The sequence below is a fragment of the Pollicipes pollicipes genome, unplaced genomic scaffold (genome assembly GCF_011947565.3).
Source record: "Pollicipes pollicipes isolate AB1234 unplaced genomic scaffold, Ppol_2.1 Scaffold_5724;HRSCAF=6776_pilon_pilon_pilon, whole genome shotgun sequence".
Lineage (NCBI taxonomy): Eukaryota > Metazoa > Arthropoda > Thecostraca > Pollicipedomorpha > Pollicipedidae > Pollicipes > Pollicipes pollicipes.
The window spans coordinates 8,596,417-8,655,811 of record NW_023596746.1 but is presented as its reverse complement, the minus strand read 5'-3'; the positions used below and the strand labels follow the sequence as shown (position 1 = coordinate 8,655,811).

At 47.9% G+C, this 59,395-nt stretch overlaps 10 non-coding genes across 10 annotated transcripts; 2 read left to right on the top strand and 8 right to left on the bottom strand.

Annotated features, from left to right (window-relative positions):
• Positions 1–698: 698 nt before the first annotated feature.
• Positions 699–772, bottom strand: TRNAN-GUU (transfer RNA asparagine (anticodon GUU)). Its single transcript has one exon. It is a non-coding gene; the product is annotated as a tRNA-Asn (tRNA).
• Positions 773–2,351: 1,579 nt separating this feature from the next.
• Positions 2,352–2,425, bottom strand: TRNAN-GUU (transfer RNA asparagine (anticodon GUU)). The gene has a single exon. It is a non-coding gene; the product is annotated as a tRNA-Asn (tRNA).
• Positions 2,426–4,019: 1,594 nt separating this feature from the next.
• Positions 4,020–4,093, bottom strand: TRNAN-GUU (transfer RNA asparagine (anticodon GUU)). Its single transcript has one exon. It is a non-coding gene; the product is annotated as a tRNA-Asn (tRNA).
• Positions 4,094–6,164: 2,071 nt separating this feature from the next.
• Positions 6,165–6,238, bottom strand: TRNAN-GUU (transfer RNA asparagine (anticodon GUU)). Its single transcript has one exon. It is a non-coding gene; the product is annotated as a tRNA-Asn (tRNA).
• A 1,606-nt stretch (positions 6,239–7,844) lies between these two features.
• On the bottom strand, positions 7,845–7,918 carry TRNAN-GUU (transfer RNA asparagine (anticodon GUU)). The gene has a single exon. It is a non-coding gene; the product is annotated as a tRNA-Asn (tRNA).
• Positions 7,919–9,222: 1,304 nt separating this feature from the next.
• TRNAN-GUU (transfer RNA asparagine (anticodon GUU)) lies at positions 9,223–9,296 on the bottom strand. Its single transcript has one exon. It is a non-coding gene; the product is annotated as a tRNA-Asn (tRNA).
• A 1,304-nt stretch (positions 9,297–10,600) lies between these two features.
• On the bottom strand, positions 10,601–10,674 carry TRNAN-GUU (transfer RNA asparagine (anticodon GUU)). The gene has a single exon. It is a non-coding gene; the product is annotated as a tRNA-Asn (tRNA).
• A 1,321-nt stretch (positions 10,675–11,995) lies between these two features.
• On the bottom strand, positions 11,996–12,069 carry TRNAN-GUU (transfer RNA asparagine (anticodon GUU)). The gene has a single exon. It is a non-coding gene; the product is annotated as a tRNA-Asn (tRNA).
• Positions 12,070–14,919: 2,850 nt separating this feature from the next.
• TRNAN-GUU (transfer RNA asparagine (anticodon GUU)) lies at positions 14,920–14,993 on the top strand. Its single transcript has one exon. It is a non-coding gene; the product is annotated as a tRNA-Asn (tRNA).
• Positions 14,994–16,349: 1,356 nt separating this feature from the next.
• On the top strand, positions 16,350–16,423 carry TRNAN-GUU (transfer RNA asparagine (anticodon GUU)). Its single transcript has one exon. It is a non-coding gene; the product is annotated as a tRNA-Asn (tRNA).
• The last annotated feature ends 42,972 nt before the right edge of the window (positions 16,424–59,395 follow it).

Here is a 59,395-nt window from a genome sequence, read left to right as displayed (position 1 = left end):
CAGAAGCGCCATCGGGTGGCGTGGGGGAGACGAGCCACTCAGTTGCACCCGTTGAGGAGCCGGCGGGGAGTGGGTGGCGGCAGCGGCTCAGCTGCTGACGACAGGTTCACTATGTCACCGCCAGGGGCACACCTGGTGCCACGAGGCGGTCAGCTTGGTCGCGGCCTGCAGATCCATATGGCCGTGGCGGGAGCATGGCTGACGCGTCACGTGGGAGGCGTGCGTTTTGAGGCTTGTCAGCTGCATGTCCTCTCGACGACCGATTCCTTTTGCTCAGTCTCTTCATCCCTCAAAATTTGTGGAGAGTGCTGCTGATGTTGTACAATGAGTTCAAACGAAAATGAAATCTAAAGTGATTAATTCCATCCAACGAGTATCACTTTTCCAATCACTTAACACGTGGCTCCTGACTTCGTAATGTCGATCACCGCCATATTGCGCTGCGCTCAACCCCTCTTTAGTCTAGCTGTGCCAACAACATTCCGTGAAAGTCAGGCATTGACTCTCTTTCAATGGACAGAAATATAGGAATGGCTTGCCAGTCGAAAAGAGTTATGGATGCTCATCGTGTCAATCAAGATACTAAGGTGGCGCGTCAGGGGTTCGACGTGATGTTGGTTTTCGGCGATATATTCGATATTCCCGTTGGCCAGCAATGCATCATGTATGTCAGTTCCTCAAAACTGACCAGCATGGGTCGCCCCCGGGTGGGCTCGAACCACCAACCTTTCGGTTAACAGCCGAACGCGCTAACCAATTGCGCCACGGAGGCCCGTGATATCCCATATCCGACTCAAATCCGTGTGGTTGTATCACACCTGTTTATCTCTTTATGTCGATTCAACGTGATAATGCATCTCCTGATCCTGTCACAGTAGCGGGCAGCGAGTCCTTGCTCAACTTGTGACTGGACGCGCAATCCCTTAAACACTCTGACCGCGGTACCGTCTCCCAGTCCAGAATCTCTCAAACCCTGATGTTTCATGCAGGACCTGGTCGGTTGTTTGCATGCCTCAGGCCCGGAGGCGTCACTTTATGTACTTTCAGAGGTTTGAAAGCCCCCCCCCCCCCCGCCCTCGTAATGCTGACTTGAGTCCTCCTAATGCTTAGAGGAGCATCAGGTGGAAAGAAGAAAAGAGTTGAAAAAATGACGGCGTAGCATTTTTAAGCCATTATTTAGAAGGACGGTCATACACGTTACAGGTAACAGAGGTTTGCCACCATTCACTACAAAGATGCCTGTGCGAATGGTCCGGAGCTGATCCATCAACACGGCCCAAGTCATGGCATTAAGTGCGGCAGTATCCACGTACGCGTCTGCAGCGGCGGCAGCAGAGGCAGAAGCGCCGTCGGGTGGCGCGATGGGGACGAGCCACTCCGTTGTATTTACGCTCACAAATTGTATGTACATGCGAATTCACATCGTATGTACCTTCACCTGCAACGTCAAAAGGTCCTGCCGCATGAGGCTATCTCCTGGTCAGTCCTTAGTCAGTCAGTGCAAATGTGGATGCACTAAAAACTCGGGGAAGTGTGCTTGCATGTTTTTGGAGAAGTGGCCGATCATGGAATGTTCCGGGTGAAATCATTAAACACGGTCCAGGTCATATCATTAAGTGCGGCAGAATCCGTGGACGCAGTTGCAGAGCCAGCAGCACAGGCAGAAGTGCCGCGGGGCGGGGCGAGGGAGGCGTGCCGCTCCGTTGTATCCGTTGGGGAGTCGGCGGAGAGGAGGCGGCGGCGGCGGTTCAGCTGCAGACGACAGGTTCACTATGACGCTGCCAGGGACACGCCCGGAGTCGCGCGGGCGGCTTGGTCCCGGCCTGCAGATCCGCATGGCCGTGGCGGAAGCATAGCTGGCACGTCACGGTGGCGTGCACTGCGATGCCTGTCAGCTGCGTATCCTCTCGACGGCCGAGCCCTTTGCTTTGTCTCTTTATCCTTCGAAGTTTGTGGGGAGTGCTGCTGATACTGCACAATCAATTCAAACGAAAATGAAACCTAAAGCGATTAGTTCCATCCAACGAATATCACGTTTCCAATCGCTTAACACATGGCTCCTGACTTCGTAATGTCAATCATTCCCATATTGCGCTGCGCTCAACCCCTCTTTAGTCTAGCTGTGCCACAACATTCCGTGAAAGTCAAGCACTGACTCTCTTTCAATGGACAGAAATATAGGAATGGCTTGCCAGTCGAAAAGAGTTATGGATGCTCATCGTGTCAATCAAGATACTAAGGTGGCGCGTCAGGGGTTCGACGTGATGTTGGTTTTCGGCGATATATTTGATATTCCCGTTGGCCAGCAATGCATCATGTATGTCAGTTCCTCAAAACTGGCCAGCATGGGTCGCCCCCGGGTGGGCTCGAACCACCAACCTTTCGGTTAACAGCCGAACGCGCTAACCAATTGCGCCACGGAGGCCCGCGATATCCCATATCCGGCTCAAATCCGTGTGGTTGTATCACACCTGTTCATCTCTTTATGTCGATTCAACGTGATAATGCATCTCCTGATCCTGTCACAGTAGCGGGCAGCGAGTCCTTGCTCAACTTGTGACTGGACGCGCAATCCCTTAAACACTCTGACCGCAGTACCGTCTCCCAGTCCAGAATCTCTCAAACCCTGATGCTTAATGCAAGACCTTGTCGGTTGTTTGCATGTCTCAGGCCCGGAGGCGTCACTTTATGTACTTTCAGAGTTCCGAGCGCCCCCTCTTGTTACGCTGACTTGAGCCCTCCTAATGCTCAGGGGAGCATTAAACGAAAGGTAGAAAAAAAGTTGAAAAAATGACAGCGTAGCATTTTTAAGATATTATTTAGAAGGACGAGCATGCATGTTACAGGTAACAGAGGTTTGCCACCATTCAGTACAAATTTGTCTGTGCGAATGGTCCGGAGCTGATCCATCAACACTGCCCAAGTCATGGCATTAAGTGCGGCAGTATCCACGTACGCGTCTGCAGCGGCGGCAACAGAGGCAGAAGCGCCGCCGGGCGGCGCGATGGAGACGAGCCGCTCCGTTGTATTTGCGCTCGCAAATTGTATGTACATGCGAATTCACATCGTATGTACCTTCACCTGCAACGTCATAAGGTCCTGTGGCATGAGGCTATCTCCTGGTCAGTCCTTAGTCAGTGCAAATGTGGATGCACTAAAAACTCGGGGAAGTGTGCTTGCATGTTTTTGGAGAAGTGGCCGATCATGCAATGTTCCGGATGAAATCAATAAACACGGTCCAGGTCATATCATTAAGTGCGGCAGAATCCGTGGACGCAGTTGCAGCGGCAACAGCACAGGCAGAAGTGCCGCCGAGCGGTGCGAGCGAGGCGTGCCGCTCCGTTGTATCCGTTAAAGAGCCGGCGGGGAGGGAGCGGCGGCGGCGGCTAGCTGCAGACGACAGGTTCACTATGTCACTGCCAGGGACACGCCCGGAGTCACGTGTCAGCTTGGTCGCAGCCTGCAAATGCGCATGGCTATGGCGGAAGCATGGCTGGCACGTCACGTGGGAGGCACGCACTGCGATGCCTGTCAGCTGCGTGTCCTCTCGACGACCGATCCCTTTAATTAGTCTTCTTACCGTTCAAAGTTTGTGCGGAGTGCTGCTGATACAGTTATATTCCGTTAAAAAAGAATGCAACCTAAAATACTGAAATCTATCCGACAACCATCAGTTTTTGGATTGCTTAACACATGACTCTTGACTTCGCCATGCCCATCGTCTTCGTATTGCGCTACACGTAAGCTGTTAAGCACGGTTGTGCCAATAATCTGCACTGAAAGTCGGGCATTTAACTTAAGTTAAGATGGACACCAATAGCTATACGAATATATTGCAAGTCAAAAAGAGTTATGGGTGGTCATCATGTCAATAAAGCTACTGTCAGGGCGGGCGCGTCAGGGAATCGACGCGATGTTGGTTTTCAGCGATGCCGATCGTGATACCGATTGGTGACGATACTTGCTTTGGTCAGCAATGCACTACGTATGTCAGTTTCTCAAAACTGACCAGCATGGGTCGCCCCCGGGTGGGCTCGAACCACCAACCTTTCGGTTAACAGCCGAACGCGCTAACCAATTGCGCCACGGAGGCCTGTCATGCGCCAGATCCGACACGAATCCGTGTGGTTGCATCACACCTGTTCATCTCTTCACGTCGATCCAAAGGTAAGTCATGACGCATCTCCTGATCCTGCCACAGCAGCGGGCAACGAGTCCTTGCTTAAGTGATGGACGGGCGCACAATCCCCTTAACACTCTGCCCGGACCGCAGTACCGTTTTCCTGTCCAGAATCTCTCAAATCGCAGTGTTGCATGCAGGACCTCGTAGGTGTTTTTCATGCCCCACGCCCGGAGGCGTCACTTCATGTAGTTTTAGTGGTCCGACTTCCCCCCCCCCTTCGCCCCGCCAGCGCTCTTAAACAGATGACTTGAGCCCTCCCGATGCTCCGGGGAGCATTAAGAGGAATATAAAAGAACTAGAAAAAAAGAAATGACAGCGTAAAATTTTTAAGTTCTTATTGAGAAGGAAGACCGTGCATGTGACTGGCAACAGGGGCTTCCAACCATTCACTACAAAGATGTCTGTGCAAATTTCCCAGAGCAGACTCATCAACACGGCCCAGGTCATATCAGTATGTGCGACAGTATCCATGGACGCGGTTGCAGCGGCGGCAACAGAGGCAGAAGCGCCATCGGGTGGCGTGAGTGAGACGGGCCGCTCCGTTGTATTCATTAAGGAGCCGGCGGGGAGGGGGCGGCGGCGGCGGCTCGCTGCAGACGACAGGTTCTTATGTCACCGCCAGGGACACGGCCGGAGTCATGCGGAGGTCAGCTTGGTGGCGGCCAGCAAATTCCTTGTAATGCTGACTTGAAACCTCCTAATGCTCAGAGGAGCATTAAGTGGAAAATAGAAAAAAGGTTGAAAAATGGCAGCGCAGCATTTTTAAGCCATTACTTAGAACGACGGTCATGCATGTTACAGGTAAGAGAGGTTTGCCACCATTCAGTACAAAGATGCCTGTGCGAAGGCCTCGGAGCGGTCCATCAGCATGGCCCAAGTCATAGCATTAGGTGCGGCAGTATCCACTGATGCGGCTGCAGCGGCGGCAACAGAGGCAGAAGCGCCGTCGGGTGGCGCGATGGAGACGAGCCATTCCGTTGTAGCTACGCTCACAAATTGTATGTACATGTGAATTCACATTGTATGTACCTTCACCTGCAACGTCATGGCGTCATGTGCCATGAGGCTATGTCCTGATCAGTCCTAAGTCAGTGCAAATGTGGATGCACTAAAAACTCGAGGAAGCGTGCTTGCATGTTTTTCGCGAAGTGGTCGATCATGGAATGTTCCGCATGAAATCAATAAACACGGTCCAGGTCATATCATTGAGTGCGGCAGAATCCGTGGACGCAGTTGTAGCGGCAGCAGCACAGGCAGAAATGCCGCCGGGCGGCGCGACGAAGGCGTGCCGCTCCGTTGTATCCGTTGGGGAGTCGGCGGGGGGGAGGGGGGCGGCAGCGGCTCAGCTGCAAACGGCAGGTTCACTATGTCACCGCCAGGGACACGCCCGGAGTCACGCGACAGTCAGCTTGGTCGCAGCCTGCAAATGCGCATGGCCGTGGCGGAAGCATGGCTGGCACGTCACGTGGGAGGCACGCACTGCGATGCCTGTCAGTTGCGTATCCTCTCGACGGCCGAGCCCTTTGCTTTGTCTCTTGATCGTTCAAAGAGTGTGCGGAGTGCTGCTGATACTATCACATTCCGTTAAAAAAAAAACAATGCCACCTAAAATACTGAAATTCATTGCACAAACATCACTTTTGGGATTGCTTAACACATGGCTCTTGACTTCACCATGTCCATCGTCTTCGTATTGTGTGGCACCTTAGCTGTTAAGCACGTTTGTGCCAATAATCCGAGCTGAAAGTCGGTCATTTAACTTGTCAAGATGGACACCAATAGCTATAGGAATATTCTGCAAGTCGAAAAGAGTTATGGATGGTCATCATGTCAATCAAGATACTGTGACGGAGGGGGCGTCAGGGGTTCGACGCAATGTTGGTTTTCAGCGATGACGATCGTGATGCCGATTGGTGACGATACTTGCTTTGGTCAGCAACGCACTATGTATATCAGTTCCTCAAAACTGACCACCATGGGTCGCCCCCGGGTGGGCTCGAACCACCAACCTTTCGGTTAACAGCCGAACGCGCTAACCAATTACGCCACGTAGGCACGCGATGCGCCAGATCCGACTCAAATCCGTGTGGTTGTGTCACACCTGTTCATCTCTTCACGTGGATCCAACGGCAAGTGATGACGCATCTCCTGATCCTGCCACAGCAGCGGGCAACGAGTCCTTGCTCAAGTGATGGACGGACGAGCAATTCCTTTCACACTCTGACTACAGCACCGTCTTCCTGTCCAGAATCTCTCAAATCGTAGTTTGCATGCGGAACCTCGTCGGTGTTTTTTTATGCCTCACGCCCGGAGGCGTCACTTCATGTATGTTTAGTGGTCCAACCCCCTTCCCCCCCCCCCCCCAGCCTTCTTATACAGATGACTTGGGCCCTCCCAATGCTCAGGGAGCATTAAGGGGAAAATAAAAAGACTAGAAAAAAGAGATGACAGCGTAATTTTTTAAAGTTCTTGTTGAGAAGGACGACCGTGCATGTTACTGGTAACAGGGGCTTCCCATCATTGACTACAAAGATGTCTGTGCAAATTTCCCGGGGCAGATTCATCAACACGGCCCAAGTCATATCATTATGTGCGGCAGTATCCACGGACGCGGTTGCAGCGGCGGCAACAGAGGCAGAAGCGCCGCCGGGTGGCGTGAGGGAGACGAGCCGCCCGTTGTATCCGTTGGGGAGTCGGTGGGGAGGGGGCGGCGGCAGCGGCTCAGCTGCAGACGACAGATTCATTATGTCACCGCCAGGGACACGCCCAGTGTCACGCGGCAGTCAGCTTGGTCGCAGCCTGCAGATCCGCATGACCGTGGCGGAAGCACGGATGGCACGTTATGTGGGAGGCGTGCACTGCGATGCCTGTTAGCTGCGTGCCCTCTCGACGACCGGTCCCTTTGCTTAGTCTCTTTGTCCTTCAAAGTTTGTGGGGAGTGCTGCTGACACTGTACAATCAGTTCAAACAAAAATGAAACCTAAAGTGATTTACTTCATCCAACTATTATCACTTTTCCAATCGCTTAACACATGGCTCCTGAATTCGTAATGTCAATCACCGCCATATTGCGTTGCGCTCAAACCCCCTTTAGTGTAGTTGTGCCAACCACATTCCACGAAAGTCAGGCATTGACTCTGTTTCGATGGACAAACACAGTTATAGGAATGGCTTGCCAGTCGAAGAGAGTTATGGATGCTCATCGTCTCAATCCAGATACTAAGGTGGCGCGTCAGGGGTTCGATGCGATGTTGGTTTTCGGCCATATATTTGATATTCCCGTTGGCCAGCAAGGCACCCTGTGTGTCAGTTCCTCAAAATTGACCAGCATGGGCAGCCCCCGGGTGGGGGCTACCCATCCATCGTCTTCGTATTGCGTTACACCTAGGCTGTTAAGCACGGTTGTGCCAATAATCTGCGCTGAAAGTCGGGCATTTAAGTTGTTAAGATGGACACCAATAGCTATAGGGATATCCTGCAAGTCGAAAAGAGTTATGGGTGGTCATCATGTCAATCAAGATACTGTGAGGGCGGGCGCGTCAGGGATTCGACGCGATGTTGGTTTTCAGCGATGGCGATCGCAATACCGATTGGTGACGATACTTGCTTTGGTCAGCAATGCACCATGCATGTCAGCTCCTCAGAACTGACCAGCATGGGACGCCCCCGGGTGGGCTCGAACCACCAACCTTTCGGTTAACAGCCGAACGCGCTAACCAATTGCGCCACGGAGGCCCGTGATGCGCCGGATCCGACTCAAATCCGTGTGGTTGCATCACACCTGTTCATCTCTTCACGTGGATCCAACGGCAAGTGATGACGCATCTCCTGATTCTGTCACAGCAGCGGGCAAAGATGGGACTCAAGTGGGGCTCAAAGAGGGGCTCAAGTGATGGACGGACGCGTAATCCCTTTAACACTCTGACCGCAGTACCGTCTTCCTGTTCAGAATCTCTCAAACCGTGATGTTTCATGCAGGACCTCGTCGGTTGTTCGAACGCCTCAGGCCCGGAGGCGTCACTTTACGTACTTTCAGATGTCTGATTCCTCTCTGTTGGAATGCTGACTTGAGCCCTCCTAATGACCAGAGGGGCATTAAGCGAAAATGAGAAAAAGGGTTGAAAAAATGACAGCGTAGCATTTTTAAGCCATTATTTAGAAGGATGGCCCTGCAAGATACAGGTAACGGAGGTTTGCCACCATTCATTACAACGATGCCTGTGTGAATGTTCCAGACCCCATACATCAACACGGCCCAAGTCATAGCATTAAGTGCGGCAGAACCCGTGGACGCAGATGCAGCGGCAGCAGCACAGGCAGAAGTGCCGCCGGGCGGCGCGAGGGAGGCGTGCCACCGTGAAGAATCCGTTGAAGAGTCGGCGGGGAGGGGGCGGCGGCAGCGACACCGCTGCGGACGCCAGTTTCATTATGTCACCGCCAGGGACACCCCCGGAGTCACGCAGCAGTCAGCTTGGTAGCGACCTGCAGATCCGTATGGCCGTGGCGGAAGCACGGCTGGCACGTCACGTGGGAGGCTTGCACTGCGATGCCTGTCAGCTGCGTGTTCTCTCGACGACCGGTCCCTTTTGCTTAGTCTCTTTATCGTTTAAAGTTTTTGCAGAGTGCTGCTGATACTACAACATTCCGTTTAAAAAACGCAACCTAAAATATTGAAATCTATCCGACAAATATCAGGTATTGGATTGCTAAACACATGGCTCTTGACTTCGCCATGTCCATCGTCTTCGTATTGCGTTACACCTAAGCCATTAAGCACAGTTGTATCAATAATCTGCACTGAAAGTCGGGCATTTAACGTAAGTTAAGATGGACACCAATAGCTGTAGGAATATCCTGCAAGTCGAAAAGAGTTATGGGTGGTCATCATGTCAATCAAGGTACTGTGAGGGCAGGCGCGTCAGGGATCGACGCGATGTTGGTTTTCAGCGATGGCGATCGCAATACCGATTGGTGACGATACTTGCTTTGGTCAGCAATGCACCATGCATGTCAGCTCCTCAGAACTGACCAGCATGGGACGCCCCCGGGTGGGCTCGAACCACCAACCTTTCGGTTAACAGCCGAACGCGCTAACCAATTGCGCCACGGAGGCCCGTGATGCGCCGGATCCGACTCAAATCCGTGTGGTTGCATCACACCTGTTCATCTCTTCACGTGGATCCAACGGCAAGTGATGACGCATCTCCTGATTCTGTCACAGCAGCGGGCAAAGATGGGACTCAAGTGGGGCTCAAAGAGGGGCTCAAGTGATGGACGGACGCGTAATCCCTTTAACACTCTGACCGCAGTACCGTCTTCCTGTTCAGAATCTCTCAAACCGTGATGTTTCATGCAGGACCTCGTCGGTTGTTCGAACGCCTCAGGCCCGGAGGCGTCACTTTACGTACTTTCAGATGTCTGATTCCTCTCTGTTGGAATGCTGACTTGAGCCCTCCTAATGACCAGAGGGGCATTAAGCGAAAATGAGAAAAAGGGTTGAAAAAATGACAGCGTAGCATTTTTAAGCCATTATTTAGAAGGATGGCCCTGCAAGATACAGGTAACGGAGGTTTGCCACCATTCATTACAACGATGCCTGTGTGAATGTTCCAGACCCCATACATCAACACGGCCCAAGTCATAGCATTAAGTGCGGCAGAACCCGTGGACGCAGATGCAGCGGCAGCAGCACAGGCAGAAGTGCCGCCGGGCGGCGCGAGGGAGGCGTGCCACCGTGAAGAATCCGTTGAAGAGTCGGCGGGGAGGGGGCGGCGGCAGCGACACCGCTGCGGACGCCAGTTTCATTATGTCACCGCCAGGGGCACCCCCGGAGTCACGCAGCAGTCAGCTTGGTAGCGACCTGCAGATCCGTATGGCCGTGGCGGAAGCACGGCTGGCACGTCACGTGGGAGGCTTGCACTGCGATGCCTGTCAGCTGCGTGTTCTCTCGACGACCGGTCCCTTTTGCTTAGTCTCTTTATCGTTTAAAGTTTTTGCAGAGTGCTGCTGATACTACAACATTCCGTTTAAAAAACGCAACCTAAAATATTGAAATCTATCCGACAAATATCAGGTATTGGATTGCTAAACACATGGCTCTTGACTTCGCCATGTCCATCGTCTTCGTATTGCGTTACACCTAAGCCATTAAGCACAGTTGTATCAATAATCTGCACTGAAAGTCGGGCATTTAACGTAAGTTAAGATGGACACCAATAGCTGTAGGAATATCCTGCAAGTCGAAAAGAGTTATGGGTGGTCATCATGTCAATCAAGGTACTGTGAGGGCAGGCGCGTCAGGGATCGACGCGATGTTGGTTTTCAGCGATGGCGATCGCAATACCGATTGGTGACGATACTTGCTTTGGTCAGCAATGCACCATGCATGTCAGCTCCTCAGAACTGACCAGCATGGGACGCCCCCGGGTGGGCTCGAACCACCAACCTTTCGGTTAACAGCCGAACGCGCTAACCAATTGCGCCACGGAGGCCCGTGATGCGCCGGATCCGACTCAAATCCGTGTGGTTGCATCACACCTGTTCATCTCTTCACGTCGATCCGACGGCAAGTCATGACGCATCTCCTGATTCTGCCACAGCAGCGGGCAACGAGTCCTTGCTCAAGTGATGGACGGACGCACAATCCCCTCAAAACTCTGACCGCAGTACCGTTTTCTTGTCCAGAATCTCTCAAATCGCAGTGTTGCATGCAGGACCTCGTCAGTGTTTTTTTTCATTCCTCACGCCCGAAGGCGTCACTTCATATTTTTTTAGTAGTCCTCCCCCTTCCTTCCCCCCCCTTTCCTCCTCCCCCCACCCCCGCCCTCTTATACAGATGACTTGAGCCCTCCCAATGCTCAAAGGAGCATTAAGGGGAAAATAAAAGGACTAGAAAAAAGAAACGACAGCGTAAGATTTTAAGTTCTCATTGAAAAGGAAGACCGTGCATGTAGCTGGTAACAGGGGCTTCCCATCATTCACTACAAAGATGTATGTGCAAATTTCCCGGAGCAGACTCATCAACACGGTCCAAGTCATATCAGTATGTGCGGCAGTTTGCATGGACGCGGTTGCAGCAGCGGCAACAGAGGCAGAAGCGCCATCGGGTGACGTGAGGGAGACGGGTCGCTCCGTTGTATCCGTTGAGGAGCCGGCGGGGAGGGGGCGGCGGCGGCTCAGCTGCAGACGGCAGGTTCACTATGTCACCGCCAGGGACACGCCCGGTGTCACGCGGCGGTCAGCTTGGTCGCGGCCTGCAAATGCGCATGGCCGTGGTGGAAGCATGGCTGACACGTCACGTGGGAGGCGTACACTGCGATGCCTGTCAGTTGCGTGTCCTCTCGACAACCGGTCCCTTTGTTTAGTCCCTATATCGTTCAAAGTGTGCAGGGAGTGCTGCTGATACTACTGCAATCAGTTCAAATGAAAATGCAGCCTGAAATGTTGAATTCCATCCGACAAATACCATTTGTTCCATTTGTCTAACACATGGCTCTTGACCTCGCCATGTCCATCGTCTTCATATTGCGCTGCGCCTGAGCTGTTAAGTACGGTTTTGCGGACCATCTGCAGTGAAAGTCGGGCATTTACCTTGTTTAGATGGGCAAGTATAGTTGTAGGAACAAGCTGCCAGTCGAAAAGGGTTGTGGGTTCCCGTCGTGTCAAGCAAGATAATGTGGCGGCAGGCGCGTCAGATGTTACACACGATGTTGGTATTCGAAGCTGGTGATCACGATTCCGATTGGCGACGCTATTCCCGTTGGCCAGCAATGCACCATGCATGTCAGCTCCTCAGAACTGACCAGCATGGGACGCCCCCGTGTGGGCTCGAACCACCAACCTTTCGGTTAACAGCCGAACGCGCTAACCAATTGCGCCACGGAGGCCCGTGATATGGCACATCCGACTCAAAACCGTGCGGTTGCATCACACCTGCTCATCTCTTCACGTCGATCCAACGGCAAGTGATGACGCATCTCTCGATTCTGCCATAGCAGCGGGCAACGAATCCTTGCTCAAGTGGTGGACGGACGCGCAATGCCTTTAACACTCTGACCGCAGTACCGTCTTCCTGCCCAGAATCTCCCAAATCGTGATGTTTCATGCTGGACCTCGTCGGTTGTTTGCATGTCTCAGACCCGGAGGCGTCACTTTATGTACTTTCAGAGGTCCGAGTCCTCCCCCCCCCCCCCCTCTTGTAGTGCTGACTTGAGCCATCCTAATGCTCAGAGGAGCATTAAGGGTGAAGTAAAAAAGGAGCAGAAAGGAACAACGTAGCATCTTTAAGTTGTTATTTACACTGAGGAGAATGCATGTTGCACGTAACAAGGGCTAGCCATTATTCACTGAACAGATTGCTGTGCGAATGTTCCGGAGCAGATCCATGAACACGGCGCAAGTCATAGCATTAAGTGCGGCAGTATCCGCGGACGCGGCTGCAGCGGCGGCAACAGAGGCAGAAGCGCCGCCGGGCGGCGTGATGGAAATGAGTTACTCTGTTGCATCCGTTGTAGAGCCGGCGGGGAGGGGGCGACGGCGACGGCTCAGCTGCAGACGACAGCTTTACTGTGTCACCACCAGGGACACGCCCGGAGTCACTTGTCAGCTTGGTTGCAGATCTGCATGGCCGTGGCGGAGGTATGGGTGGCACGTCACGTGGGAGGCGCGCACTCTCGATGGCCGGTCCCTTTGCTTAGGATTTTTATCGTTCAAAGTTTGTGAGGTGTTCAGCCGATACCACTACAGGCGATGTGCCAATCATACGAGTGAAATCGGAATGCAGTCTAAAATGCTGTGTCCCATCCAAATAAAAAGCATGTTTACAATCGCCTAACACATGACTCTTGGCTTGTAAGTACGATTGTGCAGACAGTCTGTGACGAGAGTTTGGCATTGATCTTGTTTATATGGAACAGCTCGGCTATAGGAATGGCTTGCCAGTCGAAAAGAGTTATGGGTGCTCGTCGTGTCAAGCAAGATACTATGGCGGCGGGCGCGTCAGGGATTCGACGCGATGATGCTTTTCAGCGCCGTTGATCACGATGCCGATTGGCGATGACATTCCCGTTGTAGAGAAATGCACCATGCATGTCAGCTCCTCAAATTGACCGGCATGGGTCGCCCCCGGGTGGGCTCGAACCACCAACCTTTCGGTTAACAGCCGAACGCGCTGGAACTCTCCTGGAAACGGTTGGTCCCTATGGGCCTCAAGCTGCGGTGAGGACGTGATTGCGGGGTATTACTGGTAGATCGTGGATTACTACTACGAACCTACAAACCTTAACCAAAGATTCATCTTCAGAAAGCGCATTTCTACCGTCTCCTGACGCTACGTCCATGTGTGCCGTTCATCTGCTGTTCAGGGTACAATTTTACCCGACTGCACGGTTCATAACCTTTGCTTTCTGTGTTTGATTAGCAGCCACGGATCAGCTGGTATTTCTATCACCCTGCTTAGCCTTTGTTGGATCAAGGGCTGTGATTGTTAAGTGTACATGTGATAGCTGGGCTTGAAGGGCGCTTGTCGCAGTTTACATAAGATAATCTGTTATTACTTCAACGTACTGCGAAAGGCTGCAAAGAATAATTTAACGACGTTCTTTCTAAAATTCACTTCATCAGTGCACAAGTGAATGAATACCTAGGTGCGTAGGTACCAATCCCGGTAGCCGCTACACACCAGCGAAGGTTACAGGCAGGGTGTTATTTGTACCAGTGTGATGGACCTGGCCTTTGCAATGTTCACTTGCCTCCACACCCCTATGCTGATTTGGGGCTACCAACAGGCTATATTGTTGCTGAAATATTTCACAAATGATGGATGTATGAGGCGAAAATTTATAAATGTCACCACAAAGTTACCTTCCTCAAACATCAATTCGTGGAAATATTACCATGAAACGACTTTCTTTGATCAGCAATTGATGCTGCACTGCCCAAACGACTTGCTTGAATTATGGAACGAAAAATCGCTTTACAAAAGGCAGTGGGTGTATATCTACCTTCTATGTACTGACCTGACTTAAGACTGAGCATCATCTAGACACACGGCATAGGATCTTATGACATTGCAGGTGAATGTATATACAATTTGTAAACGTGAATACTTGTGTGATATTACTATATAATACGAGCGACTTGTCTCATTCACGCCACCCGACGGCGTTTCTACCTCCGCTGCCGCCGCTGCAACCGCTTCCACGGATACTGACACACTTAATGCTATGACTTGGGCCGTGTTGATGGAACTGCTCCGAGACCTTCGCACAGGCATCTTTGTAGTGAATAATGGCAAGCCCTTGTTGCCTGCAACATGCATGGGCTTCCTTCTAAAAATAACTTTGAAATGCTATGCTGTCATTTCTTTTTGCTACTCATTTTTCTCCTCCCCTTTAATGCTCCTCTGAGCATTAGGAGAGGTCAAGTCAGCAATACGAGGGAGAGGGGGCTCAAATTTCTTAAAGTATATCAAGTGACGCCTCCGGGTCTGAGACATGCAAACAACCGACGAGATCCCGCATGAAACATCACGATTTGAGAGATTATGGACGGGAAGACGGTACTGCGGTCAGAGTGTTAAAGGGATTGCGCGCCCAGCCACCACTTGAGCAAGGACTCGTTGCCCGCTGCTGTGGCAGGATCGGGAGATGCACCATCACCTATCCTGGGATCGACGGGAAGGGATGACCAGGCGTGATACGATCACACGGATTTGAGCCGGATCTGGCATATCACGGGCCTCCGTGGCGCAATTGGTTAGCGCGTTCGGCTGTTAACCGAAAGGTTGGTGGTTCGAGCCCACCCGGGGGCGGCCCGCGCTGTGCAGTTTTAAGGAGCTGACACGCATGGTGCATTGCTGGCCAACGGAAAGATCGTCGCCAATCGGTATCGTGATCGCCACCGCTGAAAATCAACATTGCGTTGAACCCCTGACGCACCCGCCGCCATAGTATCTTGATTGGCATGACGAGCTCTTTTCATTCTCTTTTTTCTCCTTTCTTTTCATTCTCTCCTTTCATTCTCTCTCCCTTTTCATTCTCACGAGCTCAACCCAACTCATTTCAACTGGCAAGCTATTTATTTAACTATGCTTGTTCATGTAAACAAGGTCAATGCCCGCCTTTCGCCGCAGGTTATTAGCACAACCAGGCTAAGGAGGGGTTGAGTGCAATGCAATATGGCGACGATCGACATTGTGAAGTCAAGAGCTATGTATTAAGCAATTCGAAAAGAGATATTTGTCAGATGTAATTCAGCATTTTAAGCTTCTCTTTAATTTGAACCGAGTGTATTAGTATCAGCAGCACTCTCACACACTTTGAACGATAAAAAGACTAACAAAGGGGTCGGTCGTCGAGAGGATACGCAGCTGACAGGCATCGCAGTGCGTGCCTCCCACGTGACGTGCCAGCCATGCTTCCGCCACGGCCATACGGATCTGCATGCCGCGACCAAGCTGACTGCCGCGTGACTCCGGGCGTGTTCCTGGCGGTGACATAGTGAACCTGGCGTCTGCAGCGGGGCCGCTGCCGCCCCCCCCCCCCCCCCCCCCGCCGGCTCTTAAACGGATACAGTGGAGTGGCTCGTCTCCCTCACGCCGCCCGGCGGCGATTCTGCCTCTGTTGCCGCCGCTGCAGCCACGTCAGTGGATACTGCCGCACGTAATTATATGACTTGGACCATGTTGATAGATTTCTTCCGGAGCATTCATACTGGCATCTTTGTAGTGAATAATTACAAGACCTTGTTACCTGGAGCATGTGTGGTTTTCCGTCGAACGAAAGATGTGAAAAATGCTACGCTGTAAATTTTTTCTACTCCCTTTTCCACTTCCCTCTTAACGCTCTTCTGGGCGTTGGGAGGGTTCAAGTCAGCATCACGGGGAGGGGGGCTCAGCCCTTAAAAGAAGAAAAAGTGACGCCTCTGAACCTGGCTATGCAAAAACCGGACAAGGTCCTGCATGAAACAACGCGATTTGAGACATCCGGGATGGAAAGACGGTACTGCAGTCAGAGTGTAAAAGGGATTGCACGTCCAGCCACCACTTGAGCAAGGACTTGTTGCCCATTGACGGGATCAGGAGATGCGTCATCACTTGGATCGACGTGTAGAGATGAACAGGTGTGATACAACCCCACGGATTTGAGTTGGATCTGACCTATCACGGGCCTCCGTGGCGCAATTGGTTAGCGCGTTCGGCTGTTAACCGAAAGGTTGGTGGTTCGAGCCCACCCGGGGGCGACCCATGCTGGTCAGTTTTGAGGAATTGACATACATGGTGCATTGCTGGTCAACGGGAATATCGTCGCCAATCGGAATCATGATCGCCATCGCTGAAAATCGACATTGCGTCGAACCCCTTATGCGCCCGCCTCCACAGTATCTTGCTTGACACGATGAGCACCCATAACTCTTTTCAACTGGCAGCCCAGTCCTATAAATATGCTTGCCCATCTAAATAAGTTCAACGCAGGGTATCAGCAAAACCGAACTTAAGAACTGAGGTGCAACGCAATACGAAGAGGATGGATATGATGGAAGTGATATTTGTCGTATGGGATTGAACATTTTAGACCACATTTTCATTTGGATAAGACGATGAGAAAGTTGCCCAATAGTATCCGCTACACTCTCCACAGACAGAATGATAAAGAGACTAAGTGTAGGGACCGGTCGTCGAGAGGACAAGCAGCTGACAGGCATTGCAGTGCGCACCTCTCACGTGACGTGCCAGCTATACCTTCGCCACGGCCATGCAGATGTGCAAGCCGCGACCAAGCTGACCGTGACACCGGATGCGCCCCTGGTGGTGACATAGTGAGCCTGGCGTCTGCTGCTGAGCCGCCACCGCCGCCCCCCCCCCCCCCCCACACCCTTCTTCCCGCCGGCTCCTCAACGGATACAACGGGGTGGCTCGTCTCCCCCACGCTTCTGCCTCTGTTGCCATCCGTGCAACAGCGTCCACGGAACTGTCGCACTTCGCGGAGGTCGTGTCCAGGATAACGTTGAACATTAAGATCGGCCATCATGCTTCACCAACATATCCCTGCATATGCTGACGAGACATGCACCCACGCCAGACCTTTTGGACGTCATTCAGCACCACCACCCACATGTCGCTGTCCGCGGCATGCTGATCGTGATAAGTAAGCACTCTAGGTGAGTTGCGTGCTCTTTGTGTAACAAAATGCGAGTTGTTTTACTCGACTCCTTCCGGCCTTCACCATACGTGGGACTGAGTTGCATGTTCGGACACGTGCCCGCCTTTTCGCACGCTCACACCGCACATGCTCATCAGCATCGCCACACAAAGCCACGAGCCACGTGTTCTTCTGAACCGATTCGGATTGATCGACACAAAGACCGGTAGGGTCGCGATCTGCGCTGTTTCGTTACACAAAACGCACCACGTCATGTTTACGACAGTTTGTACATCTGCAATAAATATCCACGCATGCAGCAATTGGGCTCCAAAGAGCCCAAGTGACCAACGTATGCACACTAAGGGTGAGAATGGATACATGATAAATTACTTTGATCATTTGATGAGGCCAGTTTGGCAATGAAGCCTGGAGGACTCAAGGCCGGGCATAGATCATCAACCAATTCACACATGTTTAAAGATCGTATATCTGCCAGCGACTGCCAGTACGGGTTCATGCAGTCAATTTCAGGTCCCTAAAGTTAGCGATTTATTTAGAAACGAGTTTCGATTTCAATATTTGCCCGATTATCAATCACGGCATGATGATACCAAATCTCATGCCCGTTGTTTAATATCATGCGATTTTCAATATCCAGTTTAAGGTAAAAAGGCGGGGAACTCCATATATTCCTAATGCTGTGGATTTTAAAAAAAAATTGAAGCACCATAATCTACTTCAGCGCTAAAACTAACGTCCGCCATGAAGTTCTGGCACCTCAAGGTCACCTTTCAAGGTGAGGTTGGCAATAAAGCACGGAGGCTCAAGGCCAGGCGTAGATCATTACCAAATTCCCACATGTTTAAAGATCGTACACCTGCCAGCGACTGCCAGTCCGGGTTCATGCAGTCAATTTCAAGTCCCTAAAGTTAGCGATTTATTTAGAAACGAGCTTCGATTTCAATATTTGCCCGATTATCAATCACCGGAGGAAAGAAAGCTTTATATTCCAAAAAGTCGTCGGCTGGTTTCGGATCTGTAAGCATAACAATGTTCTCGAGGCCATTAAACCCAATGGTCCACGTTTGATGATACTGAGGCAAGCGTAATATATGATGAAATAGGCACACTTGTGACTCTTGTTTTACATTTAGAAAGAAGATTGTTCTAGACAGCACAATTTCTCTGTTGAGTAAATATGCTTCCAATGCATCATTAATTGCTTACGTCATTGCAACTTCTACAGCAAGGATTGCGAGCCAAATGACGTCCGTTTTATCCGGATATCGTGGTCACGAACGCCAGATATAAATGTCTGGAAATTTACTTTTTTTCTTAGCCTTGTTCACCGCATAGCTATTATAATTACATCACTTTAATAGCTTTATTATGGCGCCATGGATGCCCGAGTGACCTTGAAATAGTCACCCAGAAATTTTTCATATCTTTGCGGGCGTGTAGCTCAGGAAGTAGAGGGATTTAGGTCGTGTGCGGGGCAAGGCTGTAAACTGCACTGAATGAGGTTCAAGATGGCTACTTCAGTTTGAAACCTCATACAAATGTGGAAAACTACCATTAACTAATGTCTGCCGACATGTCCCCACCTCGCAATATTAGCTTTCAGAGTAAAATTTAGGTTGATTTGTGGAGAACTTAATACCACCCAAAAATTACCAGACGATTTCAGGTTTTTGAGCATCATAATCCCTTTCAGTACACACTCTAGCGTCTGCCACGAAATGCTGGTCTCTCAAGGCTGTCCTTATTTTGAAGCCAGGGTACGTTTTGGCATCCCAAGGCCATCTTCCTTTGAGGTGAGGCCTTTTTGACTGAGCTAGCTTATGCACTGGAGAAGATTCTGAGCCTTAAGGCTTAAAGTTGGCCGTAGGGAGTTCCCGTCATTTGACCAATGCTTTCACCCTGAGGGATGACCTGGAGAACTCGGTGTCTCTTAACGGACGTTAGCTTGTGCGCTGAAGGCGATTTTGGCACTTAAAAATCTGAAATTAGCCAGCACCATTGATATGATATGAAGAGCCCGTCATTTAACCCTGACCCTGACCTTGAAGGTCCCATATTATTGTCAAAAAGATATCAGATTTAGTGATCTCTGGCTGTTTTTGCTGCCTGAAGAATATTCACTGAAATCGTAGCTCGTCACTAAGCAAATTGTCAATAAAAATTCAAAGTTCTGAAATGGAGGTTTTTTCGTCTCAAATGAGGGCAAATGCTAAATTCAGCGTGTGTACGAAGCGGATGCATGTCTCAGTTTACGCGTTTTATACAAAATTACCCCTTTTCGACATCATTCCACGTCGGTTGTACCTAGTTCAAAACCTATCAGCGTTGGACAGCTTGTGTAGCACCATAGCACGGGCGAGGCGATTCTGCGTGAAAACAGGTGCAACGCAACACCTTGGCAGGATTTCAAAAATGTTGATTTTTGGAAAGTAAAACGTTTCAAGCTGATATCTCTCGAACCAATGAAAACAGAAGGCTTTTGCAAAGGATTAAAATCGATTTTCCAAGTTGTTAACCAAGGTCTTGATCAGCGTATGATGAGAAAATAGATTTGAGCATGACCAGTTTTGTCGAGAAAAAAATTTTGAAACTGCGGCTTTTTGTTATAAATTCAAAGAACGTTTAGCGTGTGTATAAGGCGACAAAAATTGCTTTGCATGTAAGGAGTTTGCACAGCAATTACAAAATTTTAGCGCGGCCTAGCAAGGTTTTTCTCAAATAATTACAAAACCACCCAAGTGAGAAAATTATAAGTTGCACCATCGTATTTGCCGTGCGATTACGCGTCTAATGGCGTATAATACAATGGCATTCCATGACAGGTTATGGCACAGTTCCACAGTTTATGTCACGGTCACGATAGCATGGGTAAGGCAATTCTGCTTCAAAACAGGAGTAACGCAACACATCGGTGAAATTTCAACACGTCCGATTTTTGGGTAGTGAAACGTTCCTACCTTATATCTTTCAAACAAATGAAAATAGATGGCTGCTTTTACTTGCCAACGGTGTAAAATGATATTACAACTTATTGAACGCATTCTTGATCACCGGATGATGAGACAAAAATTTGAGCGTGACCATATTTCTAAAAAAAGCAAAAACTTTAAAAATGTCATTTTCATCAAACGAAAGAACTTGGTCCATTTACTGTGTGTATGAAGCAGAAAGTGTTTCTGCACATGGAAACAGTTTCTTCAGCAATTGCAAAATTTTAGTCCGGCTTCCGGAGATTTTTCTAAAAAAAACTCCAGACTATGAAAGTTAGAAACTGTGAAAATGCGATATTTTGTTATCAAATGCAAGGTCGTGGTCTATTTTGTGTGTATATGAAGCAACAAGTGCTTCCGTGCACCTAAGCGGTTTCTCCAGCAATTGCAAAATTTTAGCGCGGCTAGTGAAGGTGTTTTCAAGTAATTCCAAATGAACGCAAATGAACAAAAATCTCACCACGGCCGTTTTGGTGCAAAAAACTTTAAAAATCTGAAACAGATGTATTTTCGTCACTAGTGAGAGCCACGGGTAAATTCAGTCTGTGTACGAAGCGGATGCATGCATTGTCCCTGTTACGTGTTTTACACAGAATCGCCATTTTTTTGACATGATTCACCTTTGGTTTCAACTAACTCAAAACCTATCAGCATTGGACAGTTTATGTGACACCAAAGCATAGGCAAGGCAATTGTGTGTGAAGACAGGTCTGAAGCAGCACATTGGCGGGATTTGAAAACGGCCAATAAAGTTGCTCTTTTCCAAACGATGTAAAACGATGTTACAAGGTGTTGCCTACATTCTTGATTACCGGGTAATAAAAATGAGCATGGGCATTTATAAAAAAATCATGATTTTGAAATTGCGATTTTCTCATAGAATAAAAGGACGTGGTCAATTTAGAGTGTACATGAAGCGACCAGTGTTTCTGTGCAGACAAGCAGTTTCTACAGCAATTGCGATATTTTAGCGCAACTTGTGAAAGTTTTTTCAACTATCTCCAAAACCGTGCACGTGAGAAAATGTCAAATTACACCATCGTATTCGCCGTGCAATGATGCGTCTAATGGCGTATAAACAATGAGATTTCACCATTTTTAAAATGGACCAATTTTTATGCGTGCGAATTTCCTTGCTTTTTCTGAAACCAGCTGCGTTGGAAAGCAGATTGTACGTGCAGACGATTCACAATGATGACACAAGCATTCATTGCTGTTGTTCTCAACATGGACATGAACACAAATCTCACAACGGCCACTTCGTGGCAAAAGAAGTCAAAATTCTGAAAGGGATGTTTTTCGTCTTAAATCAGGGGTAATAGTGGATTCAGCGTTTAAACAAAGCGGATGCATGTTCTGTCTCGGTTTATGCGCTTTACACGACATCGCTATTTTTCGACATGCTTCCACTTTGGTTGTACCTAACTCAAAACCTATCAGCATTGGACAGCTGATATCACACCATAGCATGGGCAAGGCAATTCTGCGTCCCAAAACGTGTAACGGAAAACATTGGCAACATTTTAAAACTGCCGATTTTTGAGAAGTAAAACGTTCCTTGCTCATATCTCTCAAACCGATGAAAATAGAAGACTTATTTTACATTCAAGCGATTCAAAACGAAATTACAAGTTCCTTGCTACATTGTTTATCAGCGGTTAATGAAAAACTGAGGGTGGCCATTTTTGTCAAAAAACCAACATTTTGAAACTACGAACTTTAGTTGCAAAAGAAAAGAACGTGGTTTATTTAGTGTGTGTATGAAGCGGCAAGTGTCTCTGAGCAAAACAAAAACAGTCTGTACAGGAATTGCAAAATTTTAGCGCGAGTTGTGAAGGTATTTTTCTAAATAATTACAAAACTATGGAAGTGAAAAACTTAAAGTCTTTTAAAGTTTTTTTTTAAATTCAAAGTTTCTTTTAAGTTACACCATACTCTTTGCCGTGCGTGTATGCGTCTAATGACGTATTATACAATGAGATTGCACCACAGCTTATTTCAAGGTTCCACAGTTTATGTCACACTATAGGATGGGCAAGGCAATTCTGCGTCAAAACAGGTGTAACGCAACACATTGGAAGGATTGCAACACGGCCGATTTTTGCAAAGTAAGAAATTCCAAGCTCAAAGCTCCCAAACCAATGAAGACAGAAGACTGCTTTTCCTTGCAAACGATGTAAAACGATGGTAAAGTTGTTGACTACATTTTTCATCACCGTGGGATGAGAATAAATTTGAGTTTAACCATATTTTCAAAAAACAAACCTTTGAAAAACCGATTTTTTTATAAATCGAAAGGGCGTGGTCCATTTACTGTGTATATGAAGCGGGAAGTGTTTCTGTGCATGTTAACAGGTTCTACAGCAATTCCAAACTTTTGGCGCAGCTTGTAAGGTTTTTTCAAATAACTCCAAAACCATGGAAGTGAGAAAACTTTAAATTACACCGTCGTATTCGCGATGCCTTTATGTGTCTAATGACATACAGTACAATGAGATTCCACAACCAGCATGGAAATGAACACAAATCTCACCACGGCTACTTTCCATCAAAAGAAGTCAAGATTCTGAAACGGATGTGTTTTCGTCTAAAATGAGGTCCAGCAGTAAATTCAACGTGTGTACGAATCGGATGCATGTTATCTCACGGTTTACGTGTTTTACAGGAAACCAAACCAGAAAACCAACCATTTTTTATGCGGCATAAATTAACCTGGTTTTGTTTTGAAATCAGCTCCGTTCAAAAGTAGATTGCACATGCAAACGATTTACAAAGATGGAGCAATTGCCGTGGTTGTCAATATGGAAATGAACACAATTCCCACCACCGCCACTTTGTTGCGAAAAAAGTCAAATTTCTGAAACGGATGGGTCATCGTGTCAAATGAGAGCTAATAATAAATTCAGCGTGTGTACGAAACAGATGCATGTTTTGCTCCGGCTTACGCATTTTACACGAAATCGCCATTTTTCGACATGATTCCAGCTTGGTTGTACTTAACTCAAAACGTTTCAGCATTAGGCAGTTAATGTCACACCATAACATGGGCAGGGTCATTCTCCGTCGGAACAGGTGTAACTCAACCCATTTACAGGATTTACAACCGGCGATTTTTGGGTAGTAAAACGTAGCAATCTCATATCCTTTGAATCGGTGAAAATAGAACAGGCTGCTTTTACTTGCAAGCGATGTAAAACGGTGTTGCAAGTTGTTGACTACATTCTTGATCAGCGGGTGGTGAGAAAAACATTTGAGCGCGACCATGTTTTTGAAAAAACTTAATTTTGGAAATGCGCTGTTTTCCTATAAAATAAAAGGGCGTGGTCCATTTAGTGTGTGCATGAAGCAGCAATTGTTTCTGTGCATGCAAACAGTATCTACAGCAATTGTAGAATTTTAGCACGGCTTGATGAGGGTTTTTTCAAATAACTCCAAAACTATGCAAGTGAGAAATTAAAAAGAAAAATGAAATTTTCATCGTTTTCATTGGTCAGTGCGTGTTGACAAAACATCCTCACAGAATGTGAATTACACTATGTTGAAACAAAGTGCATAGGTGCGGTGATTAGACGTATTCATGATGCATGGTTATATCTAAGTATTGTTAAATGACGCCGAATCTCAACATACCTTTCTTAGTACAACACACCTATCGCTTCTTGATATCCCTTTTCAGCTGCACCATTTTTAAGGATACTAAATATACCTATTCAACTGCAGCACATTCATCGATAATAGAAACACATGTCCCATGACATATTCATGTTATCTACACTTTTTGTAAAAGTTCTTTGGCAAGCGATGTTTTGTAGACAGTTTGTATTTGGTTGGAACGTAGCAGCGGAAGTATTAACAGCGGCAGCGGCTGCATCAGTAACACCAGGTTTAGCAGCAGTGTCTGCCACATCAGCAGCAGCAGCAGCGGCAGCAATAGCAGTAGGAGCAGCACGTGCGGTCGGTAAGGACGCCCGGTCCTTCAGAAGGACCTGCGAGACCCGCAGCGGCAGGTTGCTCTCTTGTTTCTCAAGAGGCGACACTAGCACGCTGAGGTTCAGGTCCGGCGTTGATGCGAGCCGTGTCACCTCCTGTGGGTCTGGAAAGATCCTGCTCAGGCAGTCTCGGAGGTGCATTATTGGCTGGCAGGTCCTCTCATGGTCCAGTAGGATGTCCTTGGCTGGGAATTCTTCACGGCATCCGGCACACACCTCCGGCAGCGGCCCAGGGGGTGGTGGAGGCACCGCCACCAGAGTTCTGTAGGTGTCACGTTTTAGACGCCTCGGCCCTGGCTTACCTTGAAGACCCCAGTGGGTACATAAGCCCCTTCTACCTTCTTTTCAGCTAAGTATTTCTTCACAAAGCCGTATGGCAGGTCGTCAAGTTGTTCTTAGGTGTCGTCCCCGCGATAAGCCTGCCACCAGCGCACTAACACTAGAGTCTCCCCTTCTACCTCCCTTTCATTCAAGACGGCCTGGATGTGATATCCGCGGTCCATCTTGGCGAACTGGTAGCAAACTGTTGTAGGTGCTTTCAGAGCGGGTCGGCGCACAACTGCGAGCAGCTGCCGGAGACTGGTGCTGCTGGTCGGTCAGACCGTGGCTTTTATCCCGGGCCTGGCGGATGAGTGGTCGGTGTGGACGTTTGGGGTGCTTGAGGAGCCGGCACGTCTCTCCGGGTTACATCCTGACGCAGGGTGAGCGGTACCCAGCAGCCTGATCAAGTGAAGCGGCCTAGTGGTGATTCGGCGGAAGGCGAACGGACATTGCCTTGCAAGGGGCGTTGTCGGAAACATGATACCGAAGCGTGGTCATCAACGTTCCCATGGCATGTGACCCTTCTTCGTCCGGTCCGTCATGAGCTGGACCGCTTGCTGATCTTCTTGAAATGTTAGAGCCAGGCGGAGCGTTTGAGTCAGGACAGGATGTAGGCAGTATTGGTTTTATACACACCGGCCGGACTTTGCAAGCGACAAGGCTTACTAGGGCTAGAAAGACAATGGTATCTGCGATACGGTTACTGTGGTCAGCGTGTGAACAGGAAGGGCTGGTACCGATCGCAGAGTACGTGCACGGTCGTGGAGTTTGGTCAAGGTATCTCTTTTGTTCGACAGAGACGAAAGCATTCGCAACATCTGTCCTTGTGAGATATTCTGTTCATTTAGATCACCGAGTACATGACGCCAGATGTTGACGGAAGCTCACTGGACTTCAAGGTGATCCACTAGCAGGGCTTGGAGCCGTGTTTCAGCTTTGTAGAATACTGGCAGACTGAAGTACTGACAGTAAGCCGCACAGCCTTAGGTGATAGTGGCCAGTGCTGAAGGCAAAGGTAAGTTGCCTGGTTAGATTTGTCCAAGAGTACGAGCTGTGGTTATATTTAATCTCCAATGTGATTGGCTTTAGACTGGTTACAATCCAATTTCCATTGCGAATGCAAGAAGCAGTTGGCTTTTTAGTCTGGTTTACATGAATTGCTTTTTCAGAGTAGTGCGAGATACACTTTTCACGTTTTGTCAAAAGAGCTGGTAAACATTGTTCAGATTCTAAGGCATTCGTGATGGGTTGCTGAAAAGGGAAGAGGTAAAGCTTATTTCTCGAATACACGTAAGTGTCGCTTTGCTCCAAATTTATGTCTTTAGAAGCGTCCTCTGATAGAGCAATGTCTTTTGAGGTCTCGGTGAAATAACCAGCTGAGAACGTGTAACGATGGATGGTTTTCGTGATCGGTAGATTGAAGATATGATGAATATGGAGCATATTTTGAACATGGACTAGAGGGACTTTGATGTGAATAGCAAGACCTTCAGAGGTTTTTGGGGCACTCACATGTGAAATGAAGCAATTTTTTATTTGAGTTCGCTTGAAGGGAAACAACCGATGTTGGAAGGATGTCTTGAATGCCTGTGAGGGTCTGCGCGAAATTATTAGGGGAAAACACTGATTGAGGCAGAATTCCATTTTCAGCGAGGTTTAGGTGTAATTCAAGATTTGCCAAGCTTGTTCAAAAGTTCTGAATGATTTGCAGCGGATTTTCAAAAATGATGTTCATGTTACCTCCAATGTTTATGAAGGCCACTAGATCCGTTACAAGTTTTGTAAAGCCTCCAAGTTCATGACCTAGTCCATTGCTAAAAGTAATGAATTGATTTATAGCTCGTCTTTTAACATTTATTTCGATCTACATTTGATTCCGTATGCTGGCACATCGTTGGAGAATGTGTAGCACCTCTTTTCGTGAGCTCTCCAGAGACTTTACATGTTTCGTTATATGGTCGACATATGCTGTTGTAACACTGGTAATTAGAGTCTTAAGAATATCTCCAACAAAAGGCAAGATGGTTCATTTTGACCTACTTCAAAGTTCAAGGGCTGTGCTTTATATGTTTGAGCAATGCGAATGTTTTATTGGGTTCAAGTTGTAGGACAGTAATGTCACCCTCGAGTTTGATTAAAAGATGCTGGGCGTTTTGATTATGCGTTTTTTGTTCATGTTGCTTGAAAGGTGGGTCAATTGTGAATGAAATACATTTGCATGTGTTTAACGTTCTCGTGTAAGACCCCAAAGGTTTTCAATATTGACCGGGAGGTATATGTCCCATTCATCGAAGGAAGGGTAAAATTCTCCACGAGGTAAAAATATGACGTCGGAATGGGTAATAGAAAGACAAATGAAGGGCGAACCAACGCATGAGTCTGTATCGTCTGCCAAGTACAACATCACATGATTATATCGATTTTTACGCCGCATACAAGCAGCGGCTGATACAGTAGCTGACACTTGAATATTTCTTCTCGCAGGCAGAGTGTGGCATTATGTATGCCTGTGGTTGCGTTCATACATTTATATACCATCTAATAACATTGAACGCCCTGCTCACTAACTGGTGAGAATGGGGTATGTGGAGTGGTACACCCGACGTCTGCTTTTCCCAGGGCCCTAACGGATCTGTGTAACACCAAACCATATGTTAAGTAACTAGATGGCGGTGGCGAAGTTACATAGATGGAGCTTCTGTGTTGAAAGTTGTGTGGGAGCAATTCATTTGCTTTGTCCTGACATCTAGCGGTAAAGTGTACCACACAGGTTACATGCAATTATATAGATGGCGTCTCCGGGGTGTGCATTCGACGCCAGAAGCATATCTCACTGCTTTTCGAACAACTGTGCTACAAGGAGTTTGACTGTTATCTACAATATCATAGTAATCTTTTCCTATTCACACCTAAGCTAGGTTGATTTTTCGGCATGTTGCCGAAATATTGACCTAAGCATACCTCCATTCTCCTGGTTTTTCCGAGGAATAAGACTAATACTACTATAGGCTAATTTGTATGTATAATATGTAATATAGGCTAATATCTATGTGAATAATGTTCCTTGCTAATGCACTTAACAGCTTACGTAAGTAAAATAGGCTCTTTTAATGAAATGAAGCATGTCAAATAGCGTTTGAAAGCCTTCGCGACGCTCTCATTGAAGCCCCCGTGCTGGCTTACCCAGATGCTCCAAAGCCATATCAGCTTTACACAGATGCATCAAACCACGCTATTGGTGCGGTCCTCGTGCAGGACAAAGAACAAGGTGAAAGAGTGGTTCAGTATCCTTCATATCAGTTAACTGAGACACTGCCCTCTCTGTTCAAAATTCACCGTAATGACAGAACGCAAACCGTTAAAACATATTTTAAGCAGCAAAATGGGAAATGCAAGAATTCAACTCTGGGCAATAGTTCTCGCCGAATATGGCTGCGGTGTCCAGTGCATTCCTGGCCAACAAAATGTTGTTGGTGCACTCTCACGTCTTGAACCACCATCAGCTGTAAATATTATAGATTCTTACAGGGCACCTAGGCTGCTGATGAACTCGAAGTTGAGAAATGTCCAGGAGAAGAGGTGCCTCATCCGGAAAACCTTGAGGAGCTTCTTTCCAACAATCTCGACTTCAAGAGTCTGCAGGAGAATGGCCTGGATATCATCATGATTTGTAGCATTTGTGCGGCTCAGCAGCATCCTAGCTTTGCTGAAATCTTCGCTCATTATACAATCTTGGACGGTTCAATATTCCGCATTCCAGACACACAAAAGTGCATCCCATTTCCCAGCTTACATTTAGCCATTCATCGCATCATTCAAAACCCTCTCATTGAAGAGACCCATTCAGGACACTTTGGTGGTCATCTAGGCATAGACAAAACCTATGATAAACTCCGTTCGCGTTATTATTGGTCTGGCATGTACTGAGACGTAGTTCAGTATTTGAAAACTTGCGGCGCAGCCTGTAACGTGCGAAAATTGCGAAAAGAACGACCTCCCCTGCAAAATATGCAGGTTCCTAAATACCTTTTCGGAATTATTTCGATAGACACTTCTGGACTATTTCCGCAAAGCCATAACCATCGGTAGAGCCATAGGTACATCACTAACGTAATTGACATGTTTTCTGGTTGGCGTGAGTCTTTTGCCACGAAATAAAAGAGTGCTGAAACCGTGGCACAAATCCTCATTGGCATATATCCCACGTCATGCCTGTCGCCTGTTATTATATCTGACAAGTGGACTGAATTCTGTAACGCAATAATCGAAGAAATTTCCGCATTTTTCAACATAAAACACATTCGCACTTCAGTCTATCATCCTCAAGCAAGCACAAGTGTGAGCGATTTAATCGTATCCAAACCGATATGTTATCGAAACTCATTGGCCGCTCACAAAGACACTGGGACACCAAAATATCCGCCATTCTTTCGGCAATAGAACAGCGAAAAACAACAGTACAAAAGTATGTCTATTCTTCGTTGTGTATGGTCTCGATCCAGTACTCCACATGGACAGATTATACCTGCAAAATTCAGATATCAAGGAGATGAGTACGTCCCCACAATGCTGGAAAATCTTCGCTGCTCTTATCATCAAGTTCGGTATAGCCTGGCGTTAAGCCATGATAAAAACAAGTTGTACTACGACGGAAAGGTAAAACTAGTAGCGATTTAAGTAGGTGACATGGTGCATTTTAGGGATCCCTCGGTTGTTGTAAATTCTTCATCAAAGCTCACGTCTCACTAGAAACCCTTTCATCGCGTGAAAAAATCCCCCAGTGATGTCACGTTCCTCATTAAAAACCAGTTGTCAGGCGAAGCAAAAGTAGTCAACGTACAAAACTTGCGTTTGACTGATCTAGGCACTCCATGGCAAAACACTTCGAACGAATGGTCAACGAACGTATCAGTGTGTTCCTAGAGTCAAATCACCCTCTTTCACCTTTGCAGACCGGCTTCCGTCCCGGCCGCTCCACGGCGAACAGCCTGGTCCACATTATAGATTGAATTTAGCTCGGATTGCAGACTAAATCAAGTGCGGTAGCACTTTTCTTGAATTTAAAGGCCACTATCGACCGGGCGAATAAGAGTGCCCCTTACATTAAACTGCATGAAGTCAGAGTTCGCGGCCGACTCGCCGCTTTCATTAAAACTTCATAACTGATATGACGTTTTTTGTGTGTTGCGAAAATGCTGATTCTTTTTAGACTACGCAGGATCACGGTCTTCCTCAGGGCAGTGTCTTATCTCTAGCCCTCTTCCTTGTAATGATAAATGATGTTTTCAATAATATGAATAATATTTCTTCACATTTTCCTTATTCTCTACGCGCGGACGACCTGAGTGTGTGGCATACGCATGCTAATGTCGATCTCGCACTGCATTATGTGCAACTAGCTATAAATGATATTCACGCTTGGTGTACATGATGGGGACTGCAGATTTCCTCCGCGAAGTCAGCTGTGATTATCTTCTCTAGGCGAAATGATGTTCAACCTCCCCTCCCCCCCCCCCCCGCCTCCCGAATCTTGGTGGTGAAATAATCCCTCTAGTTCACGGTTTTTAATACATTGGAATTATATTAGATCGTCGTCTTGCTTTCAATGCTCATTTTGCTGACCTTAAGCAACGCTGCGCCAGACGACTTAACATAATGAAATGCATAGCATGACGGGACTGGGGTGCCAACAGTCGCACTCTCCCCTGTCTCTTTATCTCCCTGATAAGCCTGATCTTGGACTACAAGGCTTTCTTTTTATGAAATTTCTTCCAAAAAAGTCGAAACCCTGGAGAACATCCTGAACGCAGCCCTCCGAATAGCCACTGGTGCACTTGGCACCTCTCCGGTCCCAAATCTGCTCGCGGACACGAATATTCCCTCCCTATCACGCCGACGAGAATTGCATCTTCCCGGATTTTATATTTCTCTGCATACCTGGATACGCAAATCTTCACGTGAACAACACTGCTAACGAGGAAGTAAAACGAAGCCTCATGTTTCCCGAACGTTATCATCGTCATTGTCCTGTCTCTGATATTCTTGTAGTCCTCAATTTGCATTTTCGTCTCTTTCTCCAATTTGAATGGGACCAACGCGCTCATCATCAACTTCACTCGATCAAACCCATACTTCAGCACTGGTCGACAATTAATCAACATAATCGTCTCGAAGAAGTGCTGGTTGCTAGACTGCGTATCGGTCACACCGAAATCACCCACTACCACCTTTTCAAGTGTATTCTTCCTCCGCTGTGTCATCGCTGCGACATCCCATTCACAATAAATCATTTCCTTTTCGTGTGTGCGGTATATCGACGATCAAGACAACCGCTCGTCAATTACACCAACGCTAACCGGCTTGCATTGATCCTCCATTCTCTCCTCGGTAATTCTTATCCTGATTTGCTCGCACTCCTCTTTGAGTTTACACGGTACAGGATTGGATAATTTCATTCAAATAACGGGGTTTTCCTGCATGATTTGGCAAATATTCAGGTTTCTTTCTATCGGTTAGGAGTCCTGTTTTTTTTAAGTTAGGACTTTCCAGGATTCAATAGCATCACACAGCACTACAAGGTCGTGCCGGGCAGCGGACCCGGGGCTGCTCTCCCCGTTGCTGCGATGAAGCGGCCCGGCATCCATCCATCGCACAAGTCACCGACAAGTCAGCGGAGCAAAGGTCACCGCTGCCGTGGACACAACACACAGGATCGCGGCACCCGAGGGGTTTGGCGGAAGGGCCGGTGAGGAGGCTCACTTGTCGTTCAAGCGTACTGAATGCGTGTTGTGTCGTGATAAAATAAATATATATATATTGCTGCAGTCTGCTTTCCTTGCTATGATCTTGCTGGGCAAAAAAGGAGCCAGGTTAACGTAACGTCACTTCAAAATACCCTCACCCTTACTTTACCCTACAGCGTAAGCCAGTTTAGCGTAATCCTTGGCTGGCCTTACGCCGGAAGTAAATTCCCTCCCCCCTCAGAACTGACTTTGGATCCGTCGAGGGAAAATAGAGGCCTTGCATTTGCCCACAAAAAAGCCATTTGAGACAGATGGGCTCGAATGCTCACCAGGTGGTGATGCGTTCGGTTCAGTGCAAGGCTATGGGCTGCTGTTGGCTGTGTTCATGTCGTGAGACGCCGATTGGCTACACGAACGTAGGTAATCGTCAGCTTTTTAATGTAACAGCGTTAAAAAGCCATGCCGATCTATGAGGATTACTGTTTGTGGATACCTGAGCTGTAGTTCGAGGTAAACGGAGGACGTTGGAGCGACGCATGTGAGAGATATATTCGGGGCTTTCTGCTGCTGAGAATAACAGCGGCTTGGACGTATGAGTCTAACCATCACTGTTGTAGGCTTCTCACGTTGCCTGTTGTGCCTCTGGCTTAGCGTACCGATCGGTGGACAGGCGTGTGATAAAACGCTTTTTATTTTCATCATCTTGCATATGAGGCTGAATGAAAGTTGTAGAGGTGTTCCAAAATGTTGCTCGCATCTGTTGATACCAATATTGCGTGGGTTTTTCTCTAAATGATTGGAATAATGTTAGAAAGTTTGAGTTCTGCACCGATAATGATTATGCGAAGATAGTGTACGTCGCCTGCGCGCTCAGCGGATTGGATAATGGCGTCACAAAACCAAAGGTGATATTCTTGTCAGGTGCTTGTAGCACCATGTGGTCAGTAAATATAGGGCTACAGGGGTGCAGCTTTGCAAAACAAGGAGGGTGGAGGGGTGGAAGAGGGGGGGGGGGAGAAAAAATAGCTGGGCCTGCCTCCAAAATGCACTTAAGGCAGTTTTCCCCACAGATTTGACGCACCTTGTTTTCACATTTGGGAGCAGGGGTCTAGTTTCTCGAAATTAGTGTGGGGGGCTGGACCTTACAACTTATTACTGATGAAAAGTAATGCTTAAGAAATGATAGAGAAAGACAGAAAACTACACCCATGGTCAGGAAGTGCAATCCTCTCTCCTATCTCGTTCACACTGCATTGCATCTAGAGCTATATTGCAACGGTTTCTGAGAGATTCGGCTCCAGGTGACAATTTAGACGGTTCCAAATGACATCGATGACGGAAAAGGCACTTTTCTCACCCCTGTGCGTTGGCGCCCCACGTTCAGCGCACCGATGTCGTTTAGTCGTTCAGCGCAGTGGATGGATTTTTTTGCAGACAGGTTCTTCTTTGCCCGGATACCTCGTTATCTACCTTTGTAGATTCCACATTCTATCTACCCCAGCAGGCTGGTTGAAAGGCTCCTTTGTGGTGTATATGCAGACTGCAAACGAAGAGGAAATTGCAAAATTTAAAAATAACACCACTGCACGTTGTACCCAGCATGTCCGGGGATAGCAGCGAGCAACACCATGACAAAATTTATGCATGATGTAAATCTGGGCTGTCAGAGTTTTGCTTGTCCAATTTCCTCTTGTCATTTTTGAGTAAGTCAAGCATGCGTGGCCTCCTGCCTCTCCCACTCAGCTTGTGAAACTTACATCCTGACCATGTAGTGTAAGCACTTGGCTAACCAAATTAGGGACTTCAATATGAACGCTGCCAGAGAGGTCAGGGTCTTGGAGATAAGTCTGGCAAAAATTAATGCACTGCGCCAGATCAGTATATCCAGTGCACACAGAGATCAGATATAACCTCCACTACATTGCCTTATTTTTACTAGATATTGTTTTTATTTCCATATAAGCCCAAACGGAGCCCATGATATCGCTCCTTCCTTTCCAAGTGGCGTAGAAACCTAACTTAGATCTGTATACACCAATTGCTGGGACGCGGCACAAGGCGCCAATCAGGCAATGCATCGCGCCAGGCTTAAAGCAACTATAGTGGGGAGTATGTTGAGGGTTGGGGTGGGGGCTCGAAGCGCACGTGTGGTTTTGGTAAGATGATAAGACCTCGAGTAGGCCTGCATTCTGGACGTCATTCCCGAGTGCTGCCTGCCACCGGTTCGAATTTTGCCACGCACTCAGCTTCCCTGGCTGTCATGGTCGCTCGTTGTTTTTATGTTCGCGGTCGAAGAAAGCAAATCCAGCCGTAGATCGGGCTTAAAAAGAGATCCCGAGAAGTCCCTAAGGTGTATGAAGACTGTTTTTGTAATTGGACCATCTGATAATTTGGGGTCGGTGTGTCAGCATTACCAGCAATAGCAGCTGTCCTGACATTAGTTGAATGACAGTGAGTAATAGAGCGTGTTTCGGTTGTGTGCGTGGTGTTGAAAATGACGCTGACCGAAGAGGCTTTCAGTGATGCTCCGACTTCTAACCGCGCTGCTGGGCATGAACTTCATTGTCGTTTTATGTTGTATGTGTCACGTCATGCTGCTGGCGAAGATTTTGCCAGCACAAATTCTGCCGACAACAAAAACTCAATGTATATGTCATGGCTGCGTAATGGGATCAGATGGAATCAAACGGCATCAGACGTGCCCAGATGCGGCCGAACGCTACTAAAAGGGATCGGACAGAACAGGATCGAACGTGTTGAGGGCAGACGGGACCAGACGGAACCAGATAGGACTATGACGGCAATGAACGGCATCAAATGGGACTATAGGGACCTGATCGGATCGGACCGACGAGACCTGGGACCAGGTGGGGCTGGGCGGAGTCCAACAGGGCCAGATCAGACTTGCAGCAATGAGATGGGATCGGGCGGCACGAGACGTTGCCAATAGAAGCGGGGCTGAACAGGACAGAGCCGGACGCGACCGACCAGAGCCAGAAGGGATGGAATGGATTTTTTCTAAATCTGTTACGATGCCGTTGAATATTTTTTAAACATTTGATCCTAAACTTTTGAGTGGATCTATTTTTAGGACCGGAGCTCACCCTAAGCGGCGCTTGATGTGCGAGCTCTGACCCTTCCTATCTGATCTAGATAACTAAAACGAGGTCGGGAAAGATAAACACACTCAACATCTATTTCTTTGGTCCCAATTATATTTGGAAATCCTTGCAGTTTTTATGGTACATAACATGAACCCATTTATTTGTATAACTTGGATCAAGAATAGCACAGCCCACGCTATGTGCCTGATGCCCGTCGCAGCCGGCGTGTGTCCTAACCGAGTCAGGCAGCGCGCGCTGCGCCGATCCCGTCCGCTGCATCAGCATGGCTCAAATCCAGGCCTGCGCGGTCCATGCTCAGACCAGCAAGCGTGACCCGACGCCGCTGGGGTCTCCCGACAGTGCCGTCAATACACATGACGGATTTCTGGCATTTCCGACGCGACCGAACGGCTCGGAAGATCCCCGCTGCGCCTCGGCGCAGACGCCGCCCTGCCCTCCCCCCCTCCCCTCCCCTCCCCCGTTAGGGCCGAGCGCGACGAACGCGGCGCGCGCGTCCGGTGAGCTGCAGTAATGCCCGCTGCGTCTGATGCTGTTAGCGGCCGTCTGCAGCGACTGCCGACGCCCCGGAAGAGGTTCATTACGTATCGGCTGGACACAGATCCGCCTGAGCGTATAGGCGTCGGCCGCGGCGCGGCGATCGATGCGGCAATATCGGAGCTGATGCCGCCGTCGTCGCCGAGTGTCGCAGCTCGTTCGCCCGGCGCGGCCGCCCAGCCGACTCCCAGCTGCGCCGGCCACCTGACTGCCACACCGCGGTCACGCATGTCTAGACGCTGGAGACTGCTCTGTTAATAAATATATAATATGGACAGCGATGGTCCAGTACACTGACGATCCCCAACAACGCCCTTTAGCCCGCAGTTGCGAGCCCCCCCCCCCCCCCCCCCCTCATCGGTTAACAGCACACATGGATAACACAAATGAAGCATCCACACAACGAATGTAGTGGAGAAGTACACGGCATTTCTCACCAAATCATTCGATCGCACACCAAGATCGAGAATCATGCTTCATTGCTCGATATGCGCCCGTAAGTATTGAAATCCACTTAACCGAGTGCATGACCAGCGCTGATCAGGGCAATGTCGTAGACCGAGATCAGCCCTTCCGTACTTTCGGAATGTGGTATTATGCATATGGCATTCCATGGAGAGGACAGATTTAACAATTCCACATTCCTTCCACCCTGTTTTTTTTTTCAATTCCACATTCCTTCCACCCTTCCACCACTCCCCACGCCATATGGTGTCACCTGTAAGTACATGCATCCCGATAACCTGCGGGACCATGAACTTGGACCATGCACAAAGCGTCCTTGGCTCCATTGTGCGGGCAAACTGAGGCAGACAGATGTAAATATATATATATATATATATATATATATATATATATATATATATATATGTGCGTGTGTGTGTGTGTGTGTGTGTGTGTGTGTGTGTGTGTGTGTGTGTGTGTGTGTGTGTGTGTGTGTGTGTGTGTGTGTGTGTGTGTGTGTGTGTGTGTGTGTGTGTGTGTGCATAGAACGACCTCGGATTTTAAGTAGTGAAAATGTGATGGCAAGGACAGCAGCGTATCATCATCAGGACAAAAGTACACCGATTAAAAGATTATAGCATTTAAGCGACACCACTAGGTAGTGCGACGGTCACGGTTAGCACAATTCAATACCGCTTTTCCGCGCATAAACAGGACGACTTCAAGAATACCGCAATCACGCGGCTAAACATATTTTGACTCAGTATGAAAAAGGCTACCTTATAAGCTGTAAAGAATATGCAGACCCCACGATCTTCAATGGCGGCTTTTCTTGGTGAATATGAAGTGATTCCAAAATTATGAGATCGAGAGAATTGTCGTAAAGTCCTGATACGGAAAATTGTTTGATATGAAAGTGATTGTCCCAAGCAAATGAATGTTCTCGGATGGGCGAAGGGCCTGGGTTGGAACGAATGCTTACCTGCACCGTCAGACCTTCCCTAATGTTGATGTTCTCTGCAGTGCAATCCACGAAGTTTTGAACCCACGTAAGACGCTCCACACAAAGCACAACAACATTTATCAATGACTGCAGAGGCAGAACATATGGGAAGCCTTTCTTTTGACCTGAAGAAAGATCCAACAGCAAATAACTGACTCGTACGAGTCTAGTGGACGAAAAGGATAAAAATCTTATGGTTTGCAAGTTCCTGTTTTGTTTGTGCCGATTGCATTTATAAAAGGGCAACACCAAATATTGATTTAGTCCGAGAGCCTCATAAACGGCTGGGGCTTTTACATATTTTATACCCAAGAAGCTCTTTATTAAACTTTAAAGGATCGAAAGTGAGAAGACGCTTTCCCAAACGAATGGTCTGGGCTGATCAAGTTTGGAACAAAAGAGGTTATAGTTGGAACTTAAACGGAAGGCTCAGTCAATAGCTGTTTCCACATCATGTAGCTTAGAAGTGGTCGAAATGGGTGAGAAAAACTCAGTCTAAGATCAGTGAATGTGGGTTTTCTGTAGAGGTTTCATGTGTGTCTTGCATCTTCCAAACTCGCACATAAAGAGGAAGGCAAAGGGCCAATTCTATCCCCCTTCTCCCTCGTAAATGTTATGTAAGAATGTTGGCCGTTAAAATAAGTGGGAAATTTATCAATATGCGACCTGTGCCGAAACAATGGTAAGAAGTCATCTAATATCGCCGGTAGAATACTGCCTAAAATTCGGGGGGCAGTTGGATCGCCAGTATCTTTCGTGAAAGCGCACAAAGATATTGGCAATTGGCAAAGACACTGATTTTAATTACCTGCACCCAGCATTTAGGCTTGGAGTTAAAGGGAACGTTCCACCTTCACATTGGGTTTTGAACTGAACTAGCTATCTTGAGGTCCTTTTGATCAAGTTTACGGTCATGCTCTTTTAAAGATCCAAAACCCTCTGGTTTCTGAGTTATACGCCCGCAAACGTGCAAATAGGTTTTTTGGGAGACTACTTCGCTCGCCTTTTTATTGATGTCGTCATAGAAGCGTCATACGATTACCGTTATATTACAGGATGTGTTTTGCTTATGGTCAAAACAGTATGGCCGCCGATACATTCGTAAGAGCGATGATGCTGCACGCATGACACAATCCGCGGAAGGTGATTGACTGTTAGTAAGATTTCGCTGCTGAATGCGTGTCGCGAACGTAAGCGTGAGCACTTTCGGGTCGTGCGCCACTCGTCGCCAACGGGGCATTTTTCCTTATTTCTAGGCTATAGGTATATGTTATGGAAAGAAAACGTCACTGCCGGGAAAAATACAACATCGAAAAAGAACGGCACTCACTTGATTGCTATAAAAAAGAAGGCGCGACGGCAAATCTGCAGTTTCTTTCCTGCTGGCGCTTTTCTTCTTCTACTGGCGTATTTCTTACAGACAGCTTCGTTGTTGCATGTGCACCGGAGCAAAGAACGTTGCACGGGTTAATAAGTTACCAAGGCGCTCTAAAATCAGGGAAATATTACAGTAATTTTAGATGCATATTTTACTAACTATTTAACTCATATTGTAGGACAAATTTAAATCGAACAAAAATTATGGCCGACAAGTACAACCTGTTGAGTTGTATTATCATGACCCCCATCCCCTATGGGACTTTGTTTTGAAGGAATCTCGCAGTGAAATGAGGTATTATACACGAAAACCTGCGCGGACATTGCGAGGAACCTGCAATTCGATAGTCTCGCGGGTTGAGCAAGTGTGGGATCACACTTAATTGAGAGTGTGAATCAGGAGCTTGAAATAGGTGCGATCACTGGTGGTGCGTGCCTGCGACTTGTATTGATCTTGATGTGATGGGGAGTGTGCGTGCGAGGCTTGTACTTCTGAGAGAGAACACTGTTTTTGGAGAGAAAACATTGTTTTGGTATTCTTTAAATCTAATGACTTCCAACAAATGTTATGAGTTGATACCTGCCTCTATCTTAAGGTTTGTGTTTGAACATGACAAGGTATTGATGCTGGCAAAGTGAAAGAATTTCTAGCACCCATGCTGTTCGGGCGTCCAAAGGCACTTTCTTACTCTATTATGATCTTACCAACATTTTGGGCCTATTGAGATATTACCACATGTAATTAATTGATTGCGTGCCATTATATAAGCAATTCATCTAGGCAGTAGGGACAGGTCAGCACAGCTCGTTAATGCACATGCTTGGTACAAGCATGCATGATACAGCTTTGCAAAGTTGTTCGAGGTGCTGGATGCCGAGAAAGGTGGAGGAGCATTGCTGCTGGTTTCTTGGATAGCACCTAATGATATTTTTATCATGAGCCTTGCGTGCACCGGCAGCTTTATCACTTCCTTGCATTTCGCCCATCTAACCATGACTACATGCACGTGTCACGTTCACAGCATTGTGCGAGGTCAGGTGTTTGCAGTGTCATTTTCTTGTTATGCATGCGTTATTACTTGTGTGAACAATATTTTTGAGTGAAGCGGCCCGATGGTTGCAGCATGTTGCATGGCTGCGGAGGCGGAATGCGTATTTGCATCTTTGTCACCTATGTTTTGTGGATTCCCAAAACAGGCAGAGCAAGTGATGTCACCTATTGGTTGTGTGCTTTGCCGAAAGTGATTTGCTTAAAGTATCATGTTTTTTTTGTCAGTCATATGTGAGATGCGGGGTTGATACAAGAATGCACACTTCACCGATCTTTTGATAATGGGATTTATTATGAAGACAGGAGGGATTGCAGCACAAAAACCGTACCATTGTTCATTATGCCATGCCACAGTACAGCACTGAGGTGGCGCCACGATGACACTGTTGATCCGTGCCATACACAATGTACCGCAGTGGTTCTACGCCACATTTAACATTGGTGGACTACTCCATGTCAAGCCTATGGGCAAACAGCATGTAATTTATGAATGACTAGTAGCGACTGATTTAACAACGCTTAATGGCTATCACCAGCGACAGTGCCGTTGCGCCACGGTGTTTATATCGGGGTGTACTAGTAAATACATTAATAATCCTAAGCAAAAAAAAAACATTCTTGGTAGTACAACCTTACCATCTTAACCAAACAAATAGCAATGTTTTGACAATCAATTCATGGCAATGTTACAGATGTAATAATTCGTGCATGAACTACATTTCCAGCTACAAATAATAAAGTAACTACCGTGCACATCACATGACGTCATTGTCAGGACTACAGCACTGCAGGCAAGGATATGTCGACAAAACACCATTGACCTCCTCAACAGTCTTTGGCAGGTTTCGGTAAGAGGTTCATGACGCTATATGGCAGTCTTCACGGAATATCGTACTTCGATATTAATAATCCGCCCTGAAAGCCGGCGATCGCCACGTTGCGTATGTCAAACAGCCCACCAAGTCTTCTGTTACGACCAGTACCAACACAAAAAATCCCCAAGCAATGTTAGCTTTCGTGCGTATCGAGGTGTTCCTTAGGTCTGGCTTCCAGAGCTGCCAGGTATTGCTGTCGTCACACAACCATCCCATGAAGTCATCAAACAATTACGTAATGGGGCGCATTTTTACAAAGTTTGATCTTTTGCCACTGGGGGCTGCTTTTGAACCTTGAAAGCTTACTAATAGTTACAAGTAAGCTTTTCCTGTCATATCTGATGCTTATCTCAATATCTTCACATGTGGAACATTCCTTTTAAACTACAGAACTGTTCTTATTATGCTGGATTTACACTCCGAATGTCTCAAATACGTTTGTACAGTTTACACGTAATGCCTTATGAAGGCTAGCCTGGACATTGCCATGCCACATTTTTGGTAGCAGAGGATAATCGCGGCATTTGGTGAAAGATGAGCGCCCCATGAATAACCTCAATCCTATGTTTTGCCCCTGGGCAGCTGATGATCCATTCAAACGTGACCGCAGATACGAGCTAGTCTGTGTCCGAACATAAAGGCCATCTTGCGGACCCGAGCTCCGTAGAGCAACTGACGACCAGCCTTTTGCGCCAATATCGTCCCTGATAGACTTATTTTAAGACCTGCCGAGGTCGTTGGGATGGTTTGGTAGTCGGTGTGCTCCTGCCGATTTTTGCAGGATCAATATCAAGTCGATGGCTGCAAACAGCAGACAGCATTGCTGTGTAAAGCTGCATAATTTATAGGTAAGATGAGCTGCAGAAATTTGGAATGGTTTGCCCCTTATGGATTTCATAGACATGTGTTGGAATTCCAATGCCGAGCTACGCTTTCAATGTTATCGAGGTATTGGGTGGTGTTTGCATAACGTGTCCTGTATAGTTGCATCCATCAGATGTGCCTACAAGCCATCGAGTGCTTGCCATGTGATCTGTGTTTTCTAAGACCCCTGATGTATTTCACAACTGGTGTGCAAAATACAGGAGTATAGTTTCGCAAAATATTGATATGTTTGGGGTGGACTGACCAGAGATAAATGGCTCAAATTATCAAGTTGTTAGTACCTGGAGCCGGAGCCCACTAACTAAATAGGAAAATGGTATGGCAGACATGGAAGACCAATGACAGAACCTGCCACCAATGTGGGGTTGGTTTAAAATGGTTTTTGCTGTTGTGTTAATATTACATTTTCTCAGAATGTCTGGTCAAGTAGTTTCACTTAACTGTAGGTTTGACAGTTATAAAACCACGGTAGTTTACTTTTAAGCTACAGCACGTCAATATTTATTTCCTCATGAAATGTCATGCATTGTGCAGCTGGAAAACGCAATATCGAAATGTAACTTCCCTGTTTTATCATTCGTGCGTAAACATCCAACTTATTTTCGATTGACAATCATTACTAACAATCGCTAGTTGATTAGATACAAACTTACGGCAAAAAAGTTTGATTTGCAGAATACCCACCGATGCCCGCGATGTTGGCAGCAATATCGCCAGCAGCCCTGAAAGCAGTTGTACCCCTATGCCCACAAATCACCTCATCGCTGATGGACAATCCATTACTTACTCACCTGTGAAGGATTTTCATCAAAGGCTACTTCTCAGCGACGGTAAATCAATAACGGCAATGGATCTTTTCGAGAGAATAATTTTAGTTACTTTTCTGGCACGTCCATGTTGAATAAGTAAGGCGCTTGTCCCCTTTAATTAAGCCATTCCACTGCCGCTTTACTCCAGGACCGCGAGCGCGTCCTTGGTTTTCTCCTCTTGGAAGAGTGCCTGTGTCCGAAACACGTGTGGATGAGACCAAACAGCGATAAGCTTGTCGCCATTACCCATAAACGCTCGATGTTTTACCCGCGTTATTTTAAGTCGACCCACGGTTCAGGGATAAGCTTCACGCGGCGTCCTGCTTTAGGTCGTCACTTTGTGCGTTGTGCGATAGGTTCGTAGCTGAAACAGGTGCTTTGGAAGTATGTTTTTAAGTTACTGAGACCGTAATAGTGACGCGCACCGCATATTCTGAAGAGTGTGATGAGCAGCGTCCCATGCAACATCGACAAACCCGGGAAAACCAAGCACAATCTGCGTTGCGTGTTGCCTTCGCCTTGGGGACGCTTGGTGCACATCTGCACCGTTTTTCCTTGATTTGATTGTCAGATACTGGAGACAATATCTCAATTAAGTGCGATCTTGATGGTTGGTGGATGCTCAGAAGAACCTAAAAAAACACGCTTAACTAATGCGCGCGTCTTAAAAAACCATGGGCGTGACACAAAGTGAGTACTGGATCACCCACCTGCCTACAGGTAACCCAAGGGGGGGAGGGGACGGTGCCCCCAACCCTGGTAATAATGAAGTTGAGCGCACCACCTCTTAAAGGGCCTGATTCTTCCAAACACGCTGTATCACCTGCGCAGGTCCCATGTTTCCCTTTGCGCAGGTTCCACTTGAAAACTCGTAAGTTGCCGGTATCGAAACATGCCTCACACAAGCAGTCACACTAGTTCATTTTTATAACCATCGCACCCACATGTAGGTGCCTTATGTCCAAAGCAAATTTCTCACTCATGAATTCAACGATGGAAATTCTGCACGCGCGGCGGCATTTGATGACCGACGTCAGCGAAAAAGCAAATACTGACTTGAGCGCTGCAGTCGCCGGCTGATATGGTTTATAACGTCACTGGGCCGTTACTAGATGTGTGCTCTTTAACGCGATAGATACAACCTCGGTGCCGGACGGAACCAGACTGGAACAACCATGACCAAAAATGAAATGGAATGAGCTGGATCTACTTCTGTTTTGTGCCTGTTCAATGAATGATTATCCACCATGAGACAATAGAAAGACCCGGCCTGTCATCGGGTCTAGTACCGAAAAGGGAGCTTCAGATTTTCAGAGCCTCTGGTCTGGGCCCCATTTGAGCCTGGGGACCCATAACCATAACTGCTGTCTGTGTACGTGGTGGGTGAGACGTTTTTTTGTTGTCATAATTGTGCTTAAAATCTTTTTGATTCGGTGATATTGGGTTAGAGCTCATGCAATGTAGAATTGCTGTGTGTGCTGCGGGACTCCGCCTTCCTATTGTGAAATTCCAATCCTACGGCAAAGTTTATGGAGGCTGCATTTGAGGCTGCATGTGCCGTAACGTTTGGCACGTCCGCTGTCCTTTGAACCCCCGCCCCACGACATCGAATAGTCACTGCCGTAGCAGACCACCGAAGTCAGAAATAAAATAGCGAGCGCGCATAGACGCAGCCTGGATCGAAAATACAGAGGCCCAGCCTCAAGGGGTAGTGGCAGTGGCTCCTAATGAGTTATCATAGGGATGCCCCCTTCCTCCCGTGTTTGATTATTCTGGATGTGCCGCTGCGAGCGCGAGCACAGTGGCTTCTACCCCCAATACCGCCACGGGTGGGATAGGATCGCCAGGAGCTGATACCAATTAAGTTACAGAGGGCGACAAGCTTCAGCCCATATTTATATCCGTTGCACGTGCAGACGGGTCGACGCAAAAAGACGACAAAAAGACGCAGCCTACCGAAATAGGTAATTACATCCGCGCGCGCGTTAACCGACAGCGCCACCTGCGAAAAAACTTCTCGTTAGAAATGCTAAAATACTGTACCAGGAACAGGAGTTCTTTTATTGTCGGCGCCTGATGGTCAAATTGGCATCCATAATCGACAGTGTGTACAATTACATGGCAGAGGCAGCAAATGTTGGAACTGAGGGAAGGGGTTCACTGTCTTCGTGAGGCCGCGGCACACCGTGACGAAATAAAAGGTACAAGTAGACACTACGGAACGTTCATCTTTCAATTCACTTATGCAAAATGGATGTCATAAATTGCTAGAACTAAGCTAGGGTTTCACTTGTCAGGGACCGCATCGGCAGCCGGCGCTGCGCTGCGTAAAGAGGCTTACGGCCTCACATTCAGCAGTGTATATGGCACAGACAGTTAACCCAAGACTGTATTTACAGCACGTTAGAGACATTACATTTCTCGCTAAAACTATTTCATGGACGCAAGCCTGAAAACGTATAGTGGTCGATATGGTAACTTACACGCTAAGGTCTTTTTTTATTTATGGTTACATGGTTGGATATGTATATATATATATATATATATATATATATATATATATATAATATACATCGCGATCAGTTATGCGGTAAGAACGGTCCGTAGCTGATGCAACTGAGGCAGGGGTGGGTGCATGGTGTGGCGCCGCCGCGGACCGCTGCCGACCTGACTCAGCCAGAGAGGGGCAGCGACAGGGTGGCTCCGGAGTGGACGGTCTGGCTGGCCACTGCCGTGCTAGGCCCCTTGCCAGCCGCGGCTGCCGGGCTGTCTCAGCCAGAGATGGGCAGCGACAGGGCGGCTCCGGAATGAACGGTCTGGCTGGCCGCTGCCGTGCTCGGGCCTTTGCCGGGCGCGGCGGCCGGCGCTGCCGCCTGGAGCTGTGACCCCAGCGTGTTGCTGACGGCGGCCGCCGGCCCGCCAGCCCCGCCCATGTGCACGTTCACCACGGCGTTGGATGTGGCCCCGGCCGCTGAGCCGGAGCCGGCGCCGGAGCCGGAGCCGGAGCCGCCGTTGGCCACGACGTGTTGGTGCTGGTTTTGGTGGACGTTGATGTGGACGTGGCGCACCACCGGTGGTGGCGTCGGCGGGTGGATGTGGTACACGTGCACGACGTGCGCGCCGGGCGGGGGGACGAACCCGGGCGGCAAACCGCGCCGGCTGACCGACCTCGGCCGCGGCGGCGGCCGCACCCGGGCGCCGTCGCAGTGCGCCGTCCGTTGCGGCCTGTTGAGTAGTCGGTAGGTGACCCAGAAGTTGGGGTCCTCGCGGCAGCGACTGGCTTTGGCGAATCGCAGCTGCTTCTTCCAGTGGTTCATGCAGAAGCAGTGGGCGAACGTCCGGGACCGCCCGGGCACTCGCTGCGACCGCCGCGTGAACACGGCGAAATGGTAGCCCGCGGCGCGGCACTGGCAGATACAGGCGGCCGTGGTGGTGGCCGGCGGCAGGCCGGCTGGCAGCCGCGGCAGCCACAGCGTTTTGGCCGGCGTGGCCAGCGGCACCACACATGCGAACCCGGGCCTCAGCCTGGCGGCAGCCACGACGGAGCGCGTCCCGCCGGCCGGGCTGCCACCGACGGCCAGCGGCAGCAGCGGCAGCAGCAGCAGCAGCAGCGACATGTCGGAGCAGCCGGGGTGGCAGCGAGGCGCCAGCGCAGGGCGGCGGCAGGACCAGGACTGGACCAGCCTTGACGTGTCGCCTCGCCAGTCGGTCATGTGACGGCCCCTACAGGTGCCGCCGATCGCTCGCTGGTGGGAAAGCAACTGGCAGGTGACATGCTGATGTGGAACAAAACAAAGACGCCGAGGTCGCAGGGATTGACATTTTGCTGCGGCGTGGAGCGGCCTTAGCCTTGAAAACCTTTCAGAAACAGACCGTTGAGCTGCGAGGTCAACATTCTGGCTGTTGAAAGGCCAATAGGAATGTGAAGTAGAAAGCGACAAATTCTACGGCTGCGCTTCGTTCGAACTACGGAAACAATGCTTCAAGACCACAACTAGCTTGGTATCTTTGCATCGAAAATATTTGTGCAAGCATCTACATGCCATCTGCTTGCGATGAATAGTTGTTACGCGTAGATGCAATGCGCAATAGCTACAGTAGATTAGTAACTTGTGTGGCCCGACATGGGCTTAGCGCGGACATGACCACCACTGGTAATATTATTTTTGGAGCTACATTTTCGCTTAACTACATTTTTGCATAGCCGCAGTTTTCCTTGATCATTTAATGCTGTCTCGCATATCTCCAGAGCACGCACGCTGTATTCTTTCACATATCGCAAGGCTCGCATCATCTCCTCTGATCATAAACATGTCGTCTTTCCGTGAGATTCCGAAGAAAAACGACATATGCCTTCCTGAATTATCCCCGAACCATTCCTGCTCTGGGAAGTCCCGAGTGTCGCCATTGCGGCTCAGGGGTGAGGGGACGGCCGTCCAGTGTTCATACGGAGCACCACCGTGGCTCAGGGGTGAGGGGACGGCCGTCCAGTGTTCATAGGGAGCACCACCGTGGCTCAGGGGTGGGGGAAGACGGCTGTCCAGGGTTCATAGGGAGCACCACCGTGGCTCAGGGGTGGGGGAAGACGGCTGTCCAGTGTTCATAGGGAGCACCACCGAGGCTCAGGGGTGGGGGGAAGACGGCTGTCCAGGGTTCATAGGGAGCACCACCGTGGCTCAGGGGTGGGGGGACGGCCGTCCAGTGTTCATACGGAGCACCACCGAGGCTCAGGGGTGGGGGGACGGCTGTCCAGTGTTCATAGGGAGCACCACCGTGGCTCAGGGGTGGGGGGACGGCTGTCCAGTGTTCATAGGGAGCACCACCGTGGCTCAGGGGTGGGGGGACGGCTGTCCAGGGTTCATAGGGAGCACCACCGAGGCTAGGGGTGGGGGGACGGCTGTCCAGGGTTCATAGGGAGCACCACCGAGGCTCAGGGGTGGGGGGACGGCTGTCCAGGGTTCATAGGGAGCACCACCGTGGCTCAGGGGTGGGGGGACGGCTGTCCAGTGTTCATAGGGAGCACCACCGAGGCTCAGGGGTGGGGGGACGGCTGTCCAGGGTTCATAGGGAGCACCACCGTGGCTCAGGGGTGGGGGGACGGCTGTCCAGGGTTCATAGGGAGCACCACCGAGGCTCAGGGGTGGGGGGACGGCTGTCCAGTGTTCATAGGGAGCACCACCGTGGCTCAGGGGTGGGGGGACGGCCGTCCAGTGTTCATACGGAGCACCACCGAGGCTCAGGGGTGGGGGAAGACGGCTGTCCAGGGTTCATACGGAGCACCACCGAGGCTCAGGGGTGGGGGAAGACGGCTGTCCAGGGTTCATACGGAGCACCACCGTGGCTCAGGGGGGAGGGTGGGAGACATTCGTGCATTCTGTTGGCAGACCATATGACAAAAATGCCCCTACCCACCCCCCCCCCCCAGAAAAGCGGTGCAATCCTGAATGATCATGCATATTTCAGTGAAGTGTTATCGGTCGGCAGATATGACGTGGCACAGGAACCTCTTCAGCGCCAAAAGGAGGGCTGCTCTCATGGTGGAAAGGAGTTTTCGGTCATTAATGGAGGAAGTTCGGTCGAATACCATGTTATTGCGTTTCGCCTGATCCCCAATTCGCTGTTATGACCGAAACTGGCGGTAAAGACACGCTAGGGTCGGGATCCCCGATGGTTAATGGACGTAAGACTGCAGGTAGCCCAGTCATAGCCGAGAGTGAGCTCTGGCAACGTTGGGACATAGATAGTGGCAAACCATGGCACAGCAGGAGAGCTCCTTTCAAGGCTAAGAGGCGGCCCCTGCCCGACCGACAGGAAGCAGTCATGTTGGGAGATCGGGTGGTAGAAAGCTGCTACACAACAGAAAGCTCTGCCAGCGAGCAAGAGGTTCGAACACGGACACACTGCGAATGTGGTGGGCAATTTAGGATTTGGTGTAATGCAGGAAGGCTCCGCGGGGACTATGCTGATGTCCTTTAATAAGTAAGAGGGGTGCACTGAAATCCTTTTCATTTGATCTGGTCACGACAGCATGTTGAATGGTTTTGTGCAAAATATAGACAGGTACCGTCACTGGGAAGACTTGATCAGTGTTCTGGGCCGACTTATTGAAACGTTCACCAATAAATGGTAGGCCAGATGGGTATGTACTTTTCTCAAATCGCCACAATGAATTGTTAATTTGGGGATGATAAAACTTCCACTATGAACAGGAATGTGGAAGAAGCTCTGTCCGAACCTGTATGATGAATATTCAGCTTAGTTTGGCTGAATCAGCCTCATGGGTTGTGACAGCGATTCTGTGGGAGTGAGATCTCTGTTGTCAGCTGTGGAATCACTGGTGCAATGGGGATGGGGGTGGTTGGGACTGGGCCTTTTTGTTGTTCAGTGTCATTTTGCCCCTCCAATGCTGCACAAAGAAGGTATGTTTGTCATGTTTATCCCTTTCAAAATGTGTTTTTAGGTCAACTTGTCGTCTTCACCTTTCACTTCAGTTTGCCACCCATCCCAGTCTCAGACACATGGCTGCACCCAAGCTAGTTCGCGTTGCAGATTATTGAGACATTATTTGTTACCGTAAGTATGAATGCATATCTAAAACATAGAAAAAAAAACACAATAAATTGAAATGCTTCGCTCTTTGGGCACACGTGTCCAGGCTGAAGTTTGGTTCCACTCCAAGACCAATGAAGAACAGCATGAAAAGGAACTGTGTCCCAAGCATTACTAATTACAGTACCATATAAGCTCACTGTAAATAATTGTTGTCATGCAGGGACATTACCATACCATGGCAAGTGCCTGGTGTTTTATGCAAGCATGTATATTTCGCTTGATGTCCTTATATCTTTTTAAACCTATATGATTCTGCTTCAGGGCATTGTCTATATGTCTTCCTCACATTACAAAATCGCATTATACATTGATCGTCTTATTGAAGGCAAAGAAATCGGAAAAAAGGAATCAATACACACAGCAACTTGGCAACTTTATAGAAAAAACATGAACAATCAGAAAGCAGGGGCATTGTATCATCTTAGCTTCAAAATTTAATAACGTCGATAACGACGGCCGACGTCGGTCCAAAACACTGACGGCACAGTATTGACGCATCAAAGCATCTCAGTGTGTCGAGGCCAGCTGTTGCTGACATACTTCTCTCGTTGACTTCAACATAGGCGGCACAAAATAGTCTGCACGAGTTCGCGTGCGACGAGCTCAGAAATGACACGATTTGAAGCTTGAGAAGCGATCATGAAGGGTTATTTGAGCTCAAAACCCCATACAAATGTGGACCAGTCACTTCAACCCTCGCCCTGAAAGGGTGTCACGACATCAGTGCTGCGGCAAAAACTCCTACCGACAGGAGTGAAAACACCTACCGACGAGATCAGTCATATACGATATTACTTCTGTTGTAAAAACTTACACGAATTTAGTTATGTGCGACATTTCTTCGACTGCAAATACTTATACACGACATGAGTGCTACACCACAAAATTTCAGCTTTAAAAACTTTTGCAAGTCATTACATCTGCTGTAAAAATTTGTGCAGCCTTTACTTATGTCTAACATTGCTTGCGCTGCAAAAGCGCATACATGACATGAGTGCTGCAGCACAAAATTTTTACTGCAGAGCTTGTACTCGCCATTACCTTTAAACCAAAGGCTACCACAATCTTCACTAAAACGCGACTTTGGCTTTAGAGTCAAAACTCATGCGCGACTTGTGTGTTACACGATAAAGTTTACACTCCAAAAACCACAGAGACTAGATTGACCCCACACTGGCAGGTAAACATGTCAGCTGTAGGATCTACACTGAAAGCAGTTCACCCCTATGTCTGCAAATTACCTCATCGCTGATGGGAAATGCATTATTTAATCACTTGCGAAGGATTTTCATTAAAGGTGAAAACTCCTACCGACAGCGACGGTAAATCAAAAACGGCAATGGATCTTTGCCGGAGTAAAATTGTATTGGCTCCCAGGCACGTCGATGGCTAAACAGTAAGGCGCTTGTTCCCTTCAGTTAAGCCGTTTCACTGCCGCTTTTCCCCAGGACCGCGTGTACGTCTTTGTTTTCTCCTCTTCGGAAAGCACCTGCGTTCCAAATGCGTCTGGATGGGAGCAAACATCCATAAGTTTGTCGTGATTGCCCATAAACACTTGAATTATTACCCGCTATTTTAAGCCTACTCGCAGTTCACGGGTAAGTTTCACACGCAAGCATTGCGTCGTCGCGCTTTATGTCGCCAATACGTGCGTTGTGCGAGTGGTTCGTAGACGGAGCATGTGCTTTGAAAGTATGTTTCATGAGTTACTGAGACCCTAATAATTATGCGTATCGCACATTCTGAAGTGCGTGATAAGCAGCGTTATATGCAATACCGAAAAGCTTGGGAAAGCCAAGCACAATCTGCGTCTTGTGTTGTGTTTGCCTCTTAGACGCTTGGCGCACATCTGCGCCGTTTTTAGTTGGTTTGATTGTCGGAGTCTGGTGGCAATACCTTATGCACGAATCATCTCAACATTTTGTGGGAGCTCAGAGGAACCTTCAAAACCATTCTTAAAGAATGCGTGCGTCTTAGAGAACCATGGGTATAACTTACAGGTAACCCAAAGGGTTACCCGTAACCCGGGGCAGTGGTCCCAACCTTGGTAACATGCACACCATCTTTGAAAAAGGGGCTGATTCTACCAAACATGTAGCATCACTTGCGCAAGCCCCATGGTTCCCATGTCCACAGGTCCCATTTGAAAACCGGTAAATTGCCGTTAGCGAATTACGTCCACACTCGTTCATTCTATAACCGTTGCCCCGAATGTAGCTGCCCGATGTCCAAAGTAGCTTCCCCATCCATAAATTCAACTGCGGAAATTCTGCACGCACGGCGGCGTTCGACGACCAGGGTCAGCGCAAAAGTTATGTTAACTGGTAGGTACAACTTGTATTAGTACGCACACCTTGTATTGTTTGATGTACAACGACTATTGAGTGGTGTGGTGCAGTTGTCGGTTAATATTGTTTTTGACGTGACTGGCTTCTTACTAGATGTGTGCTCCTTAACGCAGCAGTTTATCTGAACGGCGGAACGGAATTAGGCTGGAACAGCTGTAACCACAAAATGAAATGCGATGCACCGGGCCTATTTCCAATCACGTCTGTTTAAGTATGCCTGTCCAACTGGTTGAGAATGTAAGAAGTGAACTAATATATATATATATATATATATATATATATATATATATATATATCTCTCTCTCTCTTCTCTCTTCTCTCTCTTCTCTCTCTCTCTCTCTCTCTCTCTCTCTCTCTCTCTCTCTCTCTCTCTCTCTCTCTCTCTCTCTCTCTCTCTCTCTCTCTCTCTCTCTCTCTCTCTCTCTCTCTCTCTCTCTCTCTCTCTCTCTCTCTCTCTCTCTCTCTCTCTCTCTCTCTCTCTCTCTCTCTCTCTCTCTCTCTCCTCTCCTTCTCTCTCTCTCTCTCTCTCTCTAATATAGGTACATAATGGTCTTTTGCAACACATTTAGCGATGCAAAATGAATGGGTGAAGGAGAGCAGTAAAAAAAAGAATCTGGCCACGGACGGATTTCTGCTGAGAAACCTAGCTTCTTTATGCTTAAGATCCAAAACAGCGGTAAAATCTGACTAAATTATAAATCTGACCATGATCAACAGTCAGTTTTTCTAAAGAAATCTGTGAAGTTGACGGGAGAATCACAATGAGAGGACATCCACGTTTCCATGGGGTTTTGAGCTGAAATAACTATCTTTAATATCATTCGGCGCAGTTCACTGCCGTGCCTTTTTAAAGACTTACACCCTTCTTGCCTCTGAGTTGCACACCCCCAAAGATGTCCAAACGATGTCGGGAATACTATTTTAAGGTCATTCAGGCATTCATGACGTCATGATAACGTCATTCAAATCCTTCTATTCCATTAGCTATGCGGCAATCAAGACGAGGGAGAATATAAAGGTCGAGTCATTCATATCGGGCGTTGGTGAGCACGATCTCCAGATATGACGGCCGTCAAGTGCTTCTCGATGAGTGTTGTGAAAGGTACGATGACGTTATCAAACAACAATGTATTGAGGAGCTTATTTATGAAAAATTGTGTTGTCCAGAGCAGCCTGTTCCACTTAAAACTACGCTAGTAGTTATAAGTGAGCTTATGTCATCACATCTCATGCTTGTTTACATATCTTCAAAGTTGAAACGTTCCGTACGTTGTTAAGTGCATTTGCGAGGAGTTTTATGCGCATAGATAAGACAGTGGCCTTACTCCTCGTAGGTGAAGAAAAGTAGAGATACAGTTGCATTGATATTTCGGCGACATGCCTTTATCGAAACGAATAGCAGAAGTATCGTCATGAATTTAAAAAGCAGAAGTCAACAGAAGGGATATGAAAAAAGGAATACTGGTTTCATGATGTCTGGTTTGTGTCCCAGAAATAAGCTGCGAGATACTTCTATGCAAGTCAGGTTAATAAATAGAGTCATCCATCGGTAGTAGTTGGCTGTTGCAACCAGTCAGAATGTTTCAAACTGACCTGGTGGGCAGCCAGTCAGACTGGTTGGGATATGCTAAAGGAAGCAATCAGGTATGCTGCGAGGTGCCATAGTTGTGTTTTATTCAGACAGAGGCAAAACATGGCATGCGGATTGACCTGTATTTTTTCCGAAGAACATGTCTGATAGCCTGCACCAGGCCGAATTGGATTCATAAATCTGAAAAGCCGGATTGACGGCAGATTGTGCTCTAGAGAGCCGGGATGGACCGGACCGGACTCTAACATCTCAATCTGTGAATTATTATATTGCTCATACATGTTGAAAACAGTCGAGCAGATTGAAGCTGTAGACAAAAAGAAAGAACTGAAAACAAAATAACTAAATCTTTCCCTTAGGGAGAAGTCATGGTGATGATTTCTAATGTTTTTTTCTATAAAAAATGTTTCCGGCTTTCGTACCATTTATTACACAAGTAGCGAGCCAATTAGTGGGTTGCAAACATAGCAGGGCACACGGCTTGATACCACTGGCATTGCTGATGAGATAGGACGTGTCTGGTTTAGTAACAAGTGGAAGTGCAAAACAGGTGACATACTCCCTTCAAGGAGAGTGTTCCACATTTATATTGAAGCTTTGAACTGAAACTGCCATCTTGAAGACTTTTTGTGTTCCTCACAATCATGCACTTCTTTAGGCCTAGGCTGCTCTAGTTTCTGAGCCACTCGCCCGCGAAATGGGGAGAGTATTTCAAAGTTACCTCGGTATTCACGACGTTTTTTTATAGCGTCACTCAAATCCTGCCATTCCATAAGCCGTGCGGCGATCAAGGCCAAGAAAAATATAATTGCCGAGGCGTTCACTTTTGGCGTTTGTCAGCAGGATTTTCAGATATAACGGCTGTCGATTGGCTCGTAATCGATGCTGTGCAAGGTATAATGATTTAATGAAACCATGATGCCTTGAGGAGCATATTTATTGAACACAGAACTATGCTGCCTAAAAACTTAAACCTTCCACTTAAAAAGGGTATCAGTTTTTACAAGTGAGCTTGTTTCGCCATATGACGTTTGCTTCAGCATCTTCAAATGTGAAACATTCCTTTTAAGCATGACCACCTGTAAATGCACAACGGACGTGGTGAAAACATTCCAATACTACTGCCTGCCGCGCTATGGGTGGATTACGGACTGCGCGTTGCAGCGAAGTCACCAGCAGGTCCAATCAGCCAAACGGAATGTACCAAATTTGACGATATCGAGGGAAGCATCAGATATGACCAGGGGATGCAACGTATGGGCATCGTCATGCGCTAGGTTTTCAAAGGCTTTCTACAAAGCGGCGAAGTCACTGGTGCCCAGATTTCGGCGCGATGGCTAGCTGTGCGGCGTACCGCTGCTGTATGTTGTACGCCGTATGTGCGTACGTCAGCTGTGGGACAGCTGGAGCATCTGATATCATCATGCAGGTAATGAACATACCGTTCGCTGGAGGTGCATGTGACCAACGAGCCGATTATGTAGAATCTAATGAGGCATATGATGATGTGCTTTGCAAACGTATGTCACTAACCATCCGGTGCAATACAAAAGTATGTGAAGTGTGAACGTACGTAGGTAATGAATTGTACGAGATAAGACGGCCGGGACATCAAATTTTCTTTATATCAATAACGAACGACCTGTTAGTGGTAAGTGCATATGGCTAGCAAGCCAATAGCGTAGCATTTGAAAAATAGAAGGAAAAAATAGGAAAAAATCGGCGTGGAAATTTGAAATCCTTACGCGAGAGTTGCTTCAGAGACGGGTCGGGACATCGGACTACCTCCGTACTAATAAGGAACAAACTGTGTGGGGTAGGTGCGTGTAACCTGCGAGTCTCATGCGTACAATATTATGGGGAGTAAGGTGATGTGCAATTATAAGTGTACTTGCCGAGCGGTTAAAATAAAATCAGGTGGTAAATAGTGAAAACGTGCGCGCGCGGACAGTTCGAGACACGCAGCCTGGATATCGGGCTACCTTCCTACCAGTAACTAGTAGATTATATTGCTCGTTGTGTATATCCGCGAACTGGTCAGCTGGACTTAATAGGACATCAATAAATATGTGCTTTGCGAGCTTATGCTTAACAAAACCGTTAAAATTCATTCGGCTTGGAAAATGAATACGGCTACGCGGTGGCGCAAGTACAAGGGGTGGTGGTTGAATTTCCAACTTTCTGAAGATTTAGCATTAACCTCATCAGCGTTGACTGGAAAAAGTAACCAAAATGGCTTTCGCCCCCCCCCCCTCCCCTCCTCTCCCCAACAGAGCACTTCTGCTGCCACTTCGCCCTTGCGGCCAGGGTGCTAAACCTGCCTACTTTGCGGATAAGGTCGGCTGCAAGATGCATAGATTCACGTAAAGCTTGGTGAACAAAAATGCCTTTTGCAGAAAATTTTGGTGACGACTTCGACGAAATAATACAGCGCACTTTGCAAAACTTAACAAGAGGTTTCCATACAAAGGTTTTTTGCCTCCTTGGTAATGCATTCTGTCACACAACACAAGCAAATCTTTCTGTGAGGACTTTATCCTACTTTACGTCACCATGGTATCTTTTTAGGTTTCATCCCAAACTGGCGACAAAAATATTTTATCATTCTTAGTCGGTCGGCCGACTCGGTGACGGGTCGGCGGCAAATCAGTGTATTTCCTATTGTCCGGACGGTCGGCCGATTCGCTGTTTTTACCAGCCGACACTTGGTGCCCCAAACTAGACGATACAAAATACTGACATAGACCTAGACCTAGGGATTTATCTGGCCGCAAGCTATGTTTCAATCGCCGTGATGCGAATGATGTGAGGTGGGCGGTGACTTTCAACGCACCGCGACTTTGCAGGCAGCCTTCGCGTTGCGAGGTGTCATTAATACCTGCTTGGGTTTGATTTCTGGGCAAATGTTCACTTCGTTAGCAGTGCCACAATTCAGCATCCCGTCCTCACGGACGAGAGGGCATTTACGTTTTTAGGGCTGAGTCGGCGAGGCGGATCCGATCGAGGTAGAAGTTGGTCTGTGATTATGTGGGCTGCCTTTTCAAAACACAAAACAGGCTGTTGATGCAGCAGTTCAAGCGACCAGCACTCATTCCATTGAAAACGGACTGTGGGTTCGATGTGAAGTCTGATGGCACTCCTGAAAAGGAGTGCCAGGAGGTAAGAATGGCTCCGATGTGCAAATTTCCGCCATTTTTGCTCTTGTCCTGAATGAGAATGGTTACCAGTCACATATAGTCACAAATCAGGGGTGTGCCTACTTTCCTATTCAGTTGAGGGCTCCATCTCTCCCCCCACCCCTTCAGGTTGTAAAGAAGTGTGCCAAGCTGGCAGACACCCATTTTTGGGGGCTAGTTTGCATGATTTTGCACTGCTCCTCGAAGATATCTTCAAAAACTACGTACCTGCTTGAAATTCAATTTTTTAATCAATAATTTGTTGGCATTTAAACAATTATCCACAGCCTAACCTTTTGCTTACATGAATCTTGGTCGCTGAAAATTTGTGTCATAGCCAATGGTGTAGGCCATGAAGGCAATGAAAATTCAGGAGTGGGGTGGTGTAGCAAATGTAGGCACTGGTGAGGGATGAGGTACTAGTTCCATTGTCATCTCCATCTTTGCCAAGTTTTGCTTGAAATAGCATGAGGTTTTGTGATGTTGTGGTCCAGTTGTACCCTGAGTTCCATGAACAGTTGGTATTTTGTTGTCTCTGAGGACAATGTTGACCATTTGCTGATGGCAGCACCCTACTGCAACAGGAAAGCTCTTGAAGTGATTGATCGTGCAGTGCTCATTTAAATGCATATTTTCTTTGCACTTGTGAGTAGGACATTACATGGATGTGAATATGGTATATGTCATTGCTGTTTTTACCAACCCGAGTTGAAAAATTGTCCTGATGGAACCTTTAGCATGATCATTGCATACATTAAGTGCGAGTTGTGAAAGCAAACAGCCTGCCTTACACGCAGCTGTGGCCTGCGGCCGGTGGCAGCGGCCGCGGTAAAGGTCAGCTGACTCCAGAGGGCAAGAGTGCTGAGCATCGCGGCACGTCAAGCTCTCGCCACGAAATCTTAACGTTGCCTTGGATTGCGCAATCGGATGGTGGAGGTCAGGGCTCACACAACAAGCACTGCTTGGCGTGAGCGCTGATTTCAGAAATCCATGCAATCAAAGGGTTCGGATCAAATTCATAAAAAAGTGGGAGTATACTGACAGGAGTGCCAGTCGGTATACATGATTATCGGGAAGTAGTAAACATGGGTCATGGTCAATAAATAAAGTTCAGAAAAGATGGTTTTGTGTTATAGTTGGCGCTTTTATCACATATTTCTGTAATCTTCCAACTAGAAGTGCTGGGTAGGGGAGGAATCAGCACTGAGAGGGGCCCAACCCGGCATGGAAGTTGGTTAGGGCCCCAGAAATTAATCTGCATCGGCACTCCCGTATTGCACATGGCAAGCATCACAGGTGAACTTAGATGTGCATGCTACTTAGCATGCAAATGGCAGTTTTGGCTTGTCGATTGAATTTCTACCAACGCTTGGATGTTGGTAACAAAATGTGTCATTCTTCTGTAGCAATTGGTGTTTTCATCACCTGAAATGCAGATTTTCACATTAGCAGAAAAAATATATAAAAAGGATGGTAGCCAAATATTTTATCCCTTAACCTGATTCACCGGTCGTCATAACGCGGACCGATGCGGGGGGGGGGGCATCCCCTCATGTTTGCAAATCAAGAGAGGTAGAGCCTTGCGAGAAAAAAAACAGTGAGCTATCTAAAACGAGATCTTGTGATTGGTAAGAAGGCCCCTGTTGTTAACGGACCCCATTAGACTAAGTCTAAGGTCAAATTTTCCTGAGAATCAAGTTATTTCAATTTGCATGTTCACACATATGGAACCATGCAGTGTTGAAACATGACACATAAAGAGGTGTGTCCCTTGTTTAATTATGCGTACGTTGGTATGTAGTTGTATCTGTTCCGAGCCGTTGCTTATTATGCAGGGTTTCGTTCATGCAACAGTACCAGGCCTCCGCGCGCGGCCCGCAAAATCTTGTCGCCCGCCTCGACTGTCGCCCACCTCGCATCGAGGTGGTTGAGGGGATCCGCATATTGGATTCATCCCTAGTGCTGGCTGTTGCTGTCTGGCCACTGGTTCAATTTTGTCACGTATTCTGCTACTCTAGCTATCGAGGTCCTTCGTTTTTTTGCGGTCGGGGAGAGCAAATCCAGCTGTAGACCGAGTTTAAACGTGAGGCTCCTGCAAGCCCCGAGGTTGGAAGAGACTGCTGTTATGATTGGGCTGTCCTATAGTCCTGGGGTAGGTGAGCCCCGTGTCCTGGCAGAAGCACTTAGCCTGACATTATTTGTATAATGGAGCGAGCGGTTGCTCATGTGCGTGATGCTAAAATTGCGGTGATGAAAGACGCTTTTGGTGATTCCTGTGTTGATGTTTCCTGTTTCCTGATGACCAGACTGAGCATGGACTTGCCCATTTTAATGGCATGTGACATCGCAGTTAACGCTGTGGCGACAACTCTGCGTTCAGAATTCAGTCGGCGACAAAAAGTACACTTTTACCACCCGTATTTCCGACAGCCGGCTAACATCCCGCCGAGAGCTCTCCGTAACGAGGCATGTGTCGAAACGAATCGGGACTTGAGCAACGCCCTACGGCAGCACGATGAAGGGAGATTCGGATACCAGTTTGGCGGAGTTCATTGGGATCTGGTGTCTCCCGTCTTGTTCTCGTAAACAGACAGCACTTGCTATAACACACGCCCGGGCGGCGAATTGAATAGCAACGCTTTGATGGGGAAACAGTCGATTTGAACCCCTTGCGTGCCTTGTGCAGCATTGATTGAGAGACAGTTGACTGCCGTTATATCTGGGAGTCGTGCTCAAGAACGCCAGATACGAACTGCCTGACGATGATATTTTTGTTGGCTCTTATCAACGTATGACTGATGAGATGGCAGCATTTGAATAACGATACTTTAGCGTTGCGGATCCATGGGTGATCTTGAAGTAGTCCCTGAAAAAGCCTGCACATCTTCGCGGGCGTGTAGCTCAGAAACAAGAGAGGGTTAAATGAAATGCTCCACCTTTATATGAGGCTTTGAACTGAAATAGACACTTTGAGGACGTTTTGATGCAGTTCATGCCCTTGCCCTTCTTAAGATCCAAAGCCCTCTGGCTCCTGAGTTAAACGCCCGCAAAAGTGCCAAAAGGTTTATTTAGGGACTATTTCAAAGCCACCTCCGCCATGATGTCATAGAAACGTCGAACGATCGCCGTGATATTGCAGGCCGTTTTCGGCTTATGGTCAGAAACAGCATGGCCGCTGATACATTCGCAAAAGTGATGATGCAGTACATATGCTACCATCCACGGAAGGTGATTGGCTATTAGTAAGATTTCGATGCTGAATGTGTGTCGAGAACGTAAGCGTGAGCACTTTCGGGTTGTCCAGCACTCCTCGTCAACGAGGCGTTTTTCCTTATGTCTATGCCATGTGCCAAGTCACAAAAAAAGAACGTCACCGTCTGCAAAAAAATGCGACACCTAAAAAGAGAATGCCGCTATCCCGAATGTTTTTTTTTCAGAAAAAACGCAACGGCAACTCTGCCTTTTGCTGTTGGCGTTTCTTCTTCTTCTCCTGCATTTCTTACGGACAGCTCGGTCGGCGCCGCGTGCACAGGAGCAAAGAATCGTACACGGGTTTGTGGATTACCTAGGAATTACAAAATTACGGAGACATTGCAGTATTTTTATGCATATTTTTTGCTGAATATTTAACACATATTTCGCGACAACTTTAAATTTTGAACACAAAATTGTGCCTTTCAAGTATAACCTCTTCATACGCATTACCATGAACCCCGTTGGGACTGTTTGGAAGGAAACTGACGGTGAAACGTGGTGTTATGACCGGAAACCTGTGCGGAAATTGTGAAAAACTGCAATTTGATAGTCCCGCGAGATGTGCAGGTGTGGAATCACACTTAGTTTACAAAAGAGTGTACATCAGGGGCTTGCAATGGGTGTGATCACTGGTGGTGATGTGTGTGTGTGTGGTGTGTGTGTGTTGTGTATGTATGTGGTGTGTGTGTGTGGGTTGTGTGTGTGTGTGTTGTGTGTGTGTGTGTGTGTGTGTTGTGTGTGTGTGGTGTGTGTTGTGTGTTGTTGTGTGTTGTGTGTGTGTGTGTGTTGTGTGTGTGTGTTGTGTGTGTGTGTGTGTGTTGTGTGTGTGTGTTGTGTGTGGGTGTGTGTGTGTGTGTTGTGTGTGGTGTGTGTGTGGGTGTTGTGTGTGTGTGTGTGTGTGTGGTGGTGGTGTGTGTGTGG